We start from the raw sequence: 72,089 nt of genomic DNA on the forward strand, positions 1-72,089 counted from the left end.
AATTAAATACGATCTCTTATCGTCGGTTTGTAATTAATTAATAGTTTTATTTATTTTATTAATTAATGTATAATAGGAATAGCTATGTAATTCATTTGTAATAGTTATTTTACCGGCGTTTCGAAAAGACGGATTACAACGAGACGGAGTCTATTTTTAGAAGGTGTTCCAAATCCCACAAGGAAGAGCCACTTATGGAATGAAGAGGCAAGGGACCAAGGAGTTAGTTTCCGAAATGTATTAGACTAGTTTTTTATTAATTAGGAGGCCATACTAGGATTTATTCATATGCTTACATGTTTGCTTGTTTTATTTTCGCGCATGCCAAAATCGCCATTCACATGCATTTTATTTTTCGCGGTTGTCAATTCACGTCATTTACATTCACCGAGTTAATTCACTTATAAGGAATTTATGACTAAATTGACAAGAACTCTCACATAACTAAAATTGAGATTAGCCTTACCAATTAGTAACACCTATGAATCTCTTGTTCATTAGAGCCACGCTCGCCCAAGCGGGGTGTTCTCTTTTTACCTTGGGTAAGTAGGGTGGTAAGCGGTTATCACACGCCAAAATTGGTTGGACTCAACGGGATATAAGACGGTCTTGTTTTCCGGAGCTAGTAGATGAATTTGAGGAAATTTGTCGACCAAGAGTTCTAGGGGTAGAATTAGTCAACGTGACTTACCGAATTTACGCAATTATGGGATGTTTCGCCCAAGCGATGCTCATTTTTGTTTAATATTTGGGTCTTGGAATCATTTATATAATTTAGTGGGAGGTCATTATATAAATGCTAAAACTTGCTAAACATATTTTTACAAGTAATTTTTAAAACAATGAATGTTAATTTTTCCTTTCTGTTGTAGCATTTTAATTCGCAATGGCAACTTCATCAACTCCATCGACTACTTCACTAGGCAAAGATTCATGGCTAAGGTCCGTAATGGACAAATGTATTTTAAAAGATGACGGTAGTAACTTTTTTGAATGGGAATCCAACATCATAAGTGCCGCGTTGTCCGACAATGTGCTCACTTACTTGACCGATGCTCCTCCTATCGAGCCCGGTGCAAGAGCTTCATCGGCGGTGCGGACCGCCTATGATGACTATGTGAGGATGCTGAATGATATCAAGAATGTGTTCATATGGTCAATATCGCCAAAGCTCAAGCTTTCATGCATTTCTTTAAATGCTTACGAGATATTAACTCGTATGATCACTATGTTTTCACAAACACCTAAAGTCCGTCAATACGATGTGGCAGCACGCTTCTTTGAAGCTAAGATTGAGAGGGGCCAAAAGGTTGGTCCCCATGTAATAAAAATGGTTGAACATGTTGACATCCTAGAGCGTCTAGGGTGTAAGATTCCTAAGACTCTTGTGGTGGATCGTATCCTTCACTCACTCCCCACCAAGTTTGCCCACTTTAGGGTAAACTACAACATGAATGACATGGATAAGAGTTACCATGAAATTCATGCACTCCTCACCCAAGCGGAGAGGGATATGGAGGCTAGTGGGAGTGAAAAGAGAGATGTTTTAACCATGAGGTTAAAGAACATGTCTCTTGGAGTTAAGAAAGGAAAAGGGAAAGAAAAGTCCCAATTCAAGAAATCGTCAAAGAAAATTGACCAGGGAATGGGGAAGGCCGTTGAGAATGGCAATCCCAAGGCAAAAAGTGTCAAGCTCTCCGAGGCCGAATGTTTCCATTGTAATGGGAAGGGGCATTATCGGAGGAGTTGTCCCAAATACTTGGAGGATCTCAAGGAAGGGCGTGTGACGCCTATTGGTATGATTTCCTCTCTCTATGTGATAGACGTTAATTATTCTTGTACTTCCACTTGGGTACTTGATACCGGATGTGGCTCTCACCTTTGTAACCATTTGTAGGGTATAAGGGACGTGCAAGCACTAGCAAAAGGTGATGTGGATCTCCGCATGGGCAATGGAGCTAGAGTAGCCGCCGTTGCCGTAGGGACCTATGTGCTCACTTTAGCTAGTGGTTTAGAGTTGTATTTAAATAAGTGTTGTTTTGTACCAACTATAACTAAGAACATCATCTCCATTTCCGCGTTAGACGCGGAAGGCTTTTGTTTTATGATTAAGGACAAGTGTTGTACTTTTTCTTTTAATGATGTGAATTATGGCAAGGTCATTTCAATTGGAGGCATTTATGTTTTAAATGATGTTAATGACGTTTATCATATGGAAACTAAAAAGCTCAAAAAGGGTGATCCAAACGAATCCCACCTTTGGCATTGTCGTTTAGGCTACATAAACGAAAGACGCATTAAGAGACTTGCTTCATCAAAAGTGCTCAAACCATTTGGTTTCGAATCTTATGGTACATGCGAGTCTTGCCTTTTAGGCAAGATGACTCGTGCACCTTTTGCGGGAAAAGGGACAAGAGCTAGTGAGGTTTTGGCTCTCATACACACGGATGTGTGTGGACCATTAACCATCGACGCTAGAGGAGGTTTTCACTACTTCATTACTTTTACTGATGACTTAAGTAGATATGGGTATGTCTACTTAATGAAGAACAAGAGTGAAGCCTTTGACAAGTTCAAAGAGTTTCAAAAAGAAGTAGAGAACCAATTGGATAAAAAGATAAAGACTCTACGGTCCGACCGTGGTGGTGAGTATCTAAATACTGAATTTGATTCACACCTAAAAGATTGTGGTATAGTATCACAATGGACTCCTCCTGGCACACCGCAACTAAATGGTGTGGCCGAAAGGAGAAACCGAACTTTACTTGATATGGTTCGGTCAATGATGAGTCTAACTGAGCTTCCTAGTTTATTTTGGGGTTTTGCACTCTTGTCTGCAGTATTTTCACTAAATCGAAGCCCGACTAAAGCGGCCGATAAGACTCCATATGAGATATGGACAGGGAGAGTCCCTCATTTGTCATTCATGCGTATTTGGGGTTGCGAAGCGTACGTTAAGATCAAGTCTGACAATAAGCTTGCACCCAGGTCTGACAAATGTATTTTTGTAGGATATCCAAGGGAAACACGTGGCTAATACTTCTACAATAAACACGAGAACAAAGTGTTTGTGGCTCGTGATGCTGTCTTCCTAGAAAAGGAATTTATTTCTAGGAGACAGAGTGGGAGAAAATTTGAACTTGAAGAAGTTCGAGAGCCACAAACCGAGAATGAGGTAGAGGAGAACGTGGAGGATAGCATTCCCTCTTCCTCTGAAACGGTAATTATTCCTAGAAAGTCAAGTACGATTTCTAATCCACCTGATCGCTACCTTGGTAACATCGAAGAGGATGGTGTTTTGTTACTTCTTGAAAGTAATGAACCCACAACCTATAAATCGGCCATGTTTAGTCCCGACTCCTCGCTTTGGCTAGAAGCCATGTGGTCCGAAATGGATTCCATGTACGAGAACCAAGTATGGGACTTGGTGGATTTACCTGAAGGAGTGCGACCTCTTCAGTGTAAATGGATATACAAAATTAAACTCGACGTGGATAAACATGTGGATGTTTACAAAGCTAGATTGGTGGCAAAAGGTTTCACCCAAGTTCATGGTTTACACTATGACGAAACCTTCGCTCTAGTCGCTATGCTAAGGTCCATTAGGATAATCTTAGTGGTTGCCGCATTTCATGATTATGAGATTTGGCAAATGGATGTCAAAACCGCCTTCTTGAATGGGATTCTAGAAGAAGAGGTGTACATGATACAACCTGAAGGTTTTGTGGATACATCTAACCCTAAGAAGGTGTGAAAGCTCAAGAAGTCCATTTATGGTCTTAAGCAAGCATCTAGGAGTTGGAATCATCGCTTTGATCATGTCATTAAACAATACGGTTTCACTAGAAGTGTGGAAGAACCGTGTTTATACATGAAGTTTAGTGGGAGTAAGGTTGTATTCCTTGTCCTATATGTGGATGACATATTGCTCATTGGGAATGACATTCCATCGCTCACTTCCGTTAAGGAGTGGCTAGGGAAACACTTCCAAATGAAGGACTTAGGAGAGGCACAACGAATCTTAGGTATCCAGATCTATAGGGATAGGACCAAAAGGATACTAGCATTGAGTCAAGAAGCTTATATTGACAAAGTTCTTGACCGGTTCAATATGAAAGACTCCAAGAGAAGATTTCTACCTATGAGCCAAGGGATTACTTTGAGCAAGTCACAGTCTCCCTCTACCCCTAAGGAAATTGAACACATGAAGACCGTCCCTTATGCTTCCGCTGTTGGGTCTATCATGTATGCTATGATTTGCACTCGTCCCGACGTTGCGTATGCCTTGAGCATGACAAGTCGGTATCAAGCCAATCCTGGTTAGAGTCACTGGATAGCCGTAAAGAACATCCTTAAGTACTTGAGAAGAACTAAGGATTCGTTCTTAGTGTTTGGAGGACAAAACTGAGTTGTGTGTAAGAGGTTACACGGACGCAAGTTTCCAAACCGATCGGGATGACATGAAATCCCAATCCGGCTACGTGTTTATGCTAAATAGAGGAGCTGTTTGCTGGAAGAGCTTCAAGCAAAGTGTTACTGCGGATTCTACAACAGAGGATGAGTACCTTGCGGCGTCGAGGTCGCCAAGGAAGTTGTTTGATTAGGCAATTCATGGAGGGGCTAGAAGTAGTCCATTCCGCCAAAGATCCTATCACTCTATATTGTGATAACAGTGGAGCTATTTTTCAAGCCAAAGAGCCTAAGTCTAGTAACAAATCTAGACACATTGAAAGGAAATACCATGTAATTAGAGATTATGTGGAAAGGAAGGAAATTGACATTTGTAAGGTTGGGACAGATGACAACATTGCTGATCCTTTAACCAAGCCTTTATCAAAGGCTAAGCATGATGGTCATGTCGTCTCTATGGGATTGAGACGAGTACCCTATTTTCTTTAGATTATGGATATGTAATAATTGGATAGTGTATCTTTTATTATATATATGATAATCATATTCATTGTTTTCGTATTCATTCTTTTATGAATTTTTATTTAGTGTGACTAAATTTTAATACCTTGTTTACCTGAATAAGTTGTGGAGACAATGTTGAACACTATTCAAGTGAATAAGATGAACATTGTATTTTGTCCCTAGTCACTTAATGAGGTGACGTCTCGGAGTGACTAGATTGTAAGTCGACTGATGGTTGTTCTGTTGGGAAATGTGTCCTCAACAATAGTGCGATCACATGATTTAAATATCATTATTAAATCTCATTTTAAAGAATACAATTGGGAAGTAATATTGTTACTGTCAACTGGTCAACATATATCGGTAATGATTGGTCGACTAGAGTTTGACATTCTGTCGTGTGACGGTGGTGATCGAGTTGACCCCTAGGTCATACCTATAGGGCGATACTCTTAATTGATCATTTAATTAATCGTATAATGTTACGAGTTAATTAAATTACTTGAAAAATTGACGGACGATTTTGGAAGTAAAATTTACGTATCAAATTGAAATATGATTAAATGAGATACGGTCTGAGTAATCAAATTATTACTCGGATGAAATTATTGTTTAAAGAAACAATTGGATTTGAATGAATTATTATAAATGCGATTTATAAACGGTAAAATATTTTGGTACGAGTAATTATGAATTACTAAGTCAATTTTGTATATGACGTATTTTTATTAATACGTTGATTTTTAATATGTTAAAAATACATAAACAATTTATGTTACATATGACATGTGACATATTGACATTTGACAAAAATAATATGGAATCCATAATATAATGTGGACCGAAATATTGGGAATTATTAACATATTATGTTAATTTAGATTAGTGGGATTAATCATCATTTATCTAATGTAGGCAAGCATACCTAGTGCCTTTTGTGTAAGAGCACAAAGGCCATGCATAGGCCAATTCCCTCACCCTACCCGGTTCTCCCTTGAAAAGAACAAGGGTTCTTTTTCATTTTATTTTATCTTTCACTATATGCATAGTGTATGTAAGATAATTATTCATTCACTCAACATAATTATTTTTAGAGAGATAAAAAATAATTTCTCTTCCTCTCCTCTTCTCTCAACCGGTTTTGAGAGCTAAAATACCAAATATTTTGGTTCAATTTTTCATAAGATTAATATTATACTAGATCAAATAATATTAATTAGATTAAGAGTTAGCCTTGGGTATAAAGCTTGGGGAGAGATCATATACTTAGATCTTGTTCATCCATAAGGAAAGCTCAAGAACAAAAGAAAAGGAGATTTCTTTTGTGCCCCATAAAACCGAAACATCTATGTAAGGATATGATTTCTTCTCTTTTGTTATATTGTTTGCATGCATAAAATCCGTTTTAATTTTATGACAAATTAGTTTCGACATATATGAGTATGTTAGTATGTATATGAATCTACATTTCCTTCAATTGGTATCAGAGCCACGGTTGTTTGCATGCAAATTGGTTAAAAGTTTTTCCAAGTTATAAGAATAACAAATAAAACTTGTAAAATTTGTGTTATTATGAGATATCACGAAATTAATTAATGCATGTTAATATTTCTGGTCCTAAAGTGTTTTAGGATATTTTGGTTAATTTTTCGGATTTTTATTGTTCATAATTTACAAGAATGGCATTTAAATGTGATTTTATGAGTAAAAATGTCATTTTTGGTCTAAAAATAGCTATACTTCGAATTTTCACTTGGTTTTTGGATATGTTGTCACATATATTATTTTGAGATAACCTGTAAATTTTCATAATTTTTGGACTTGTTATGCTCGAAAAATGAATTTTTTATTATTAAATTCGGATTTAAGTGAAAAATAGGTTAATATGAGTTAAATTTCGAATCTGGTCATAGAAAATTAATATGTTGTCACATGCAATTTTACAAGATGTGTGTAAAATAATTGGCTATAAAGAAGTCTTTTTGCATGATTTATGAATTTTTGAAGAAAAATAGCATAAATAGTGACATTATTAGTGAAAATTAATAAAAACATAATCTATGACTTAGGAAAAACGTCTAATGTTGCATTTTATTATCTTTTTCAGATCTAAAATTGAAAAGTTAATGAAAATATTTTTTCCATGTTTTTATGATTATTTTATTAAAATCGATAAACCGCAACATTGTTTTTCCGGAAAAATTTCGAAATTTTTAACCTAAGATTTTGAACATTATGAGTGTCATGGAAATTTTCCAGAATGTTCATGAGTTTAAATTTCAAATTTCAAATTTATTTGAAATTTTGTGATTTATTTGAAGTTTAATAGCTTATTTTTTGTAATTTTGGTCCATTTATGAACAATTTTGTATATAAAAGTTAATTATGGTCAAATTATTAGTGAAGACTATATTTTGAGTCCTAAGAGGTTAGGGTAATTAACTTATGCATAAATATGAGTTTATGTATTTTTGTGATTATAAAATGTTGAAATCACGCAAATCCGTAAAAACCGAGTAATATACGATATTGGCTATTTAAGGGCGATTTAGCATAAAAATTGAGCATGTTCATACATATTATAATGCTGCATTTTCTTTATGATTGTCATAATTTTAATTTATGTAATTTTGAATTATGTAATTTTACTTAGTATGGCCTTAGATTTTAATTGGTATTTCCCGAAATGTATGGGAATATCGATTCGGTTGTAATTTTATTGTGATCTCGTATCACCGTTTTGTAATTTAATAGATTTATTTTATTTTAGTTACAAATGTATAATAGGAAATTATGTAATTTATTATGTAATTTAAATTCATTCCGGAGTTCCAAAAGACGGATTACTTCAAGAATGGCGATACATAAAGACGGTGTTATCTCGAGATGCGTGCCACAACCGAAGTTCAAGGGACCAATGGAGTTGGTTTCCGAATTTGTAATAGTTAAAGTGTTTTTCTATTTTAGGAAAGGCCATACTAGGATTTATTTACTTTTATGCTTGCATTTTATTTTATGTCACATGCATCGCTAAATCGCCATAACTAAACATGCATTGTTATTTTATCGAGTTCATCGACCGTGTCAATTAGAATTATCGTAGTTCACCGCTTTGGTTCACTTAAAACGTGATAGATAATAAATGGACATGACCTCTCGCTAAAACAATTAATTGAGACATAGCCTTACCAAATAGTAGAAACCATGAAAACCTATTTCGTGAGGGAGTGCACTCGGCCACACCGGGGTACAAACCTTGTTACGTAGGGGAAGTGGGTGATAAATGTCTATCCACCGAATTCATGTTGATAAGGGTTTCATCGGCCACACCGTGCCCAAGTTAATGTGGGTTTGGATCATGGACACATTTATTCGAAATTTGGATTGAACTCAACAAAAGTTTTTCAATAAGGGTTTTATCGGCCACACCGTCCCCTTGTTGAATGTGTTTTGGGCTAAAGATATATGTTAATGTAATATTATCGACCAAGAGTTCTAAAAGTAGAATCGATTAAAGAGTTAATCCACCGAGTTATATTGATAAGGGTTTCATCGGCCACACCGTGCCTAAGTCGATATGAATTTGGGTCTTGGAATCATTTATCATAGTTGGGTAGAGGTCACTATGTAAATGCTTTACTTGTTATTTACAAGTATTAATAAAACGATAAATGTTAAGTTTTCCATTATTCCGTTATCATATTGTTCTATTTCTTTACCACAACTCATATACGATATAATTTCGATTTTAATTCAAATCTCCATACCAACATCGTAACTAAAGACAAATATGAATTTGCTTCTAAAACCTCATATGAACCATTGCTAAGGATCTCTTGTAAAGAGTATAGATTAAAGTTATTCATTATCAAACAGGTTTTTGATTCTTGACTAACACATCTACTTACAATGGATTGTTTTTCATATACTTAAATGAATTAAGTACCTTGAAGCGATAAATTGTTTTGGTGATTAGATTTTCAGAATTCGTAATTGACTAAAATAACGCAACCACTTCAATGAAAGTTTTAAGACTAAAACGAACAAATGAAGAGTGAATCTTCATGAATTCAATTTTGCTTCTCAAAGCAAAGACTCATTGAATTAAGTGGGAGCATTCTCTTAAACTGTTAAGATGAGGACGAGGTTCAAGAAGTAAATGGAATTGATACAAGGTAATGTTAAAGGTAAAGTTGTTGAGAATGACGATACTAAACCTATCAATCCCGACCGATAAAGTTTCCATTGTCTTAAATGTTGGACACAAGAAAGGAAACTACCCCAAATTATTGAAGAATTATCAAGTTAGTTGTGGGACATCTAATGGGACCTTCTTCTTTAAATGTTTATATGATTGACATAAATTTTGCTAGTACCATTTCGTCAATATTAGAAACCGGTGGTGGTTTACATCGTTGTACTTGATACATAGAATGATTAGAATATGACGACTAGCATCAATGATGTCGAGAGATAGAGTCATTGTGTACTCAATCTAGTTTTCGGGTTTGGAGTTGTACTTAATTGTGACTATTAAGTACATAAACTCTAAATAAGAATACATACTTGTTAAGATACAAAAGAGGTTTCACTTTTGTGACCCTTTACACCACGATTTGATATATGGCTAGCCCATTATCAAGGTGATAATATTCTAAACCAAACTAGAACGATATATCATGAAGATGATGCAAGACTCAAATTGGTAACCCAAGATTAAACCTTGAATTTTGGAATGATAAACGCAAGGAGTTATCGAGTACTCTTGAAACCATTAGATTGTTAATGGTTTATGCGTATCTTGTATTCAAAGCAAGATGTCTCGTGCCTTTTGGTTGAAAAGGAGATCGAGGTTGTAAATCAACGATCCAAAATAGGTTGATCATTATCTTTTACCAACGATTTAAGTTGACACTAATATGTTCACTTAATAAGGTAAATAGAGAAATCTTTGAAGAATTTCAAAGAGGTCAAGTAATCACGATTTAGTCGTGATGGGATTATCAAAGTGAAGACTTTGATATAAGCCAAATGAATTGTGATATAGTATCACAAATTAATCTCTCTTAACACGCATTATGGGATAATGTATGATTGGATAAGAATTCAAACGCTATTTGATAAGGTTTGGACTTCGATCAAGTTACTTTGAGTTACTTGATCCTTTTGGGGATTTTATCATTTTGTCTAGATTATTTTTCCACCAAATCGAATCATATGTGATATGAAATGGTAAGGGTACCATGTTTGTAAGTTTTCACAAAGAAACAAATGCTCATTTTTCCCTTTCAATTATCACGAGTACGACGGGTTTGCGGCTCGTGAAGCTGTCTTTCTAAAATACAAGTTTATTTCTAGAAGACAGAGTGGGAGAAATTATTCAAGAGCCACAAATAATGTTATGTCGCAAGAAACTGGTCTTTCTTGGCTACATGAGACGTTTTGTGTAAGATGTTGTTTCTTTAAAACCTAGGAGGTTAAATTCGTCACTTGTTGAAAATGATGAATTCATGATACTTTTAAGAAAGTAAAGAGCTTATAACTTACAAAAGAAATTGTTTGATTCAAGTTGATTACTTCTAGAAAGTAATGAACATATGACTTACATAAGAGTGTTTAAAGTCACAACTCAATACAAGGCTTAGAGCCATGAAAATCCGAAACAAAAGGGCTTGATTAGTGACAAAGGGTTTTGCACTAATAAAGAGATATTTCAAAGCAAGATTGGTTGCAAAGGGTTTTGCACCAGTTGAAATGCTTAAGTCTATTTGGATCTTCTTAGGGATTGTGTTTCATTATTATGAAATACATAGCGAGTGAATCTAAAACCCACTTCTTCAATAGAAGGAATGTATTCAATACATGTCTTGAGTTTAGTAGATTCTTGCAATCCTAAGATAATGTGAAACTTAAGAGAGAATCTTAAGTAGGACATCAATGAGTTGGAATCAACATTTTGGATCATGTGATAAAACATTTCTCGATAAGTCGAGAAGTTGTGTTTATACATGGAGTTTAGTGGGAGTTACGGAATTTTAATTAGTCCGATATGTGGATGACATATTGATCATTGAGAATGATTTAAGACTTTTGGAGTATTATAATACATCTTTAATATACGGATTTATGAAGATAAATCCACGTGATATTAGCGTCAATAAGAAGTCTTATGTTGATAAGATTCATGACCAGTTTAATTAAATTGAACATATTTGATTGATTTCATTTGCTTCCGCTGCCGAATCAATTAAAAAGAAATGATGTATAACACTCCATATGCTTTGAGCATGATGAATTGTTTTCAAAATCGAATTTAAGTAATCTTTACTAAGTAAGCTATAAAGATTACCCTTAAGTGCTTGCAGAAGCATTAAGGAAGTAAAGCAAAGTGTTTATGATGCAATTTTGTGTAAGGGTGTTACACAAGTGACAATTGACAATTGAGGTTGCGCATGGTTTCCGACAAAAACCATAATCAAAACACATTAGGATGGTTAAGATACCATTGTGGCTATGTTAATTAAGAAGTAGATTTTCTAGAATCGTTCTAGGCAATAAAGAACAATGAGAGATATTTATAACGGAAATTGAGTACACTTGCGATCATGAGATGTGCAAGAAGGATGAGTCCCGCACACTGTGAAAACAGTGGGAGCTATTCTTAGGCTAGAAGGCCTATGTCTTGATTGGATCTCGACACGTACTCAGAAAGTTTTGTGATGCAAATGTATACATTACAAAGGAAAACGAGTATGTAGTGAGGTTGAGTAAGGTACAAGAAATTGATAAAACCTACTAACCAAAGCCTTCTCAAAGGCTAAACATGATGAGTCATGTCATTTCAATTGAATTGAAATGAAAAACTACGTACAAGATCAAATTAGATTATAGAACATGAAATAGTAATCAGGCATTGACTATTCATATGTGATAATCGCATTTGTCGTTCGAGTTTTACTTTAAAACTCTTTTATTATACTTTGTTACATCCAAACGGGTTGTAGAGACAATTGAACCCCGTTAAAGTGAACACGGATTAGCATTGTATTTGCCCATAGTCACTTGTATGAGGTGACGTCTCGAAGTGACTAGAGTGTGAGGCGATTGATGGCAAGTTCAAGTGCCATAGAGTCATGTGAGATGACTAGTCGATCACATAGCAGATGTTAAGAACATTTTGTCGGCCTAATGACCGCTTATAGAGTTCTGGCAAATTTATATAGCCTGGTCGTGGCGAGAGCTACTATAGTATTCTAATGAGTCGATTCTTTTGACTAAAGACTATTCACCTAAGATGGCACAGCTTCAGATTAACTTTGATTTGTGTTACTACGACCTTCGTAAATGGGGTCAAATGGGCATATTTTGGGTTATGATGGCTGTGGCTAGTCGAAGGGAATGAGTGCGATAGGAATTGTCCACCCCCTTGTCAGGGTTAAAACAATATCTTAGGGCCACTCGAGGAGTAATGAACTGGAAATGCGTGGCCACGCTCGGAAAGTATCTATGATAGATAAATCCGGTCAATCAGTTATTCTCGGATCGAGGAAACCACTCTCGATATGATCACTTGCAAGTACGACTGAAAGAGACCTTGCATTGAGTGGGAGATAGTAATAGGACAAGAGAATTGGTGACGCACACTTGTCGAGGACAAGTGGGACATTGTTGGGAAATGTGTCCTCAACAATAGTGCGATCACATGATTTAAATATCATTATTAAATCTCATTTTAAAGAATACAATTGGGAAGTAATATTGTTACTGTCAACTGGTCAACATATATCGGTAATGATTGGTCGACTAGAGTTTGACATTCTTGTCGTGTGACGGTGGTGATCGATTGACCCCTAGGTCATACCTATAGGGCGATACTCTTAATTGATCATTTAATTAATCGTATAATGTTACGAGTTAATTAAATTACTTGAAAAATTGACGGACGATTTTGGAAGTAAAATTTACGTATCAAATTGAAATATGATTAAATGAGATACGGTCTGAGTAATCAAATTATTACTCGGATGAAATTATTGTTTAAAGAAACAATTGGATTTGAATGAATTATTATAAATGCGATTTATAAACGGTAAAATATTTTGGTACGAGTAATTATGAATTACTAAGTCAATTTTGTATATGACGTATTTTTATTAATACGTTGATTTTTAATATGTTAAAAATACATAAACAATTTATGTTACATATGACATGTGACATATTGACATTTGACAAAAATAATATGGAATCCATAATATAATGTGGACCGAAATATTGGGAATTATTAACATATTATGTTAATTTAGATTAGTGGGATTAATCATCATTTATCTAATGTAGGCATGCATACCTAGTGCCTTTTGTGTAAGAGCACAAAGGCCATGCATAGGCCAATTCCCTCACCCTACCCGGTTCTCCCTTGAAAAGAACAAGGGTTCTTTTTCATTTTATTTTATCTTTCACTATATGCATAGTGTATGTAAGATAATTATTCATTCACTCAACATAATTATTTTTAGAGAGATAAAAAATAATTTCTCTTCCTCTCCTCTTCTCTCAACCGGTTTTGAGAGCTAAAATACCAAATATTTTGGTTCAATTTTTCATAAGATTAATATTATACTAGATCAAATAATATTAATTAGATTAAGAGTTAGCCTTGGGTATAAAGCTTGGGGAGAGATCTTATACTTAGATCTTGTTCATCCATAAGGAAAGCTCAAGAACAAAAGAAAAGGAGATTTCTTTTGTGCCCCATAAAACCGAAACATCTATGTAAGGATATGATTTCTTCTCTTTTGTTATATTGTTTGCATGCATAAAATCCGTTTTAATTTTATGACAAATTAGTTTCGACATATATGAGTATGTTAGTATGTATATGAATTTACATTTCCTTCATGTTCAACATCATAAGGTCATATGTGATGACTGGTCGATTACATAGGTAGAGTGTGTGACACTTTGCCGGACAGTGACCATTTAGAGAGTCCCTAAGTTCTATTATAGATGCCTAGTCGTGGCGGGGATCTCTAAGATGTTCTAATGAGTCGATTCTTTTACTGGAGACTATTATCTGAGCAGGAGAAGTTTCCGAGTGACTTTGGTTTTTGTCCTAGGTCGTGCCGTTAAAGGAGGCCAAAAGGGCATTTACTAGGTCATGGTGAGCTGTATTGTGCAATAGGATAGATAGGGCATACAGGAATTGTCCACCCACGTTGGGTAACTATATCTCAAGGCCACTCGAGGAGTTAATGACTACAAATGCGTGGCCACGCTCGGAAGTAATCTGTGAGAGATTTTTCCGGTCAGGTAGTCACACTCCCGATCGAGAAAACCACTCACGATGTGTTCTTGTGCAAGTGCGACCTCAAAGACACCTTGCATTGAGTGGGAGATTATAACGGACAAGAGAATTGGTAGCGCACACCTTGTGTCGGACAAGTGGGAGATTGTTGGAGTTAGTGTCCTCCACAATAGTGCGTTAACATAATAAATCTCATTAATAGAATATCATCAGATATTTAACTATTTGATCCTCATCAGTTGATTAACGTAAATCGATAACGGTTGGCTGACTAGAGTTTGACGTTATTGTCGTGAGACGGCGGTGATCAACTGACCCCTTTCGGTCACACCTAAAGGAACGAACCCCAATTGATAACTAATTAATTGTATGAGATACAATTTATTTAGTCCCTTGATTTATAGACTAAGAGGTTAGTCGATTATTATTAGAGAGATTTCGAGTTGCGAACTCGGAGGGCGATTATTATTTAATTATGCGATAATTAAATAATAAGTTTTGGGACATGGGTTTTAGTTAATTAACTGTTAATTTACTAAAATTGTACTAATTGATTAATGTGATTAATATTAGTACGTAAATAATATCTGTAGTGGTACACGTATATTTACGGAGTGAATTGGACGAATTAATTATGGAAGCATTTAAACATGATACGATGTTTAAAATGAAAATTACACGGATTTGTGCGACAAATATAAAAACCAACATGGACCCGTATATGGTCATGTGGACCGTGTAAAATAAGTGTAATGGATGATTACTCACATAATCATTTTACCTTATTTTGTATACTACCATAATATATATCTTATACTAGATTTTGCATGTGATGTAAGATAAAATTATAAGACAAAAAAAATGTGTCCACTTGATGACTCCACCTGCCACTTCCTTTTCCTCCTTACACACTCCATATATTTGTTCAATTGTTCACTCTACCTCTCTTACACAATTCATTTCATTTTGCATGTGAACAAACTTCTTCTATCTCTCTACAATAATTATCTAGTATACATTATTACTAAGAAACGTTAGTAATATTACTAGTATTATTATCAAGGGCACATATTAATAAGTTACTAGTTCATACTTGTTAATATTGTTGGGTAGTTCTTGGGTGCTACTTGGAGGAGACTTTCTAGTTGAAGGTTTTTCAAGGAGGATCATCCACATCATTTTAGCTCAAGAACAAATTAGTAAGGAGAACTAATTTGTGCCCTTTTTACCTTATATTCAATGTAAGGAAATTGTTTTTCCTTATACTTTCTTTTTATGCTTTCATATTAGCATGCATGTTACATAGATCACATAAACAACAATTTATGAGATAAATTTATTTTATTGGAGAGTCTAATATGGATCTATGATTTTTCAAGACGGAAGAATTATGTGAATAAAACCTCCATCGACGTCTATATTTATACTAAAAGTTGTTTCCTAAAATCTGTCAGGACGGACACACTGAGGAAAGGGCGCAACACTTGCTGCGCCTCTTCAAAGGGACGCAGCTTCTGCTGCGCCTCTTCCTCAGCTGTATTTCTGTGATTTTCCGCGTTGGATATTTCCTATTTCCTTAAAGCATAATTTCCTATTCATACGGGTTATTATTTTTGGTAATTCCGTCAAATTACCATGTTTCGAGTTTTCTAATTCCACGGGCACACATTTCGAGGCGACATCGGCATTCTCGTCATTTCAACACACTTATCCATTTCTTTTTAATTTTCTTTTTTAGGGGAATCATTTCACCAATTTAATAATTCATTTTCAAACTTAGCCATTTCTTTTAATTTTTTCTTTTTTGGGGAATCATTTCACTCCCGTTTCATTTCAAAACTTATATGTTTCTATTTTCATTTTTTTTTTAAGGGGGTAACCCTCCCTACCGTCCGGTCATTTTCGATAATTTTTTTGCATTTTCTCGAGTCTTTGTCTTGCGCTAATTTAGGCCACATGTACAAATATGTGTTTTATGTGCAATTTCTGTGTAAATTTCGGAAGCATGACGGCATAAACCGTCATCTACCAAACCTGTTCAAAGCTAACCTGTAGGTACAAACATACAACCCAGCAGCAAAGGCACTCAGGCCATCATATATCCAAGCAAAACGAATATGTACACCAAACTGGAGGCTCGAGCCCGAAACAAAGTGTATAAAGTGCAAAATGAAGGTCCTAAAATGTACAAAAGTGTGTAAACTACAGCCAACAACAAAAACAACAAAAAAGCAACAAACTATTGCTGGTCGCCGCCCAACTCGGTAACTCTCGCCTCAAGAGCAGCGATCTCGGCGTCGCGTACCTCTAGCTCCCTCAGCAGGCGAGCCATCTCCTCTTGGGACTGGGCTAGCTCTCGCTCCAAGTCACGCTCCCTCTGCAAACGACAAGAATTTGCTCATGTCAATCATTTCAAACATAAAGAAAATTAGAAAATTCAAAAATGAAGTAAACAGAAGGTTCATACCTGATGTCCTCGACCGCCAGCAAGTGCCTCGATGGCAGTAGCCCGTAGCCGGTTGGCTACCCTCCACAAAGCCACGAACCGGGATGGCGCAACCTACATTTGAATAAACAAGGATTCTCAATGATTGGATAAGTTTAAACAAATGTGTTCTTATACAAAAATTAAACAAGTTGGGGAGCATACCCTCCGAATCAGATGCTGCCACTCGTCCAGGCCAGCATCTGTCACCGCCACATCAAAGTCGCGAAGCTCGGAGATCGTCGTCATCCCCGTCGCATCAGTGTACTCGAGGGACTCGGGGTACACTGGGGGTTCGATGCCCGCCACCTCAACCTCCTCCAAAATTCAAATGGTTTCCATTAATTGATGATCATTCATCATGTTTTCAAGACAATCGAAAGAAGAATAAAGAACTTACCACAACTGGCCAGTACGCTAACCTCCGGTAGAGGAACGCCGAGTAGTCCTCAACAGGAAGAAGGAGGGCGTCGCCACCGACGTCTGCCTCCCTCTCAGCATCGGAAGGCTCCCTAAACATCATCCGAGGAGGATCGATTGGGACCGTCAAGACATCACGAGAGCACTGACGAGTCAAACGCTCGCCCAAGTACCACACGGGACCCATCGACGTCCTCAGCAGCACCCGGCTCGAGCTCCTGGGTCGAAGGACCTCAGCCACAAAAGGAGGGATGCCAGTGTAGTCCACCCAAGGACTGGGCACCCACTATGAAAAGCAAACAAGAGGTCATTCTTATGATCAGTTCTAAAAGATAGCAATGAAGAAGCAAACAAAGAAAGGTGAGTCGAAGGTACTCACGCCCTTCAACTGCAGAGCGTTCACGTCCCGTCGACAGACGTCGTGAAACGAACGCTAGCTCTTCGTGCGACACATCACCCAAACCCTCACAACGGGATAGGCTCTCTCCACTGGCTGCATCCTCTTGGGCGCGAGACTCGGAAAGTAGGAGTACACCCACGCCTGCAAGACAAGATAATCAATAACGATCTTTCCGAAAAGGAAATGATCTTTTATGATACGAAATGAAGATTCATACCTCCATCAACAGTACAGGGCCAACGGTGGCAGGAGAAGTCCCCTTCTCCATCAGCTCCGGACGAACCATGGCCCTCATATAGTGAATGAGGACCGCAAAACAAGTAGTGACCCAGTCCCAACAACCAAGGTCACTCAAGTCAGAAAGGAAGGGAAGAAGCTTCGTCGACAACCTCTCTCCCTTGTCTCCGAGGTACATCGAAGACAAGAACCACTAGAGCCACAGACGAGCTCTCTGCTCTGCAGTGCAAGGAGGAGGAGCTGTCTCCCTCCCATCGATCACCACCATATTCGGTCTCTTCCCAGCGAAGTAATTCCGGACGTAGGAACTCGGCACCAACCCGGGAACCGTAGCAGCCTTCGGCATCAGGTTCCACTGATCACGGAAAGCTCGAACCAGGCTAAGGTTAGCCCGAATATTCCTTCCCTTGATGTCCCTCCAAGCTCGTACCAAGGCACTAAACGCTCCCCGCTCGATGATGGTCCGCTCCTCCGCCGACAACCTCCCGTAAAACTCCATCATCGTCGTGTAGCCCGAGAAAGACCTGATGTTCCCGACCTCCTATTTTGATTCGAAGCAAGAGCTATCTTTAGCTCGAATGAAAGAGAAAAGGAATAGAAAATAAGAATAAAAGAAGATAAATGAAAGAGTGATGAGTTCAAATTACCAAGCTCTTCACCGTCCGGTAGGATAGGTGACCCTCCGCGGCCCAGATGAGGTGTCTGTTATCTCAACTCTTAGCCCACAATGATGCTCCCCTCAGCTGGCGACCACCTCGTCCAACGTTGGCCCGCCTCGGGGCCTCCTCCTCGACGACCTCGTCCTCAGCAGCTGCCACTACAGCAGTAAAAGCCTGCTCTAACGCCTCCTCGAGCGTACGAGAAGGGTTAAGAACAGTGTCCACGTCCATGGGACCCCTCCCTGATGTAGAAGCCTCGTCACCTGCAAGAATAAAGAGAATTTAGGCCGCGTCAAATGACGACGAGCTTTAGTTAGGGGATTTTCGAGCTTTCAAAGCTCCGAAATCGCTCTTTTCTCGCCATCTTTGGCCGTTTTCCCACAAACCAGTCCGCTCTTGTGGTAGTATGGGTCAAGTCAAGCCTAAATTGAAGCTAGTCATGGGTTCGAGTCGGAATTTGGACAGCATTTCATTATTACGATGATTATGCCCTAGAAAAGTGTACTGAAAAAACCGTCACAAATCAAAAATCCGAAATGATAGGATGTTTACCCATCATACAAGGATTCTAAATATCAAGTTTCATCACAAATGGGCAATCCTAAGGCTATTTTCGAAGCAATTTACGGTTCAGCTGTGAGACCGTCACAATTTCACTCAAATGCTCAAAACTCAATGAAAATTCGAAATGAAGACATGGTTATGATCCGTATACTACCATTTATCCATTTACCAAGTCAATTTTGCAAGGCAAAATCGTTTGGGGGAAAAGCCCCAAATTTTCGACATTTTTAGGGTTGGAAACCCTAATTTGTCGGTCCAAATTGTTCAAATGCAGAAGATTAATGCAAAAATGATACACATACCTCGATTAGTCATGGTAAATGCAAGATTTTGATCAAATTTTGGCAAGAAATGGTTGGAATTTGAGAGAGTATTGTGAGGATTTGTGTTTCGAAATTATGAATAAAACACGACTTTTATCGGGTTTTTACCCAGACAAAGCCACATCTAGGAAAAGACGCAGCAGGTGCTGCGCCTCTTCCAACAGACGCAGCTCTTGCTGCGCCTCTTCCTCAGTTTCCCTCCAAATTAATTTTCGAAGATTCGTTATAAGTTCGTTATTTGTGGGCCCATCTTTGGTGCGCCTCTTCCTTAGTACCATATATCATATATTTGGTCTGTTTGATGTTTATTCTTCGCCCGGACCCGCATTTTCAAGCCAACTGCGAACTGTCGCGGTACACTATCAAGACCTCGCTTGCCACAACGAGCGAGTACCCTCTGACAGGTGTTTCAACACACCTCTATTCTGTTCCCCCAACGAGAGTTCTGGACAGATAATTATCCTTCTTAAGACGTGGAGATCAGTCCTGATTATGTTCCCCCAGTGAGAGTTTCGGACAGACAATCGTCCCTCTCAACACGTGGAGATCAACATCAACCTCAAGTTTTACCAAAGTTTGTTTGAAAACCGGCCCGAGCAGATTTCCCCAGCAGTTCCTGCCGATGTCCTGCTGCCTCTTCGATTTCACGTTTTGCCTTCCCTTGGAGTCTCAAGGAATCTCAGGAATGGTCTCTTCTTATGGCTGGCGCGCCTCCTTATGTAGTCTAATGGACTTTAAACGACCCTCCCCGATAGTCGACAGGCTCTAAAATGTTCCCGACGACAGGTCCTTGGCTCAGACCCCTTGAGCCGCCTCGCGTCGCCATAGTCGTTAGGTTGTAATCTTCGATTGACCTAATGGCTATACTTTGACTTTCGCCTTGTCCAAGCCTCAGTCAAAGTGGGGGCTCTGTAGATACCTCATTTCTGCACCTCCCGCAAGCCACCCGATGATGATTGGGCCGCATGTTTGGTACGCGGAATGATTTATGATAGTTCGTAAGTTTATCATCAAGTGATAGCTCAAACACTTGTGTCTACCTCATAGTCGTCATCTACGCGCCGATACGGTCGTTTTGACAGTAATTAGAGTACATTTGGAGTCCGGTTCAAAAACCGTCTTCATTTTCTAATAACCGTTTAAAATGCCGAGTTAGAATATTCTGGAATGTTCCGGATGTTTCTATTCCATATTTTTAATCTTTTAATATCTTTGGCAAATTATATCCCGGAAATATTATATAAAATATTAAGGAATTTGAGATCAAACAGCAATTCCATAATAGAAACGCGGAAATCTTTCTTCCGCAGGAGGAAACCACTTGGGAAAGGACGCAGCAGGTGCTGCGCCTCTTCCAAGAGATACAGTGGCTGCTGCGCCTCTTCCCCAGTTCCTTTCTGCGTATTTTAAAATCTTTTCGAGATTCACTTCCAAAGTTTCTCCGAAACCCTAATTCCTTCGTGTGATTAGTATAAATAGGGACCTTCGTTCCTCATATTTTTTACGCGAGTGTCCGCCCTTCTCTTCTCCCTTTGCATTCTAAGACCACGCTCTTACTTTTTGGCGTCTACGTGCTTGAACTTCCGACCACGTAAGCTCGGATCCTTCTGAGTACCAGCCTCATTTTGCATGACCGACCAATTTGATCAACTCCACCTCAATCAACTTAATCAATCTTGCTTAATTTCCTCTTAGAGGGGACTTTCGTCGTACATTCGACTCGAGCATCACTAAACGTTAACTTAGTCAATCTCGTTTCGTCAAACATGTAAGTCTGAGGGTGTAAATCCCATCTTTTATTATTGTACTTTATTTTTGTAATAATTATTGTAAGGTTTACGTCGAAAATATATTCAAAACCGATTTATAAAACCTTTATTCAAACCCTTTTTACGGATTAACAGGAGATATATGTCGAGAAGGAACGCAGCACCTGCTGCGCCTCTTCCTGAGGCTGCCGCAGTTCCTACTTTCCTTCTTCTTCCTTCGTCTTTTGTTTAATTCGTCTGTTTATCTTGCTTCGTCTTTGCATGTCCTTATTTTATTAGCATGATAATTTTGACATGTAAATCATTAATAATATATCATCAATAAATTCCCGACTTAAATCCCTTATAACTCATATTTGCGGGTTTTCGTCATTAAAATCAAATCCGGGTTTTAGAGATTCGATTCATCAATATCAAGTCTCTAAAATTCATCTTTTGTATATTTTTATTTGTTATTTATCATCATCGTCATAATCAATAATTTAGTTTAGCATTAATAACCTAATTAACCTATTCATTATTAATCCTTGTAATTAATCTTGTAATTAATTCTTTCCAACTAGTTTTATCTCATGTTTTATTGTTTTATGACCAATTCACATGTAAATAATTTATTAAACCACTTCTATCCGAGTCAAATATCAATAATTGATCGTTTAAATCACCAATGAACATTAACGATTTGCAATTTCGACTTCACAGCCAGAATTCACCCCACGAACAGACACAGTGAGCACTGCGCCTCTGCCAAAGGACGCAGCAGTGCTGCGCCTGTTCCGGGTTGAGTTCTGTCTCTGAACTCCCGTTTCCGCCTTGACCTAGTTTATTAATTACGTATTAGTTAACTATTATTCGTATTATCACTAATAATATGTTCGTTAATTTGTTTATTCTTTATTTTCTCAAATCGTCCGTTTCAAATGTACTTTCGACGTAAATCGATTAACCTATTGTAATTATCGTAATTTTCTTTATTGTATTTCTTTATTCTTTATTATTGCTTGTATGTCTCTCACATGTAATTAACATTAAATTTCTACTTTGACCCAAATGGATGTTAAATTACGTGTTAACCGACTTAGTTAATTCTCACATGTTAGGATTAATCTAATGGATGTTGCATTGCATGCATATAACCGACAACATATCGAGTATAGATGATTTTCCCTAATCATTAGTAGAGGCCGCTATCGAGGCAGGCGAGATTAGGTGTTTGATCAAAAGAGCTTCCTAATACGTACCCTCACCCCTTACTCCAGATCTCTGTGAACATCCGTGTTCATTGGCATCCACGGGAGTCATTCTAGACATAAAATGCTAAGGGTAACGAGTTCTTGGTGTTCATGTCACTGCTTTGTGCCTTGACATGGCACGAGGTATTCGAACGGTTTCCAATTTTCCACAATAAATTGGTGGCGACTCCACAAATGCAAAAGCTTGCTCTCTTTCACTCCTGAGCGACCTACGTGGGCCCGCGTCCACACGGGGATGACGATGATCACGGAGATCCGTGACTTCGGCGAGGAGGTGACGGATGCTGGCCTGGAGGAGTGGCAGCACTTAGTGAGGAGGGTAAGCCCCCAGCTTTGGCTATCTTTTGCTATCCTTATTGCATATGAATGTATTCGTTCTTTATTGAAAACCGTTTATTTATTTTTTAATGCAGGTGGCACCGTCTCAGCATGTGGCGCTGTGGAGGATGGCCAACCGGTTGCGGGCCATGGCCATCGAGGCACTTGCAGGTGGCCGAGGACGACAGGTATGAACCTCTCATTCTCTTTATTTCGTTTCAAATGTTGTTGCAATTTCTCGCATTTTTTTTGAAATAATCGAATGAAATAATTGAAATGAGGCATTTCTTTATCATTTGTAGAGAGAGCGCGAGCTGGCGCAATTCCAAGACGAGACAGCTCGCTTGTTGAGGGAGTTGGAGGTCAGGGACGCTGAGATTGATGCTCACGAGGCGACCGTAGCTGAGCTGAGTGGCGAACAGGAGTAGCTGTTTTTTTTTTTTTTTTTTCTTGTATATACTTTGTACATTTTGGACTTCATTTTGGACCTTTCGGACCTGTTTTGGGCGAGAGCCCCCATTTTGATATACATATTACATTTTGGTTGTATATATGACGGCCTGAGTGCCTTTGCTGCTGGGTTTGCTATTCCTGCAGGTTAGCTTAAAAAACAGGTTTGGTAGATGACGGTTTGGGCCGTCATACTGCCAAAATTTACACAGAATTTGCAAATAAAACACATAACATATAGATGGCGTAAATTGGCGTAAAATGAGAAAAGGTGAGAAAAAGTGCCCGAAAATGAGCAAAAATGACAAAAATGCCCAAAAATGAGCAAAAATGCAAAAATGACAGGACCGTAGGGAGGGCTACCCTCTAAAAAAAAATTAAAAAGAAATATACAAGTGTGAAATGAGGAGTGAAATTCCCCTTAAAGATAAAATAAAACAAAATGGGTAAGTGTGCTCGTTTGGCGAAAATGTTGATTTCGTCTCGAAAAGCGAACCCGAAAAGAATTAGGAAATATAAAATTTGGTAATTTGACGGAATTACCAAAATAATAACCTATAGGAATAGGAAATTATAGCCAAAACAAATTAGAAAAGTGATGTGACCATAATTAGAGCATATTTAGTCCCCGAATTAGCCTTGTTCCCATGCTTTTTAGTGCATATTTGGGTCATTTATTGTCTTTAGTTCTTTGTTTTGCATATTCTTTGAGGTTTTGATCCTTTGGTAGGAAAGGAGTGCAAACCTTGCATTTCATGGCAAAACGAGACTAAATTGATTGAATTCAATGACCAAGCATCAAGGAGAGACAAGATTAGAAGGCCATTGTACATACTATAGTATATGGGCAATGATGAGAAAAGATCCTTGCATCCCCGAGGAAATCCCCATGGATCTTATGAAGAAAAATGAAGAAAAGAAGAAGAAACAAGACTGCACAGCAATCCGTGCGTCTTCCCCAGAAGACGCCCGTCTCCACCACCACAATCCGTGCGTCTTCTCTCCAAGACGCCCGGGCATCAGCTCCAGAAGACGCCCGTCTTCTCCATAAGACGCCCGGCCAGAAACCACCGAATCCGCCCGTCCCGTGCTAAAGACGTCGGGATTCTCTGGCAGACCCATTTCGTCTTCTTCAAGCTTCAAGGAAGGATGCACATCTTTTTCTAGAGACCGGAGTCTTTCCAAAAAGACCGGAGTTTCCTTAAGTAGGGACTTAATCGTCATTTAAACCCTTAGTTAACCCTAATTCATCCACCTAATCCCCACTATATATACCCCATTAGTCTAATTAGAAGAGCATGTTCTTCTTAGCAATCTTTAGTGTAGTTAATATCAATCAAATCTCTCTTTAATCTTGTAATCAACAATTAATCAAGTTTTAATACAAGTTTTATTTCCTTAATCTCTCTCTTGTTCATCCTTTATTTTGGGTAATTGAAGATTATTTGGGTTATTATTGGGAGATTGACAACCTTCCAATCAAGCATCAAGTACTTCTTTTATTCTTTGCTTTATTATTGGAATCATTAGTAGGTATAATTCTCTTAATCCCTTTTTAATTATTGTTAATCACTTTCATTTATTCATCATGTTTCACTTTGTTGGTATGATTGACAACCTTGCTAGCATGTTCAACATGATAATGAGTGAGTAGTTTCTTAGCTAGGGTTAATGGGTAATTAGGTGAAACCAACATGGGGAATGATTCATGCTTAATTTAATATGCTTTCATAGTTTATTTTCTTGCTTGTTGAGATCTCAACTCATGCACATGTTATGTTTGATGAAATGTGAGCCTATGAATCCTTGCATTTTTTACCCATCACCTATCTATTCAATGAGACTTGTAAGACATAAACCAACTCGAGTCTCATTAGACAATGCATGTTGTTGAGTAGGGAAGACTAAGTCGACTTGTAGGTGTTGTACAATCTAATCGATTCGGCTCCGGGACCCAAACTTTCCTAGGATTGTAAGATATAAACCAACTCGATCCATCACAACAATAATTGCTTGCTTATAATTTGAGAACATGTTCGTATGATCAATTCCCATGAATCCCCTATGACCCCATGACACCCTAGTGCTTTTCATCAATTGTTTACAACCCTTTTAATTCATCTTGCTTGTGTACTTTCATTGCTATTTAGTTTAGTGATCTTCTACATCAACCCCAATTGTGACACCCCTTAAGACACCACTAGTTGCAATAGAAATCTCATCTCAATTCCCGTCTCTTGGGATCCGACCTTTACTTGCCTCTTTACTAATTGTAGTGTTGTCTGTGAAGTTATAAATTGTGTTTTGGTCTAGGTGCTCCTAACGACAAGTTACCGAAAAGACATAGTCCGACCAAAAATGGCGCCGTTGCCGGGGACGGTGTTAACTTGATTTAGATTTTATTATATTGTTATTAGTTGTGTCTTTCTTTGCCTTGGGGAAGTAAAACTCCTCAAGGTTTGTTCTAATTGTTTTCGAGTTGTTTGATATTTTTCATGTCTAGAAGGTCACAAGGTGACTTGTTACCTTTTGATCGTGAAATTGAAAAAACTTTGACAACCAATAGAAGACTTGCTAGGAGAAATTTGAGAGGTATTGGTGAGGTTGTCGATATTCAACCAAATACTATTGAGTTCATCAACCCTTTTGCAAGAGAAGGTGAGGAGAACCCAACACAAAATCCAACACAAAATCAACCCACAATGCCTAAGTTTTCATCACATTCCGTACCCACCGAGGAGAACCTACCCAATGGTACTCCCACACCACAACATCTAACCGGAAATTTTATTGCCAAATCCGCATTTATCCAATTAGTCGAAAGAAGCCAATTTGGGGGGATGCCTAGTGAAGACCCTCATTCTCATATGGAGACTTTTTGTGACTATTGTGATGCGATTTCTCAAACCGGTGTAACTCAAGACCAAATTCGATGGGTCTTATTTCCTTTTTCTCCAATTGGCACCGCGAAACAATGGTTGAAAGGCCTTGATAAGGCTACTCTCGGAATTGATTCTTGGAAGAAGTTGGCTCTAGCTTTCTACAAAAAGTTCTATCCACCGGAAAAGACTAACATGCTAAGAGCTCAAATTACGGGTTTTAAGCAAAGGGATGAAGAATCTTTGTATGAAGCTTGGGAGCGATTGAAAGGAATTTGTCGCTCATGTCCTCACCATGGACTTAGCGAGTGGTTCTTGGTATAACAATTTTGGAACGGTCTTTATGAAGATTCAAGAAACATTCTCAACATGGGATCAAATGGAATGTTCACCGAAGTTGATGACAATCAAACTTGGAACAAAATTGAGGAAATGGCGGTCCATAACTCACAATGTAGTAGACCTCGCAAGGCTACTAGAGGAGGAAAGTATGAAGTGGACTCCATTACTCAATTGGGTGCTCAACTTAGTGCTCACATTGATACCATGAATTTGAAGTTTGAAAAAGCTATGGCTAGAGTTGAAGAAGCCTCAAAATCACCAAAGCATCATGTTAATGCCATGACGGCATCTTCATCAATCCCAAGTGGGATATGTGAGAATTGTGGAACTTTGGGACATGACCAAAGTGAATGTAGGGGAACAAATGAACAAGTGAATGCTTTCCAAGCATACAAGAGTGGTACCCCTTATTCAAACTATTACAATGAAAACACCAAATTCCATCCAAATCTCTCATACAAAAGCCAAAATGTTCAAAACCCTCAACCAACATACACCCCACCTCCCATGAGAAACCAAAATCAAAGACCCTTTTACAACCAAAACCAAGGTTACCAAAATCAATCTCCATACAATCAACAAAATGACCAAGGTTTTGATGTTCAAAAAGCGGTCCTTCAAATGCAAAAAAAATCAACAAGAGTTTTTCACTCAAATGCAAAAGGATAGTCAAGCAAAGGAAACCACCATCAACAACATCCTAGCTCACACCAAAATGTTGGAAACCCAATTGACTCAACTAGCATCTTCAAGCTGACAAAGACAAAAGGGGCAATTACCACCTCAAAGTAATCCCCCAAGACATGAAACGGTTAGTGCCATTCACATGAGGAGTGGTACAAGGTATGAAGCACCGAAGAAGCAAGTTGAGGATGAAGTTGTGGAAGCTAGTGATAAAGAAGAAATTGTGCAAAACTCCAAGGATGGAGAACCATCAAAAGAAGAAATTTCAAAGAAAAATGAAGACAATGTCAAGGAGAAGGAGCCCATTGTGATTAGACTTCCTTTTCCAAGTCATCAAGCCAAGCCCAAATTTGATGACCAACTTGGAAAATTTATGGAAATTGTGAAGAATTTGGAAGTCTCAATTCCTTTCACGGAATTAATCAATCACGTGTCGGCCTATGCAAAATACATAAAAGACATCCTCACAAAGCAGAAGTCGATCCGGAAGCTTGAGACTATCGCCTTCACTAAGGTGAGTAGTGCAATACTTCAAGGGAGTTCACCTCCAAAACTCAAAGATCCGGGAAGCTTCTCAATACCATGTACCATTGGCGACACCACGATCAACAAAGCCTTATGTGATCTAGGGGCTAGTGTGAGTGTTATGCCGTACTCGGTGAGTAAAAGGTTGGGGATGGGAGAGCTTAAATGCACCAATATCACACTCCAAATGGCCGATAGATCGACGAAGACACCATTATGGATATGGGAAGATGTTCCCGTACGAATTGGGAAATTTTTCATCCCGGTGGACTTTGTCATTGTTGACATGGAAGAAGACTCAAACATTCCAACCATTCTAGGAAGACCTTTCTTACACACCGCGGGTGCAGTGATTGATGTGAAGCATGGAGAGCTCACTCTAGAAGTGGGAGATGAGAGCATAACTTTCAATCTTGACAAGACCATGAGAGCTCCCTGTTTGCATGAACCATGTTTCAAGATTGATCATTATAGCCGGAAGGATGATAGAAAGAAGTCGGAATTTCAATGGAAGAAGAAAATTGAAGATGCTCCATTCAAAGAGCAAGTGAATTGTAGCAAAGAGAGCTTGAAAAGCTCACCAAAGTCAAGCAATGAAGAGGATGGCCTCATTGGCCAAGACAAGAAAGTGGGAGAGTTGTCTCTATCAACTCAAGAGATTTTTAGTGATAAAGTAGATGAAGTTTGTGGTCTTTGGGACGATGAGTTTGAAGGGATTTTCAATCCTTATATTGGTAATGCTATCGATCAAGATCGACAACAAGGGCAAAGATCTATTGAAGATCTTTATCATGATAATGAACAAGCTTTTGATTACTTCTTCAAGGTGTTGAGCAGCATCAACAACACCTTGGACATGCCCCCATGACATCTCACTAAGGATGAGAGTTTGCTTGAGTCCTCCCTAAACCACCATTTGTAAATATCTCTAACTCTAACTCGCATTTTAATTTTTACATTGCATTTTTTGTCATTCTTGGATTTTTATGCCTTGATCAAGATAATTATCATTTTTGAGAGAAGTGAGGGAGGGACTAATGATTTTAATTGATGTGTAGTGCTTTAGCTTAGTGTGGGGATAGCAATTGCCTAGGCTATTCATGCCTTAGTAGTGCCCTCACAATGAAGAACACAGGATTTTGAAGAATGAAAAATGACAAGGGATATGCAAGTACACGGATGGAACTGAATCCGGGTAAAAGGGGCAGAATCCGAGCGTTTTCTGGAGAATCCGCCAGTCCATCTGAGCTGATATTTTAAAATTTTGGGACTGTTGATGAATCCGAGCGTCCTGCAAGGAAAGACGCCCGTCTTCAAAAAGATGCCCGTCCTGAAAGGAAAGACGCCCGTCTTTTTGGCTGAGAAAAACAAGAAAATTCACTGGAAAGGAATCCGCCCGTCTTCAGTGAAAGACGCCCGTCCCGCAGTTAAACAATCCGAGCGTCTTTGCTGAAAGACGCCCGTCTTTAGGCGAGAACTTTGAAGCCAAAACAGACAGAATCCGGGCGTCCCGAAGAAAAGACGCTCGTCTTCCCCCTGCAATTCAAAATTTTTCGGGTCTTTTATAAACCCCATCCCCCATTCATTTCTTCATTCCTTCATTCAAAACACTACCCATAAACCCCAAAACTCAAAACCCTCATCCTCTCCATCACCAAAACAAGATTTCCTCAACCACATTCATCAAAATCAAATCAAAACATCCTTCTAACAAAAATTAATCACTCCTCTTTCAACAAAAATTAAACCACGCACCAAAATATTCAACCTTTGAGTCGATTTTTGAATTTATAATGGCAAAGCCTTTTATCTTAAAATCGATTTGGGTATACTTGGAAATTGATGACTTTCACTCTTTTCTTGGTTCAAACATCAATGGCAAGGACAAAAGGAGCAACAAAGGCACCTAAGGCAAAGACACTATCAACAAGACAAAAGAGTCTTCAAGCAAAGAAAGCCTCATTGGCTATGGTGATAGCTAGTTCAAACTTGGAAGTGCAACAACAACAACCTCCCTTGGAAGCAACAACTTCAACAACTCCGGAAATTGCTCAACTTTCGAACTATCCGAAGGTAATTTTCATCTCTAACTCCCATAGGGAAACATTTACCAAGTATGCTAGAAAATCCTTTCTATCCACCAAGTTTATTTGTGAAGATGCCTTAGATAAGTTGGGTGTCCTTGAGCAAACTAAAGCCTTCTTTGAAGCCATAGGGTTGGGAAAATTATTTGCAACAAAAGAATTGACATACCCCTCCCTTACCTTAGAATTCTTGAGTTCTTTGAAAGTTACTAAGGTAGAGACAATAGAAAACATCGAGTTCCGCCTAGCTAATGTGAGTAGGCGCATCACCTTTGAGGAATTGGGTAAAGCATTGGGTCTTAGTGATGCACATAGTTATTTCAAGAATCCCGGAACCCGCTACTCTTTGGGAGGCAATTTCCGGAAGGAAATTTGAGAACTATCATGCTAGTCGCGCTCTATTAGTCCACCATCCGGGCATTAGAGTGTGGCATAAGGTCATTGGGAATACCATCATTGCAAGAAAAGACACCAACCACTTTACCAAGCTCAATTGTGTTCTTCTTGAGTCGGCCTTAAATAATGGAAGGGAATTCACCAAGCCTTTCAATTCTTAAGGCTTTTGGTGGATAGATGGCTAAATGTTGATTGTGGGAAGCAAGGCACCACCATTATTATGAATGGAGGTCTAGTCACTCTTCTAGCCAAGTACTTTGATCCGAACTTCAACAAGGATAGCAAGTATGTGGCAAAAAAGGGGGGTCATCTCATTGATATGGATGCTATGATTAACAAGTATAAGTGGTTCACTCATAACCCTCTTGACACCAAGTATGGGTGGCTCACCAATGAGGCTAGATCTTTTACTTTGCCTTCTAAGATTTGTTGTTTGAGTGTCCATCGGACCAACTACCTCCTTCCCCTCTCAAAAGAAGCCGAATACATTATCTGACAACAAAGGGATGAAGTTGAAAAGCCCTCTTCTTCCATTGTCACACCACCCTATCCTTTCAAGTTCCAAGAGTTCAAACCCGAAGGTGTTGAAGCAAGCAAAGATTATATGACTCTTCTCATGCAAGAGATGCACAAGCAAGCTTTTAAGGATCGGGAAGATGCTTACTTAGCCCAATATCCACCCCTCCTTCATTTAGCTAGGCAAGGACTACTTAATCCTTCATGTCCTTTGCCTAGTTGGGCGGATAGGGAAGTCTTCTTTCCAAGTGCATCTAGGGGTGAGATTCCGGGTGACGATGAGGTTGTCGGTGATGCGGTTGTTGATAGAATTGACGAAGAGGCTAGTGAAGAAGAAGAAGAGGATGATGAACAAAGTGAACAAGAAAGTGAAGAAGGAAGTGGTGATGAGTCCACTTCTATTGAGGAAGATGATGATAATGATGATATGATGGAAGACTAGCAAGCTTTGAAGGCTCCTACCCTCTTGAGGTTTACTTACTTCTATCTTTGTTTTATTTATTTATCTTGATCATGGTTGGAGTAGTCCTAGCAACATAGAGGACTAACACCTCGGCCCCATTGAGGTGTTCTTATTTCATTGTTCCCACTTTTGAAAATCCAAAATGACAAATTTAGTTTCATTCATTGCATCTTGTGTGGATGAACTACACCCAACCATAGGACATTAGAAATAATTTCTAACTCGGTTTGGGGAAGTACATGCATACGCAACGGGAGGTAATCTAAATTACGCTCTCCGTCATAAACAAAAACCATGCATCATGTAGTGTAGATTAGTGTAGCTTGCATTTAGAGTAGAATTCATGCATCATGCTTGCATGATTTCACATCATTTTGGCCATTGAGGACAATGCCCATATTAGTGTGGGGATGGGTAATTCTAACTTAACTTTTATTCAAAAATCCAAAAAATTGAAAAATTTCGAAAAAACCATAAAAATTTGAAAAATTGAAAAACCAAAAACAAGTTCATTTCCTTTGTAGTGTAGTCATGTATATATTGTTGTATATATTGTGTTTGTTTTATCCTTGCTCACATTGATCGACTAAGCCACATCCGAGACATGAGGATATTGAAGACCGCATGGTATGATCTTTCCAATCTCCTTTTTCCTCTTTATGTTAATGACTATGTGGCTTTATTTTGATTGATGCGGTATAACAATGTGAACTTAGGACTTGCATTTAGTGTATATGTCATATTAGTTGGTAGAATCATTTGCATTAGGATGTTTATATGCTAGTTGCATCATGGCATGTAGTTTGCATGTTAGAAAAATTTTGTGAAACCGTCTACTTGGGAAGCTTGACAAGTGTATATAGGCCCTAGTAGATGCTTTCTCTTCTTAAGACTTTGCTTGTTAGAATACTTGTTAAACACCCTAGGATGTGTCATGCTAGTATCCTTTGACCCATGGATTAAGGCCTAGTCAAGAGTACCTTGTGGTGTGATAACTCCTTGGCTACCGTTTATTCCAAGATGACCCTTGAAACCATGCATCCATCCATCATCCATGTTCTACCACATTTTTGTCATCAAAGGGAATGGGCACAAAAAGAAATCAATTTGAGTTCAATGAAATGAAAAGTGAAAGAAAGTTTGCAAAAATGCATCAAATGAAAAGAGGTGCAAAAATAGAACTCCTAAAGCTTCAAATATAAGCCACCCTCACTACATATGGGGTGACTTTTAAAATGTTCAAAAAGAAATGCAAAGAAAAGTTGAGAGTTGTCAAGTATTGAAATGCCAAAAATCAAATAGAAATGGCAAGAAAGTGTTCTCAAATGTTATATGCCACAAGAAATTGGGGGGAAAAACAACAACAAAAGCAAACTCCCAAAGTGAAACTCAAATATCTATTGATCCCTTCATCCATCGTATCCATTTTTGTGCATGGTAGAGAGGGGACGACCCTTCTTCTTGTCTAGGCAACAGGGGGAATTCCGCGATCCTCCAGTGTTTCTAACACCATAGGGAGTCTACTCTTGACAAAAGCATTTAACGATTGAGGACAAAGGTACCCTAGCTTGACACAATTTGGAGGTGATTTATTGGTATCCTTCTAGGCTTAGTAGTTTGAAGAAATTGCATCTATGAAGGAGTGTGTACCCTTATATTGCTTCCCTTGTAGATAATTTCCACCACTTAGATGAGGAAAGTGGATATTCTTTTGTAGATGCATCCATTATTTGATTTTGTGTGCTTAATGTCTGGATGTGTCGCCATTTTGGCAAGACCCACCTTGCCTTGCAAGAAGGCAACCTACCTCATGGTTGTCTTATTGTGAGTTGAAGGGGCGGAGTGAGACCCGCAAATTGTCTCATATCGGCTATATTATTAGGTTAGTTTAAATAATGGTCCTAGTCTTTGTCACCTCTATACTCGGGACGAGCAAAGAATCGGTTTGGGGATATTTGATTTGACCATAATTAGAGCATATTTAGTCCCCCGAATTAGCCTTGCTCCCATGATTTTTAGTGCATATTTGGGTCATTTATTGTCTTTAGTTCTTTGTTTTGCATATTCTTTGAGGTTTTGATCCCTTGGTAGGAAAGGAGTGCAAACCTTGCATTTTCATGGCAAAACGAGACTAAATTGATTGAATTCAATGACCAAGCATCAAGGAGAGACAAGATTATAAGGCCTTTGTACATACTATAGTAGATGGGCAATGATGAGAAAAGATCCTTGCATCCCCGAGGAAATCCCCAAGGATCTTATGAAGAAAAAGGAAGAAAAGAAGAAGAAACAAGACTGCACAGCAATCCGTGCGTCTTCCCCAGAAGACCCCCGTCTCCATCACCACAATCCGTGCGTCTTCTCTCCAAGACGCCCGGGCAGCAGCTCCAAAAGACGCCCGTCTTCTCCACAAGACGCCCGGGCAGAAACCACCGAATCCGCCCGTTCCGTGCTAAAGACGCCTGGATTCTCTGGCAGACCCATTTCGTCTTCCTCAAGCTTCAAGGAAGGATGCACATCTTTTTCTAGAGACCGGAGTCTCCCTAGAGACCGGAGTCTTTCCAAAAAGACCGGCGTTTCCTTAAGTAGGGACTTAATCGTCATTTATGCCCTTAGTTAACCCTAATTCATCCACCTAATCCCCACTATAAATAGCCCATTAGTCTAATTAGGAGAGCATGTTCTTCTTAGCATTCTTTAGTGTAGTTAATATCAATTAAATCTCTCTTTAATCTTGTAATCAACAATTAATCGAGTTTTAATACAATTTTTATTTCCTTAATCTCTCTCTTGTTCATCCTTTATTTTGGGTAATTGAAGATTATTTGGGTTATTATTGGGAGATTGACAACCTTCCAATCAAGCATCAAGTACTTCTTTTATTCTTTGCTTTATTATTGGAATCATTAGTAGGTATAATTCTCTTAATCCCTTTTTAATTATTGTTAATCACTTTCATTTATTCATCATGTTTCACTTTGTTGGTATGATTGACAACCTTGCTAGCATGTTCAACATGATAATGAGTGAGTAGTTCCTTAGCTAGGGTTAATGGGTAATTAGGGGAAACCAACATGGGGAATGATTCATGCTTAATTTAATATGCTTTCATAGTTTATTTGCTTGCTTGTTGTGATCTCAACTCATGCACATGTTATGTTTGATGAAATGTGAGCCTATGAATCCTTGCATTTTTTACCCATCACCTATCTTTTCAATGAGACTTTTAAGACATAAACCAACTCGAGTCTCATTAGACCATGCATGTTGTTGAGTAGGGAAGACTAAGTCGACTTGTAGGTGTTGTACAATCTAATCGATTCGGCTCCGGGACCCAAACTTTCCTAGGATTGTAAGATATAAACCAACTCGATCCATCACAACAATAATTGCTTGCTTATAATTTGAGAACATGTTTGTATGATCAATTCCCATGAATCTCCTGTGACCCCATGACACCCTAGTGCTTTTCATCAATTGTTTACAACCTTTTTAATTCATCTTGCTTGTTTAATTTCATTGATATTTAGTTTAGTGATCTTCTACATCAACCCCAATTGTGACACCCCCTAAGACACCACTAGTTGCAATAGAAATCTCATCTCAGTTCCCGTCCCTTGGGATCTGACCTTTACTTGCCTCCTTACTAATTGTAGAGTTGTTGGTGAAGTTATAAATTGTGTTTTGGTCTAGGTGCTCCTAACGACAAGTTACCGAAAAGACATAGTCCGACCAAAAAGATCCAAAGCTGAAACTCACGGAAAACAGCATGGGGAAGAGGCGCAGCAAGAGCTGCGACTCTTCGAAGAGGTGCAGCAGATGCTGTGCCATTTCCCCAGCTTGTCAGACCCCGACAGAAATTAGAAAATTGCGTTTAGTATAAATAGAGACTTCGGGGAAGCTTTTATTCCCACAATTTCTCCATCTTTATTTCGTCTATCTCATAAAAACTCTCATATCTTCATAAAATTTCCAAAATTATGGATGCTTAAGAAAACCGTCTCAAGGAGTGGACGAATGAGTTTACAAATATTGAGAAACATGACATGGGTGCGTTTAATTTGGGATCGATTTTGAGAAACATGACATAGCAGATTGTGAAACCTTTATTGGATACCTGTCTTGAGTATTGGGACCCAAATTTTCATTTATTCGCCTTTCCTGGGGGCGATATTTGCCCTTTCCCAGAAGAAATAGCTGCTATTGGCGGATGGGACCCAGAAAATGCACCCGCTATACCCTTTAGCTCTCAAGGGTATAAAAGTAAATTTAGAGACTTGCTCGGATTGACCAAGGCTGAGGTTGATTGACTTGTGACCTCGAAAGGAGTTCGTATGTTTGACTTTATTGATCGATTTATAAATAGGGAAGACCCTTCTATTTCTTATGTTGCGAGATGTAGGGCGTTCAGGTTTTGTCTATTTCATTGCTATGTCCTTCAAGGGCATGTCGACGAGGAGATGAGAAGGGATCCTCGTTTTCTAAGCCTAGTAGAACAAATGGAGTTGCGCAAGAGCCCAGCATGCCTCTGCTTAGGAGAGATCATTCTTGGTTTGGATAACAGAAAAGCTAACCGCGAGCTTCCTTATTTGGAAAATCCCATCATGCTGCAGGTAAGAAACCCTCTTCCTGTCTTTTATTTGTCAACCATTTGTTTTCTCTTAATTTATCATTTTAGTGATGTATGTAACATGCATGCAAATATAAAAGCATAAAAACGAAAGTTAAGGAAAAACAATTTCTTTACATAGATTTTTATGGTAATATGGGCACAAACTAGATCACCTTTCTAGTTTGTTCTTGAGTTAAATGAAGATGGATGATCCTCCTAGAAAAACCTTCAACAAGAAAGTCTCCTTCAAGTTGCACCCAAGAACTACACCCAAAAATTATCTTACAAGTATTAACTAGATACTTGTAAAATTAACCCTTGATAATATGTAAATAATACTAACACTTTTAGTATTTATTTTGTGTTACTAACAACTTAGTAAATGTTATTATTAGATTTAGAGAGATGTACCAATTTTTTTTACACATGCAAAATGCACAAGTGAAGTAGTGTAAAAATGAACATAAGATGGAGTACATAGGAGGGGAAAGTGGCGGGTGGAGTGAGGTGGAGTGAGGGAGTGTTTTTCCTTATTTTTTTTTTGTCCAATACATTATGACATACATAATGATCACATGACATGTTATGGAAGAAAAAAAAGCAAAGTGAAAATGATTATAATCACCCACTACACTCCATTTACACGGTCCAATGTCCCATTTACGGGTCCATTTTGGTTCTGATATTTGTCGCACAAATACGTGTAAATATTATTTAAACATCGTTTTATGTTCAAATATTTCTCGATTAATTTCGTCCAAATCATTCCATAAATATACGTGTACCGCTACACATATTATTTTATGTACTAATATTAATCACATTAATCAATTAGTACAATTTTAGTGAATTAACAATTAATTGACTAAAACCCCTCTCATAAAATTTATTATTTAATTATCGCATAATTAAATAATAACTGCCGCTCCTCGAGTTCGCAACTCAAAATCTCTCTAAAAATAATCGACTAACCTTTTAGTCTATAAATCAAGGGACTAAATAAATTGTATCTCATACAATTAATTAGTTATCAAGTGGGGTTCGTTCCTATAGGTGTGACCGAAAGGGGTCAGTTGATCACCGCCGTCTCACGACAATCCGTCAAACTCTAGTCAGCCAACCGTTATCGATTTACGTTAATCAACTAACGAGGATCAAATAATTAACTATCTGATGATATTACTTTAATGAGATTTATTATGTAAACGCACTATTGTGGAGGACACTAACTCCAACAATCTCCCACTTGTCCGACACAAGGTGTGTGCTACCAATTCTCTTGTCCGTTTTAATCTCCCACTCAATGCAAGGTGTCTTTTAGGTCGCACTTGCACATTAACATATCGCGAGTGGTTTTCTCGATCGGGAGTGTGACTACCTGACCGGAAAAATCTCTCATAGATTACTTTCGAGCGTGGCCACGCATTTGTAGTCATTAACTCCTCGAGTGGCCTTGAGATATAGTTAGCCAACGTGGGTGGACAATTCATGTATGCCCTATATATCCTATTGCACAGTACAAATCACCGTGACCTAGTAATTGCCCTTTGGCCTCCTTTCACGGCACGACCTAGGACAAAAACCAAAGTCACTCGGAAATTCCACTTGCTCAGATAATAGTCTCCAGTCAAAAGAATCGACTCATAGGAACATCTTAGAGATCCCTGCCACGACCAGGAGCCTATAATAGAACTTAGGGACTCTCTAAATGGTCACTGTCCGGCAAAGTGTCACACACTCTGCCTATGTAATCGACTAGTCATGACGTATGACCTTATGGTGTTAAAAAACCATCAATCGACTCACAATCTAGTCACTCCGAGACGTCACCTCATTAAGTGACTAGGGACAAAATACAATGTTCATCTTGTTCACTTGAATAGTGTTCAACATTGTCTCCACAACTTATTCAGATAAACAAGGTATTAAAAGTTTAGTCACACTAAATAAAAGATTCATAAAAGAATGAATGCGAAAACAATGAATGTGATTATCATATATATAATAAGAGATACACTATCCAATTATTACATATCCATAATCTAAAGAAAATCTGGTACTCGTTTCAATCCCATTGCGATGACATGACCATCATGCTTAGCCTTTAATAAAGGCTTGGTTAAAGGATCAACAATATTATCATCTGTCCCAACCTTACAATTGTCAATTTCCTTCGTTTCCACATAATCTCTAATTACATGGTATTTCCTTTCAATGCGTCTAGACTTGTTACTAGACTTCGGCTCTTTGACACTACTACATTGTGATCCTGTAGCAACACTTCGCTATTGTTGCATAATGTCGTATAAATGTTGCTTTAAGTTTATGCAACACTTAATGAAGTGCTACATAATGTCTTGTTGCATTAGCTCATTGCAACACTTAATTCAACACTTTTCGAACTAAAGCAACACTTTTATAAAGTGTTGCATATGTTATGCTTATGCAACGCTTTTTTCAATTTCAAGGGCAACATTTTTATTTGCTAATGCAACACTTCTTGTGAAAAAATAGCAACACTTCCTGAACTAATGCAATACTTTTCATGTTGAAAAGCAACACTTATAACAAACAAATGCAACATTTTTATTTTGTAAACGCCACACTAGTTACGTTCAATAACAACACTTGTAATAAACAAATACAACACTACTTTATCCAAAGACAATACATAATTGTAATTCTCACTAATTGTGCATTCAATTGCAAATCATTCCGATTCAGTCTCAAAATGAATTTCAATTACATTTCCAAAAAGAATCAAAAGTAGAACTTAGCAAATGTTTAAGTAGAAAAAATGTAGCAAATGTTTAAATAGAACAAATGAGTAACAATTATTATATTAAAAGTCTTCATTGTTGTACTTTGGACCATATGTATGTTGCCACCCGAACAGAAAATCAACCCATAGCTAAAAAAATAATACCTTAGATGCAACCTGTAACATAAAAAATGGAACACAATTAGATTTGAGGATCGCGGAATATTTAAAGGTATGCCTACAATCATAGCCATCTCAGCCAACAACTACTGTGAACGTCACTATAAGGTATGCCTAGGCTGCCAAAAGTAAGATCACATTGAATAATAACAAATGCACTTCCTACCCTCCAATTAATAGAGCTTTTGCAACCTTGGTCAAGCATAAGCCATGTTAAATGTGACAAGCCTAGCCAACAAATCAGAATGTTAAATCTGATTTTTAACCAATTCTAAATGAAAAGGGTACACTTTAACCAAAATGTTCCCACATTAAAACAGGGGGCAATTCTCATCAATAACTCCTCACATTCATCGGCAAGACTTACGGGAGAAAAGAGAGAAAAATAAAGAATCAGCAATGAAGAAGATATATACATACCTCAAGATAAGTACTCCTTGACAACTTCTGGAGGTAGCCTTTCTAAAAACTTTGTTAGTATTTGCTCTCTCATTAACTCTCTTTGATTTTCAATATCTTTTTCCATGCTTTCTAACTCGGCCTTCCTCTAGAGATATTCTTCTTCCTGTTCTTTGTTTCGTCTACTCATTTCGTAGTCCATGTCTTTCCGCAAATCTTCACGTAAACTAGTCTTTAGATACTCCAAAATTTCCCCTGGAACCACATAAGACGTTTGTGTACCATTCACCTCCTTTAAATTTTTATTAGATACGCCCCTGCCAAATAATCTATGACGACCGTCATATTCCTTGCCCATGACACCCAAAAAGGGGTCTGGTTGGCATTCCCCATCATCAGGTGCATTACGTCTAGGTTATGCCGACATTTATTGTGTTTCCAGTAAGACAATTAAAAAAATATAGACTTCTTCTTCCATGGGCAATCACTTTTGTTCTTTTGCTTTTCTTTCTTCCCAAAAGAATTCACAAAATCAAACAACTCTTCTAATACATGAAATCCTGTCAGGGGTCTGGGAGGGGGTCTTTCTTCAAATTTACCATTAAAAGACTTCTTATCATGGCGCAAAGGATCATTAGCATCTAAAAATCTGAGACTACCCATATAACACATTTTTTTTGCTATGCTTTAGATATAAGGAGTCAGTTTCATGGTTACAACTTGGACATGCAAACTTCCCTTTTGTTTTCCATCCCGATAACATTGAATTACCCGAAAAATCACTAATTGTCCATGTCAAAGTAGCATGTAACTTAAATGTTTCATTCCCAAATTTATCATATGTCTCGAGCCCTACATTCCATAAATCTTTCAATTCCTCAATTAAAGGTCGTAAGTATACGTCAATGTTATTCCCTGGACCCTCCAGACCGGGAATGAGCAGTGATAGCATAAAATATTCCGGTTTCATGAACATCCAAGGTGGCAAATTGTAATTGACGAACACAACGGGCCGTGTACTGTGACATACACTCATAGTTCGAAATGGATTGAACCCATCAGAAGCCAAACCTAACCTTACATTTCTAGGTTCATTAGCAAATAAAGGGTATAGCGAATCAAATTCCTTCCAAGTTGACCCGTCCGCAGGGTGTCTTAGATACCCATCTTTACGACGTTTATCAGCATGATATGTCATAGCTTCTGCAGTTTCTGAATTCATATATACTCTTTGCAACCTAGGTTGTAGTGTAAAATGCCATAATACCTTTGCAGGTATTTGACGATTATTCTTAGTGTTTGAATTCTTATTAGATGAATTCGCTTCGCATTTTTTCCACTTAGAGGCATGACATTTAAAACACTCTTCAGCATTTTCAAACTCTTTCCAAAATAGCATACAATCGTTAGGACACGCACATATTTTTTTATAATCAAGACCCAAGTCCCTCACAATATTCTTAGCTTCATTGAAGTTGACCGGAAATTTTGCCTCCGGAACCATGTCTCTTAGCAATTGGAGGAGATCATTGAATGCCACATTACTAATTCCATGAACTGTCTTGTACATAAATAGTCGAATGATAAAAGACAGTTTTGAAAAATTCTTACAGCCCGGGAATAATTCCTGTTGACCCTCTTCTACCAACTTATAAAATTTTTTAGCTTCATCATTCGGACCATTTTGTACGTTAGTGGGACCTTCAAAACAACTTCTAAATCTGTTGTTTAACAATGTGTTGGTATTATCATTGAAATTTGGTTCTTCATCAAGGGTTTCAACTATGGATTCAGTTGATAAAGGAGACTCTCCATAAAAGGTCAAAACATAATAATTTTCAACAAAACCAAATGCTTTTAAATGATCATACACCTCATGTCTTCGTAACCAATATCGGTTTATACACCTCTTACATGGACATCTTATTTGACTCCCATGAACACCCTTAGAAAATGACACATTAAGGAACTCAATGACTCCATTTTTAAACTCAGGCAAACGTCTAGCTATATACATCCAACTTCTATCATTCCTCATCCTCTGAATTCTGGATTAAATAAGCACAAATCATACACATGTAAAAACAGCAACTTCTTGGAGAATGATAGGAATGATGAGAATTTTAGGCATTAATTTGTTTAAGCATGTAAAAATAATACATTTAGTATTTTAAATTTAAATAATAATTGTCTATGATTGCAAACAAGAAAAGTGGTTCATATATAATTCCAAACAAGAAAAGTGGTTCATATATAAGTCCACACAATGAGGCTTAACCAAAATGGGGACTCCCAACAATGAAATAGTTAACCAATCGTATCATCTTAGATCCTATCTTAACGGGTAGTGCAACAAAAATTAGTCAAATAGAATTACCAGCAATGGTCCAGCATCATATAAGAGCTTAATCCTAAAAATAAGCATGTTACTTGACGATGCTAGCTTTCACATATTTTGCTATACTTACTTAATCTATGAAATGAAAAATCCAAGGATTTAATGACACAAACACAAAAAAAATAAGCTAAAAAGAAATTTCCACGGAATCCCGAATACTTCGCTATGTCTCGGAAATGGCTATTTTTTCAAAAATTACATGTTTTTTCCCTAAATTAAAGTGGTGTCTTCTAAATGTTCTAAGTTGAATAAGCAATGTGTCGAGTTTGTACTGTGTAAGTTACTATTTATACTCCTGGAAAAAAAAAGAAAAAAGAAAAAAGAAAAAAAACTGCCAAAGTAGATACCTGAGAGCAATCAGATAGTACTTCTCGTTGCTTTAATTTATTTTTAGTGCTTAGCCTGATCAATTGAAACACGCAAAGCATAATAATACATCTAAAGACTACACATCCTCCATAATGACGATATTTCTTTTACTCTTACACTGATCAATGCTCACATTCAAATTAAATTTCATATCAGAAGAGGATAAATGAGATTGCTCATGCATTGTCAAATACAGAAAACAAATTGTCGATGGCAAACTAAATTGACCAAAATAGTCTTTGACAACTAAAACTATTCATAGTGCTGAAGTAGTTAAAAGTATTCAGGTCATTTTCCTCTCCAACCTACTTATGTCAGGATCGCATACTCTCCCATTCCAGCCGAGCTGCTTTTATCCAATGAGTCATGTTGTCATCCAAGTGTCCATCCTTAAGACACATATAGTAACAACTAACAAAAATATTCTACTTCAATGAACTGTCATCTTCTGTTTCAACCAACCTGCTTATAATATTAGAGTCACATTTTCGTCCAATTAATGAGCTCGGGGTTTTGAGGTTAAACAACTCGTAACAAAATAATGTGTTATGATGATACAGAAAATTGGTTCTCGGTGAATGTGAAGGAGCCTCTTGCTTATGCAAATGTGGAAGTTATCGAAGCAGCTGAAATGAAACCATCGGATCTTAATGGTCAGCCTACCCTTTTCTTCAGTTTAACTTGAGTGTTTGTGTGTTAATAAATAGTAGGAAGTAACTTGTAGTAATTTCTCAGGTTTGGCTGATCCGTATGTGAAAGGACATCTTGGTCAATACAGATTTAAGACTTAAATACAGAGAAAGACATTGACTCCCAAGTGGCTAGAGGAGTTCAAGGTTCCAATATATTCCTGGGAAGCGCAGAATGTTCTTGCTATTGAAGTCTTCGACAAAGACCATTTGTTCGATGATGATCTTGGGTTAGTCTTAATTAATTTTATTTGTTTTCATGTTACTGAACAACTGATGATATGTTTGCATTATACTGTCGTTTCATTCTGATTTGCAAAAGGGATAATGATTTGCTTTTTGGATACAGTAAGTGTTCAGTGAACATTAATGATCTTAGGGATGGCAAGAGGCATGACATGTGGTTATCGCTTGAGGATGTCAAATTGGGAAGATTGCACCTTGCTGTAACTGTTATCAGCCCTGATAGAAAGGTATTTATAATCTTCCGTTAAACCTTAAATTATACTCCCTCTCTTCAAATCCAAGTACCCTGTAAATTCAAAATTCCCCGCACAAAAAAAAGTGGACTCGCGGTGTTCCAATTTCAAGGGAGGACCTAATTCTTTTTCATAAAAACTAGACAAGATACAGAAAAAAAAATTAGCTTTCTTTCCAGTCATGTGCAGATGGATGACCCCTTACCCTGCCACAGGGGGAACTCGGAAATTTAATGAGGCGTTGAGGCAACAGTGTTGTTGTTTCTTAATGGGCAGAGGTATTCAATGATTTGATCTAATAGTGAATTTTAGCAGGGTAGGGAGCGTAATGGCGAAGAAATGAAAATTAAGGGAGACCAACCAAATTTAACAGAAAAGGTACCTGTGACAAGTGCATTAGACGGGAAAAGCCGAAAGCTTGCTGATACATATGAAGCGATTGACATGGAGGGGCAAACACAAACGGGGATTTGGATACATATATTCATATCAGTTTGATTTAAAATCCTCTATCATTCATAGCATTCAGGAAGAATGTTGTTAGCTAAACAAAGCAAGTACAAACAACAAAATGACCACATTAAGTATATTGTGATAACATCAACAATGAACTATTCCCATCACTATTTAGAAATCACCCGCAACAATGGCTTTCTGTCAATGACCACCAAACATCAGGCACTAAAATTCCATATTTTTCCGTTTCGTATTCGATGAAAACTCAAAAGTTCCCTCCATAATAGTCATCAATTATGAGCAGTTGAACACCTGGTGTTAAATGACCATATTAAGTCAAATGTCATAACAGCAATAAGGAACTAAACCATCAGAAACACGATACAGAGACCACAATAGGGAAGAAACGAGGGTCGAAGACTGTGAATTGAAAACACATGATTAAGCCTAAATTCAACTGTACTAAAATTGACGAACTTGTAAGGTTTAATTCCATTCAACTCAATAATTAAACATACATGACCATCACAACAACAATGAGAACAACAAAGCATTAATCACAAAACGACAACAACATCAAAGCCTTAATTCCAAAAGGATAGAATCCCAATCAATAGAATCATACATGTGGACAAAATCCCAATCAATAATACAAAAGAAAAAAAATTAAAATTGGAGTATCATACCTGTGGACAGAATCCCAATCAATAATACCGATCGACGTTTTGGTTGTATCAAGAAGATACTTCGACTATAATCCCAAACATGAAATCCCTAATTGAAATTATATGATTTTTTTAGTTAGGGTTAAAAAATGGGAGAATAAATTAAGAAGTCATAGTTTGGTGATATAAAAGAAACGTAATGTAATTAGAGAATGAGAGAATATTTGATTCCTTTTTTATTTCCTTTTAATTGAGCTTTTGATGGTTAGTATTCCCAAAAATAAAAAATGGCGCCTGATTTTTACTATTACAAACAATAAGGCGGTAAATGAAATTTTCGTAGGAGTATGTAACACTAGTGTTGCTCAAGTGTTGCGACAAAATGAAACATTTGTTTCGAAATGTTGCAACCATAGTAATAGCATACAACATTTTTCTTAAAGTGATGCCTTATATAGATAAAACCAACATTTTTGAATAAAGTGTTGCATTATTAACACAAAATTGCAACATAATCACAATGTGTTGCAAACGAAATGTTGCATTACATCCAAATTTGTAGTAGTGTGACTTGAAAAATAACTCCACTGTTAGCACAATATAGAGTGATCGGATCTTCGGCGGAATGGACTACACCTAGTCCCTCCATGAATTGCCTAATCCAAACAGCTTCCTTCGCAGCCTCAGACGCTGCAAGGTACTCAACCTCTATTGTAGAATCCGCAGTAACGCTTTGCTTGATGATTTTCCAGCAAAAAACTCCTCCATTTAGCATAAACACATAGATGAATTGGGATTTCATATCATCCCGATCGGTTTGGAAACTTGCGTCCGTGTAACCTCTTACACGCAACTCAGTTTCTCCTCCAAACACTAAGAACGAATCCTTAGTCCTTCTTAAGTACTTAAGGATGTTCTTTACGGCTATCCAGTGACTCTCACCAGGCTTGGCTTGATAACGACTTGTCATGCTCAAGGCATACGCAACGTCGGGACGAGTGCAAATCATAGCATACATGATAGACCCAACAACGGAAGCATAAGGGACGGTCTTCATGTGTTCAATTTCCTTAGGGGTGGAGGGAGACTGTGACTTGCTCAAAGTAATCCCTTGGCCCATAGGTATAAATCCTCTCTTGGAGTCTTTCATATTGAACCGGTCAAGAACTTTGTCAATATAAGCTTCTTGACTCAATGCTAGTATCCTCTTGGACCTATCCATATAGATCCGGATACCTAAGATTCGTTGTGCCTCTCCCAAGTCCTTCATTTGGAAGTGTTTCCCTAGCCACTCCTTAACGGAAGTGAGCGATGAAACATCATTCTCGATGAGCAATATGTCATCCACATATAGGACAACGAATGCAACCTTACTCCCACTAAACTTCATGTATAAACACGGTTCTTCCACACTTCTAGTGAAACCGTATTATTTAATAACATGATCAAAGCGATGATTCCAACTGCTAGATGCTTGCTTAAGACTATAGATGGACTTCTTAAGCTTACACACCTTCTTAGGGTTAGATGTGTCCACAAAACCTTCAGGTTGTATCATGTACACCTCTTCTTCTAGAATACCATTCAAGAAGGCGGTTTTGACATCCATTTGCCAAATCTCATAATCATGAAATGCGGCAACCGCTAAGATTATCCTAATGGACCGAAGCATAGAGACTGGAGCAGAGGTTTCGTCATAGTGTAAACCATGAACTTGGGTGAAACCTTTTGCCACCAATCTAGCTTTTTAAACATCTACATGTTTATCCACGCCGAGCTTAATTTTATATATCCATTTACACTGAAGGGGTCGCAATCCCTCAAGTAAATCCACCAAGTCCCATACTTGGTTCTCGTACATGGAATCCATTTCGGATCGCATGGCATCTAGCCAAAGCGAGGAGTCGGGACTAGACATGGCCGATTTGTAGGTAGTGGGTTCATCACTTTCGAAAAGTAACAAAACACCACCCTCTCGATGTTACCAAGGTAGCGGTCAGGTGGATTAGAAATCCTACTTGACTTTCTAGGAATAATTACCGTTTCAGAGGAAGAGGGAATGCTATCCTCCACGTTCTCCTCTAACTCATTCTCGGCTTGTGGCTCTCGAACTTCGTCAAGTTCAAATTTTCTCCCACCCTGTCTCCTAGAAATAAACTCCTTTTCCAGGAAGACAGCATCACGAGCCACAAACACTTTGTTCTCGTGTTTATTGTAGAAGTAATAGCCACGTGTTTCCCTTGGATATCCTACAAAAAGACATTTGTCAGACCTGGGTGCAAGCTTATTGTCAGACTTGATCTTGACGTACGCTTCACAACCCCAAATACGCATGAATGACAAATGAGGGACTTTCCCTGTCCATATCTCATATGGAGTCTTATCGGCCGCTTTAGTCGGGCTTCGATTTAGTGAAAATATTGCAGACAAGAGGGCAAAACCCCAAAATGAACTAGGAAGCTCGGTTAGACTCATCATAGACCGAACCATATCTAGTAAAGTTCGGTTTCTCCTTTCGGCCACACCATTTAGTTGTGGTGTGCCAGGAGGAGTCTATTGTGATACTATACCACAATCTTTTAGGTGTGAATAAAATTCATAATTTAGATATTCACCACCACGATCGGATCGTAGTGTCTTAATCCTTTTATCCAATTGGTTCTCTACTTCATTTTGAAATTCTTTGAACTTGTCAAAGGCTTCACTCTTGTTCTTCATTAAGTAGACATACCCATATCTACTTAAGTCATTAGTAAAAGTAATGAAGTAGTGAAAACCTCCTCTAGCGGTGATGGTTAATGGTCCACACACATCCGTATGTATGAGAGCCAAAACCTCACTAGCTCGTGTTCCTTTTCCCACAAAAGGTGCACGAGTCATCTTGCCTAAAAGGCAAGACTCGCATGTACCATAAGATTCGAAACCAAATGGTTTGAGCACTTTTGATGAAGCAAGTCTCTTAATGCGTCTTTCGTTTATGTGGCCTAAACGACAATGCCAAAGGTAGGATTCGTTTGGATCACCCGTTTTGAGCTTTTTAGTTTCTACATGATAAACGTCATTAACATCATTTAAAACATAAATGGCTCCAATTGAAATGGCCTTGCCATAAACCACATCATTTAATGAAAAAGTACAACTATTGTCCTTAATCATAAAACAAAAGCCTTCCACGTCTAACGCGGAAATGGAGATGATGTTCTTGGTTAAAGTTGGTACAAAATAACACTTATTTAAATACAACTCTAGACCACTAGCTAAAGTGAGCACATAGGTCCCCACGAAAACGGCCGCTACTCTAGCTCCATTACCCATGCGGAGATCCACATCACCTTTTGCTAGTGCTTGCACGTCCCTTAAACCCTACAAATGATTACAAAGGTGAGAGCCACATCCGGTATCAAGTACCCAAGTGGAAGTGCAAGCATAATTAACGTATATCACATTGAGAGAGGAAATCATACCAATAGGCGTCCCACGCCATTCCTTGAGATCCTCCCAATATTTGGGACAACTTCTCCTATAATGCCCCTTCCCATTACAATGGAAACATTCGGCCTCGGAGAGTTTGACACTTTTTGCCTTGGGATTGCCATTCTCAACGGCCTTCCCCTTTCCCTTGTTATTTTTCTTTGACGATTTCTTGAATTGGGACTTTTCCTTCCCTTTTCCTTTCTTAACCCCAAGGGACATGTTCTTTAATTTCATGGTTAAAACATCCCCTTTGTCACTCCAACTAGCTTCCATATCCCTCTCCGCTTGGGTGAGGAGTGCATGAATTTCATGATAACTCTTATCCATGCCATTCATGTTGTAGTTCACCCTAAAGTGGGCAAACTTGGTGGGAAGTGAGTGGAGGATACGATCGACCACAAGAGTCTTAGGAATCTTACACCTTAGACGCTCTAGGATGTCGACATATTCGACCATTTTGAGTACATGGGGACCAACCTTTTGGCCCCTCTCAAGCTTAGCTTCAAATAAGTATGCCGCCGCATCGTATTAACGGACTTTAGGTGTTTGTGAAAACATAGTAATCATACGAGTGAATATCTCGTACGCATTTAAAGAAATGCATGAAAGCTTGAGCTTTGGAGACATCGACCATATCAATACATTCTTGATATCATTCGACATCCTCACATAGTCATCATAGGCGGTCCGCACCGCCGATGAAGCCCTTGGACCGGGCTCGATGGGAGGAGCATCGGTCAAGTAAGTGAGCACGTTGTCGGACAACGCGTCGCTTTTGATGTTGGATTCCCATTCAAGAAAGTTACTACCGTCATCTTTTAAGATACATTTGTCCATTACGGACCTTATCCATGGATCTTTGCCTAGTGAAGTAGTCGATGGAGTTGAAGAAGTTGCCATTGCGAATTAAAATGCTACAACAAATAAGGAAATGTTAACATCCATTGTTTTTTAAAAATTACTTGTGAAACATCTTTAACAAGTTTTAGCATTTATATAATGATCTCCCACTAAATTATATAAATGATTCCAAGACCCAAATACTAAACAAAAATGAGCATCGCTTGGGCGAAACATCCCACAATTGTGTAAATTCGGTAAGTCATGTTGACTAATTCTACCTCTAGAACTCTTTGTCGACGAATTTCCTTAAATCCATCTACTAGCCCCGGAACACAAGACCGTCTTATATCCCGTTGAGTCCAACCAATTTTGGCGTGTGATAACCACTTACCACCCTACTTACTCAAGGTTAAAAGAGAACACCCCGCTTGGGCGAGCGTGGCTCTAATGAACAAGAGATTCATAGGTGTTACTAATTGGTATGGCTAATCTAAATTTTAGTTATGTAAGAGATCTTGTCAATTTAGTCATAAATTCCCTATAAGTGAACGAAGTTGGTGAATGTAAATGACGTGAATTGACAACCGCGAAAAAAAAATATGCATGTGAATGGCGATTTTGGCATGCGCGAAAAATAAAAACAAGCAAACAAGTAAGCATATGAATAAATCCTAGTATGGCCACCTAGTTAATAAAAACTAGACTATTACATTTAGGAAACCAACTCCGTGGCCCCTTGCCTCTTCATTCCAAAAGTGGCTTCTTCTTGTGGGATTTGGAACACCTTCCAAAAATAGACTCCGTCTCGATGTAATCCGTCTTTTGGAAACGCCTGTAACACCCCCGTACTCCGAGTGCCTTACCAGGACCACTCAGGTATGGAGACATCACCATCTCGGTTGCCCGAGGTATGATAATCAAACAACAGCGATAAAGAAACAACATTTATTATTAATAGTTTAATGAATGAAAACAATCCTCGAAACCAAACTGAAAGCAAGATACATTATTCCAAACTGTCTACTCAAACTGAAATATAAATAAATGCTAAACTACAGCGGAAGACTCTATCGTCATGTCGTGGCCATCCCAGCTATCCCCGTATCATCTCTATACCTGCTCAATATCTGCTCACCATCCCCGAATGGATCACCGCAGGTTTACAAAACAACACCGGGGTCAGTACTAATCACACAATCAAAACAGATAACAACAATAAGACATACAGACAATTTGAACCGCCACACACGCACACATCCAACCAACCGTCTCAATCATCGATCGTCCACTGGACCACCCACCGGTGGGGGACCGCAGCCGTTCCCACCTAAGCCCCGCTCATCGTACGAGCGATAACCCTGTCCATTAATGTGCACATCCCCTTTCGTGGCGGGTTCCACTAAGGGCGAAACTAGGGCGTGAGATCACTCCCGCAAGTGACCCCACTCAGCCGAGAACGCATCTCGAGAACCATCAACAACACAACCACAACCACAAACACAATTACAATCATCAAACACAATTAACTAACTACAGCACATCACCAATATCCCATTATGGGACTAATACCGAGTAGGAAATCCTACCTGGAAAGCACACACGCAGACGGTATCTACAGCTGTCTCAAAACGCCTCTTCTATGAATTCTCCTCCTAACATATAACACACGGATACTACTATTCAAACACTATTCATAAAAACCCCCAATTACTAAATTAGGGTTTCACTAATCTTAACAAAACTTTATAAAAATTATGCTAGAAGCTTACCCTCGACGCAAGGAATCCAACGACGCAAACTACGATGCAAACTGACCGTCTGATCTCCGGGAATTGTCAAGAACGCGATTAGGAAGAAGGACCAACTGCTTTCTCTCTTAAACAGGTTTTAGGTTTTGGCAAAAGTGTTTTAGAATAAAGACGAATATGTTTATATACCTTAATCGCGTAATTAACAAAACCCGAGAAAAACCCCGATAAATGGGACACTCGATCGAGTACCCAAGGTACTCGATCGAGTACCCCCTACTCGATTGAGTGCCCTGACTACTCGATCGAGTGCCCAACAGGTCAGAAACTATTTTATTCTGCGACATACCCTTACTCGACAGAGTAAGGGCTACTCGATAGAGTACCCCCAAGACCATAAATACGGAGTATTACAGTCTTCCCTCCTTAAAAGGAACTTCGTCCCCGAAGTTCAAACCACTACCAAACAAAGGTACTCCCATACGCTTCCCGACTCGAAGGTCAAAAATAAACACAACGTAAAACATGCTACTAACCCAACTTATTTTGACAAACATACCGACACAACATATACAAGAGGTGTAAAACTCTTAAAAACTCTCGCGATCATCTCCTACCCCCCTAAAAGAAACAAGGTTACGTCCCCGTAACCATACATACCTGATCAAAAAAGAAAGGGTAACGCTCTTTCATGATATCCTCCGCCTCCCATGTAGCTTCCTCAGTCTCATGGTTAGACCAAAGGATCTTAAGCAAAACTGTCTCACCCCTCCTGGTCTTTCTAACTTTTCGGTCTAGGATCTGCTTAGGCACCTCAAGATATGATAAAGACTCATCCAGTTCTAAGCTCTCTGCCTCCAACACATGTGACGGGTCACTCACATACTTTCGCAGTTGCGATACATGAAACACATTATGCACTCTCTCCAAAGCAGCCGGTAACGCCAAACGATAAGCCAATTCCCCAACTCGCTCTAAGATCTCATAAGGTCCTATAAACTTCTGACTTAGCTTGCCTTTCTTCCCAAACCTCATGACTCCGCGCATAGGAGACACTTTCAGAAGGACTTTGTCCCCAACTTGAAACTCTATGTCCCGACGATGTAGATCTGCGTAACTCTTCTGTCGATCCTGAGCTGCTCTCATCCGTTCCCTGATCATCTTAATCTGTTCCACCATCTCATGTACCATCTCTGGTCCTAAAACCACTTTGCCTCAAAGACTATCGTCCCAACAGATCGGACTCCTACATCTCCTTCCATACAAAGCCTCAAACGGTGCCATACCAATACTGGTGTGATAGCTGTTATTGTAAGAAAACTCTATCAAATCCAACCTCTGCTCCCAGCTACCACCGAAATCCATCACACACGCTCTCAACATATCTTCCAAGGTCTTGATTGTTCTCTCAGTCTGCCCATCTGTCGCAGGATGAAATGCTGTACTCATCTTCAAAGCTGTTCCCAACGATTCCTGCAACTCCTTCCAAAACCTCGATATAAACCTCGCATCTCTGTCAGACACTATGTCCTTAGGGACTCCATGTAACTTCAGCACGTTCTTTCGATAGGCCATAGCCAATTGTGCCTTAGTCCATGTATCTTTCATTGGAACAAAGTGAGCTGACTTGGTCAACCGATCCACTATCACCCAAATCATATTGTTACCTTGTTGACTCTTAGGTAAACCCACAATGAAATCCATGGAAATGGATTCCCACTTCCACTCAGGCACCTCCAAAGACTGAACCTTACCTTGTGGTCTTCTCTGTTCCCCTTTTACTCTCTGGCATGTCAAACAACGGGACACAAACTCAGCTGTCTCTTTCTTCATCCCAGGCCACCAAAACGTTTTCTTCAAATCCTTGTAAAGCTTGTCTCCACCCGGATGAACTGAATATGGTGTGCAATGCGCTTCTGTCATGATTGTCTTTTTCAACTCCTCGTCATTAGGACCACACCACCTACCATCAAACCTCAAACTACCATCTGTATGAATGGAAAATCGGGACACTGTCCCTTTCTCTACTCCAGCTCTCCACTCTACTATCTTAGGATCCAAAGCCTGTTTACCTCGAATATCATCATAAAACTCCATGTGTACTGTCATATCACCCATAGCCTCTCCTTTCTGCAACATATGAATCCCAAAGCTCGCTACCTCATCCCTCAGCCTCATCAAAGATAGAGCTGTACACAAAGAATGTACACTCTTCCTACTCAAAGCATCAGCTACAACGTTGGCCTTTCCTTCATGGTAGATGATATCCATGTCGTAATCACCAATCAGCTCCATCCACCTCCTCTGTCTCATGTTCAACTCCTTCTGCGTGAAGATGTACTTGAGACTCTTGTGATCAGAAAATACCTTAAAGATTGCTCCATAAAGGTAGTGCCTCCAAATCTTGAGAGCAAACACCACGGCACCCAACTCCAGGTCATGAGTAGGGTAGTTCTCCTCATAAGGCTTCAACTGCCTAGAAGCATAGGCGATCACCTTACCATTCTGCATCAACACACATCCCAACCCATTCTTCGAGGCATCCGTAAACACCTCGAAATTCTCGCTTCCTTCGAGCAATGCTAGGACGGGAGAGCGTGGTCAAACGCTCCTTTAATGTTTGGAACGCCTTCTCACAACTCTCATCCCAACGAAACCTGTTCTCCTTCCTCATCAACGTCGTCATCGGTCTAGCTATCTTGGAGAAATCTTTCACGAACCGCCTGTAGTATCCAGCTAAACCCAAGAAACTCCTCACCTCAGCAACATTCTTCGGTGCTTCCCACTTTGTCACTGCCTCTATCTTCGCCGGATCCACAGCTACCCCATCTTTAGAGATTACATGCCCCAGAAAAGCAACTTTCTCCAACCAAAACTCGCACTTGGACAACTTAGCATACAACTCATGATCCCTCAAAGTCTGCAACACGATCCTCAGATGCTCCTCATGCTCCTCCTTAGTCTTTGAGTAGACTAAGATGTCATCGATAAACACCACCACGAACTGGTCCAAGGCGTCTCAAGATCCTATTCATCAAATCCATAAACACTGCCGGCGCATTGGACAACCCAAACGGCATCACCACATACTCATAATGGCCATACCTCGACGTGAAGGCTGTCTTCGGTATGTCCACCTCTCTAATCTTCACCTGATGGTACCCTGACCTCAAATCGATCTTAGAAAAGACCGTTGCACCACTCAACTGATCAAACAGGTCATCTATCCTTGGCAAAGGATACCTGTTCTTTATCGTCACACGGTTTAACTCTCTGTAATCTATGCATAACCTCAAAGTTCCATCCTTCTTCTTCACGAAAAGAACTGGTGCTCCCCAAGGCGATACACTTGGTCTAATGTATCCCTTCTCTATCAAATCATCCAACTGCTTCCTAAGCTCCTCCATCTCCTTAGGACCCATACGGTACGGTGCCTTAGAGATTGGCCCCGTTCCTAGCTTCAACTCAACGGTGAAATCTATCTCCCTCTTCGGTGGCAACCCCGGAATCTCCTTCGGAAAGACATCTGCATACTCTCCCACCACTGGTATCTCCTCAACTGCCGGGCTCTCTATCCGATCATCTCTCACGTGGCACAAAATCAGAGGACATCCCTTCCTCAGATACGACTTCAAAGTGACAGCTGCAATCATCTTAACCTTGGGTTTAACTAGAAACCCACGGTATGACACACTAACTCCCTTAGGACCTCTTAGGGACACTTTCTTTTGATGACAGTCTATCTTAGCTTTATACTTTCCTAACCAATCCATCCCAACTATCATCTCAAAACCATTAAAAGGAAACTCTAGCAAGTCTACAGGGAAATCGACTTGCCCAATTATCAGAGACACATCTCTAAACAGCCTCCCACACGATACAGACTCACCTGAAGGTATGAAAACTTGCTCCCTAACAGACTCATATACTCTCAAACCCAACTGCTTTACATGACTCGAAGACACAAACGACTGAGAAGCCCCCGAATCAAACAAAACAAACGTAGGAATGCCATTAACAAGAAATGTACCGGTGATAACGTGCTCATCCTCCTCAGCTGCCTTCTTGTCCATCATGAATAACTTGCCACTGGTCTTCTGTCCACCTCCCTGGACAGTACTGGCTGATGCGGTCGGCTTAGCACCCGACCCTTGATTGTTGTTGTTCATCGGTGTCTTCTGATAAGAATTACCGCCGTTGCGGTTGCCTCCACTCTGGTAGCTCTGACCTCCACGGTTTGGCCATGATCCCGCCGGTCTGTTGCTCGCGAAGCTCTGCGCAGGTCTCTGGAAAGATCCCGGTGCACTTGTGCACTCATGTCTCTTGTGGCCTACGCCACCACATCCAAAGCAAGTCACTCCCCAGCTGTTGCTCACGCTCCCACGACCTCTCCCAAAGGAAGTTCCAGCACTGAACCCGGACCCAGAAGAAAACCCCTTAGATTGATTGTGGTTGCCTTTCTTGAAATTAGATTGGCCACCACCCTCGCTCTCCGACTTCCTCTTCTCTCCACCTAACCTCTCCTTAGCCATCTCCACTAGCCTCTCGGCTCTCCAGACCCTCTCATATGCTTCCTTCACATCAGTAAGGACTCCCACGGGTAACTTATCCATAATTGTCGTGGTTAGCCCTCTCTCAAACCTCAAAGCAAGATTCTCCTCACTCAAACCCATGTCCTCTGCATATCTGGATTTCTCATTGAACTGTCTGTAGTACTCAGCCACAGACATCTCAGCCGTCATCTTAAACTTGTCGAACTCCTCCCTCAACTTACTCCTCACATGTTCTGGCACGAACTCCTTCCTCACAGCCCTACGAAACTCCTCCCAAGGTATAGCAGGTAACCCCTGGTTGGTATATATCTCCTTGGCACTCACTTTCACTGAGTCCCACCACTTGCCAGCTGCCTCCCTCAGATAGAATGCAGCCTGATCCACTCTCATCTCATCAGGACAGCGAACTAAATCTAGTATGTTCTCCATCTCCCTCAGCCAACTATCAAGGTGATTAGGTTCTTCAACCCCCTTGTACTCCTTCGGGTTAAACCTCGCGATATAGAGGCTGACTTTAGCATGGTCAACCTCCTTCTCCTTACTCTTATCCTTGTCCTCATTCACTCTCTTCAGGGTCTCCGTGAGAGCGTCTTGATGTTCCAACATCTTAACGATGTCATCCGTAGTCATAAGCTCAGCTCTCGCGTACAAGGCATTTCTCTTTGGCGGCATCTTGAAGCTATAGAAGAAAGGGATAAACATAAACACGCGTACTAAACCTCAAAACACGAACACGCGTTGCCCAGCACCTACTCGATCGAGTATCCAAACCCACTCGATCGAGTAACGGGCTACTCGATCGAGTGCCACTATGTACTCGATCGAGTACCCAAACTCCAGAACTAAACAGACCTTCTGATCACTAACCCACTCGATCGAGTATCTAGGCTACTCGATCGAGTGACCCCCTACTCGATCGAGTACCTCTAGTTACTCGATCGAGTGCCCCAAAACTCGATTCTGGACTCAAAATCGCCAAAAACCTACCCGATCGAGTCAGTCTCACTCGATCAAGTACCCCCAATACGTAAGAGCTACCCGCATGTTACTTCGTATACTAACATGCCAAACTTTATAAAACCACATTATTTTCTAACAAATAGGCTACGCATCTATTCTACTAATCAACAAAATCAACTCATCATGCTATTAAAGCCACATTATAAACATCCAACATGTTATCATCTCATTAACATGTTCCACATATCATTTTCTTTCACATGCTCAACCTCCTACTTCAACACCAAACAATCAACATACTTCATCACTTTATTGCACGAATTAACAATCACACAGACGACTCAACAAGCACGTTCCCGTGACCGGTTCAAAGTTCGGGCGACCCCGCGACTTTAGGACGTCTCCCAAGCCTTTGCACTAGCTCCTACAACTTTTACCCGGGTTCATTTTAATTGACTCCCTATGTTCATTAAGTTCATTGGTTACGGGTTTCGGGATCGTCGCTCGATACCATTTGTAACACCCCGTACTCCGAGTGCCTTACCGGGACCACTCGGGTATGGAGACATCACCATCTCGGTTGCCCGAGGTATGATAATCAAACAACAGCGATAAAGAAACAACATTTATTATTAATAGTTTAATGAATGAAAACAATCCTCGAAACCAAACTGAAAGCAAGATACATTATTCCAAACTGTCTACTCAAACTGAAATATAAATAAATGCTAAACTACAGCGGAAGACTCTATCGTCATGTCGTGGCCATCCCAGCTATCCCCGTATCATCTCTATACCTGCTCAATATCTGCTCACCATCCCCGAATGGATCACCGCAGGTTTACAAAACAACACCGGGGTCAGTACTAATCACACAATCAAAACAGATAACAACAATAAGACATACAGACAGCTGAACTGCCACACACGCACACATCCAACCAACCGTCTCAATCGATCGTCCATCCCTTTGGACCGGACCGCCCGATGGGGGACGCAGCCGTTCCCACCTAAGCCCCGCTCATCGTACGAGCGATAACCCCGTCCATTAATGTGCACATCCCCTTTCGTGGCGGGTTCCACTAAGGGCGAAACTAGGGCGTGAGATCACTCCCGCAAGTGACCCCACTCAGCCGAGAACGCATCTCGAGAACCATCAACAACACAACCACAACCACAAACACAATTACAATCATCAAACACAATTAACTAACTACAGCACATCACCAATATCCCATTATGGGACTAATACCGAGTAGGAAATCCTACCTGGAAAGCACACACGCAGACGGTATCTACAGCTGTCTCAAAACGCCTCTTCTATGAATTCTCCTCCTAACATATAACACACGGATACTACTATTCAAACACTATTCATAAAAACCCCCAATTACTAAATTAGGGTTTCACTAATCTTAACAAAACTTTATAAAAATTATGCTAGAAGCTTACCCTCGACGCAAGGAATCCAACGACGCAAACTACGATGCAAACTGACCGTCTGATCTCCGGGAATTGTCAAGAACGCGATTAGGAAGAAGGACCAACTGCTTTCTCTCTTAAACAGGTTTTAGGTTTTGGCAAAAGTGTTTTAGAATAAAGACGAATATGTTTATATACCTTAATCGCGTAATTAACAAAACCCGAGAAAAACCACCGATAAACCGGACACTCGATCGAGTACCCAAGGTACTCGATCGAGTATTTTCTACTCGATCGAGTGCCCCAGCTACTCGATCGAGTGCCCAACAGGTCAGAAACTATTTTATTCTGCGACATACCCTTACTCGACAGAGTAAGGGCTACTCGATAGAGTACCCCCAAGACCATAAATACGGAGTATTACAACGCCGGTAAGAATAACTATTACGATTGAATTACATAGCTATTCCTATTATACATTAATTAATAAAATAAATAAAACTATTAATTAATTACAAACCGACGATACGAGATCGTATTTAATTACAAACAAATCGCTATTCCCATTCATTTCGGGTAATAACGATTAAAATAAACTAGGCCTTATTAGGTACAATAAAAAAATACTTAATAGAAATGACAATCATTCATTCAACTTAAATAAATATGCTTTAAAATGCTGTAAAATGATGCCAAAATCTCCCTATCTATCAATCGTTGGTATCCATCTCGGTTTTTGTGGATTTAATCGATTTTTAACTTGTAAAAATCAATAATCTACTCTTAAATCTCATTTAAGTCCAAAATAATTGTCCAAACTATTTTGGACCTCAAAATTAGTCCTCAATAATTTTATGATGAATAATTAGTTACATTTGGTGATATTTTGCTAATTTAATCGGTAAAATCATAATTTTTAAGTAATAAATCCAAAATAATTGAAAAATTACCCAAAAAATTGAAACAAAAATTTTGAGTATTCTGGAACACTCCCAAGAACACTAAAACAAAGAATATTTTTAAATGTACATAAATTTATGAAGAAAAAAATCGATATATATCGGTTTTTAACCACTAAAACCAATACAAATCAAAACAATGTGAAATCACATTTTAAATTTCACTTTTAACTTTTAAATAATATTTTTAAATGTACATAAATTTATCATGGTCAGGAACAAACGTTTCAAAATTATGATTAATTTATTTCACTTTTATCGACTTTTATCTCATAAAATCAATAAACATGCAAAACTTCAAACAAACCTTCAACATTTTGCATACAATCAGTAGAAAACATAAATGAAACACCATAAAAATTCCATGGCCCAAATCATCTTTTAACTATTTTTAGTCAATTTATAACTAAAATACGACATTTTGACTCGGTTTTCTACCAAAAATCATTAAAAATAGCAAAATAACTTCATAAATCACCAAATTTTACCACAAATATTTTGAGATCAGTAGGTGTGCATGCCCCAAAAATTTCGTGCTAAAACCTCTTTTAACACAATTTTTGAGTTTTTTATAAATTATCTCATAATTTATTAATATGCTTAAAATCAACATGCAAATTACAAGCCTAAGCTCTGATACCACTTGAAAGATCATAGATCCATATTAGACTCCCAAATAAAAATTAAATTATCTCATAATTTATCATTTTAGTGATCTATGTAACATGCATGCAAATATAAAAGCATAAAAATGAAAGTTAAGGAAAAATAATTTCCTTACATAGATTTTTATGGTAATATGGGCACAAACTAGATCACCTTTCTAGTTTGTTCTTGAGCTAAAAGAAGATGGATGATCCTCCTAGAAAAACCTTCAACAAGAAAGTCTCCTTCAAGTTGCACCCAAGAACTACACCCAAAAATTATCTTACAAGTATTAACTAGATACTTGTAAAATTAACCCTTGATAATATGTAAATAATACTAACAATTTTAGTATTTATTTTGTTTTACTAACAACTTAGTAAATGTTATTATTAGATTTAGAGAGATGTACCAATTTTTTTTACACATGCAAAATGCACAAGTGAAGTAGTGTAAAAATGAACATAAGATGAAGTATATAGGAGGGGAAAGTGGCGGGTGGAGTGAGGTGGAGTGAGGGAGTGTTTTTCCTTATTTTTTTTTGTCCAATACATTATGACATACATAATGATCACATGACATGTTATGGAAGAAAAATAAGCAAAGTGAAAATGATTATAATCACCCACTACACTCCTATTACACGGTCCAATGTCCCATTTACAGGTCCATTTTGGTTCTGATATTTGTCGCACAAATACGTGTAAATATTATTTAAACATCGTTTTATGTTTAAATATTTCTCGATTAATTTCGTCCAAATCACTCCGTAAATATACGTGTACCGCTACACATATTATTTTATGTACTAATATTAATCACATTAATCAATTAGTACAATTTTAGTGAATTAACAATTAATTGACTAAAACCCGTCTCATAAAATTTATTATTTAATTATCGCATAATTAAATAATAACTGCCGCTCCTCGAGTTCGCAACTCGAAATCTCTCTAAAAATAATCGACTAACCTTTTAGTCTATAAATCAAGGGACTAAATAAATTGTATCTCATACAATTATTTAGTTATCAATTGGGGTTCGTTCTTATAGGTGTGACCGAAAAGGGTCAGTTGATCACCGCCGTCTCACGACAATAACGTCAAACTCTAGTCAGCCAACCGTTATCGATTTACGTTAATCAACTAACGAGGATCAAATAATTAAATACTAGATGATATTCCTTTAATGAGATTTATTATGTAAATGCACTATTGTGGAGGACACTACAAACATTGACACCATCCCTCAAACTGCACTGGCACACACTACAGAGACTCGTCGGGAATGGGCAATGAAGTGGGCTCAGAGGAACATGTGGTTCATACCAACTCATGTTGGCTCCTTATGGGTATCTGACTCATACATGCAATGGAGGAAGGCTGGTACTTCCGAAGAGCGTGAGAAATTAAGGAAGCACGAGCTTGTTGATTACAGGATTCACGTGGTAGCAAAGGAGAACCAGGAGTATTTGACTGAGGAGGAAGAAGAGGCCGGATTCCGAGTCGTTCATCCGTCGAAGAAATCGAAGACTGCTCCTGTCGTAGAGATGGTGATGGATCGAAATGGTAATGCTAGACCGCGAGAGAGACCTTCGATGATTAGGTCGGAGATAGCACAAGAGCGCCCGGCTCGTGGTCGAGACAAGAAGTATGACAAGGGTGACAAAGGGAAAGGGAAGATGGAAGAATAGCCTTAGTCATTTATTATAGTACTTATTTATTATTATTTAAGTTGTAATAAACAGCGGGGTTTTAGAATTTTATACTATTTGGCATATTATTATTATTTATGGAACAAAAATGAATAAAAGATTAATTAGTTAAGAAACTATCATGATTTTCTTTTATTATTCTTGTCGAATTTCAAATGCAAATGCAAATGTCCTTCTATTTACATTAAATAAATAATGGGTTGTATCCTGTGAAGGATTGCCTACGTATTCATTTAAAAAATGCAATCAAACCCAGCTTGCGCGCAGTTCGAATAAATGTAAAAGAATAATTGTTCTAAGCAAGAGCTTGTAATAAACTTTTTAGAAAATAAGCATGAGCTTTACTTACTCCTAAAATACAATTCAATTTATTTGATGATACGAGGATGTCGAGATGTCAAAATGCAAGACCAAAGTGACATAAGCTTTCTTTCAGCGGGCCAAGGGCCATTTTTATTTCGTGTCGCATGAGCGGCACGCGGGTGTTACGCAGGCGCGTTTCCTGTCCTACACTAAGGGTAATATCGTTTCAGTTGGTCGAGGTTAGTTGGGTTAGCAAATTCATTTCCATCTAGGTCTGTAATCCTAATCGCACCCCTCAAGAGTATGGACTTGACTAAGAAAGGTCCAGCCCAGTTGGGTTTAAACTTTCCACGCGGATCGACAAGTATGAGAGCTCTGACTGATTTGAGCACCAAATCTCCTTCTTTGATGTTCCTGGTCTTAACCCGTTTATTGAAGGCTCGTTTGATATGTGCCTGATATGTTTTCACATTATGCAATGCTCGCAATCTTTGTTCATCCAAGAGGATGAGTTCTTCATATCTATCTCTCTTCCAATCAGCTTCTGGAATTTGACTTTCAAGCAGAATGCGTATAGATGGAATCTCTAATTCAACTGGTTGCACAGCTTCCATGTCGTAAGTCAAATAGAAAGGAGTAGCCCCAGTGGGTGTCATAACTGATGTGCGGTAACCCCATAACCCAAAAGGTATCTTGCTGGGCCAATCGCGATTGTTGTCGATCATTTTCTTGACGATAGTGACGACATTTTTGTTAGCTGCCTCTACCATGCCATTAGTTTGAGGTCTATAAGGCGAGGAATGGTGGTGCTTGATTTTGTATTTGGCTATCAATTGTTCAGTCTCAGCCTGGAAATGTCATCCATTGTCACTGATGATCTCATGTGGGCAACCATATCGACAAATGATATTGGTTTGTATGAACTTTGCCACGTTTTTGGCAGTAAGACTAGTGTAAGATGGTGCTTCGACCCATTTGGTAAAATAGTCGATAGCTACTAAAATGAAACAGTGACCTCCTGTTCTGGCTGGAGTGATCTTCCCAATGATGTCGATTCCCCAAGCAGAAAATGGCCAAGGAGATGTCATGGTGTAAAGCAGTAAAGGTGGGACGTGTTGCACATTCCCAAAGATTTGGCAATTATGGCAATGTCTGACGTACTTGATGCAATCTGACTCCATTGTCGTCCAATAATATCCTAGACGCGTGATTTTCTTTGCCATCATGGGTCCACTCATGTGAGGACCGTATTCTCCATCGTGAACTTCTTCCATCACTTTTTGTGCCTGTGAATGATCAAGGCAACGCAAGACTACACCAAGAGGTGTTCTTTTGCACAATTCTCCTTGCATGGGGAGGTATTGTGAGGCTAGTAGGCGTACGACACGTTGTCCCCTCTTGTCCATATCTGGCGGATATGTACCATTGAGTTTGAAGTTTAGAATGGCTTGAAACCAAGGTTCCTCTAGATTTTATTCCTCATCTGTAATTTGATTTACATAAGCCGGTTCTGAACGCCGTTAGATGCACAGAGGTATTTCTACCATGTTGTCTGGCATATTAATCAAAAATGCAAGTTTCGCAAGAGCGTCTGCAAACTGATTCTCTTCACGAGGTAGGTGTAGATAAGTGACCTGATCAAAGAATTGGGCAACGTGATCTATCCTAGCCTGATAGGGTGCTAGAGTTTCACTTCGAATTTTCCACGATCCCGTAATTTGGTTGATGATCAAGGATGAGTCTCCGTGAACTCGAAGATTCTTGATGCCTAAACTTACTACTGCTTGTAGACCAATGAGGCAAGCTTCGTATTCCATTACGTTATTTGTCACCTCGAAGTCGAGTTTGACAGAAAGTGGTGTATGCTCGCCTTCAGAAGAAATGAGCAACACTCCTATTCTAAATCCTCTTTGATTTGATGCTCCATCAAAATAAAGATCCCAAGAGTCTACATTGGTTTGTAGTATATCCTCATCTGGAAATGACCACATGTCTATTGCTTGGGTGTCATTGAAAAGTTATTTACGAAGAATTCGGCAACGACGCGTCGCTTTATGACCTTCAAAGGTACGTACTTGAGATCGAACTCTGAAAGCATTAGGGTCCACCTTGCCAAACGTCCGTTGAGAACGGGTTTCTCGAAGAGGTATTTGACGGGATCCATTTTGGAATACACCTTGACAGAGTAGCTAAGCATGTAGTGGCGTAGCTTCTTTATTGCCCACATAAGAGCGAGGCATGTCTTTTCGAGAGGTGTGTACTTACACGCATATTCCAAGAACTTCTTACTAAGGTAGTATATATCTCTTTCTTCTTTCCCAACAGTTTGTGCGAGCATAGCCCCCATGGCTGTTTCGGTTACTGTGAGATATAAACCAAGAGGTTGATCTCGTTGGGGAGGCATTGGCACTGGTGGCTTGGCTAGTATTGTAACACCCGCGAATTTCCCATTTTGACATTTAAAATTTATTAAACCGTTTGATTACTTTATTTTATATTTTTAAATTATTTAATTTAACTAATTCATTTTAAGCACGATTTTAATGAAAAGAATATTTTAAAGTACGTATTGTTAAATTATATTTTGAGGCATAATTTATATAAGAATTTATGTATACATATTTTTGGTCGGACAGTAATAATAATAATTCCCGTCTTAATTTCCGTCTAGCTATAAACCGTCACATTTCACTTTGTACCTACTTTAATCCGGACCAACCAGAATCCGACAACACATCACACCCACCTAACATTTTACACTCCACCTTTTTATATACATATTTTTATATATTATTATTATTATTATTATTATTATTATTATTATTATTATTATTAATATTATTATTATTATTATTATTATTATTATTATTATTATTATTATTATTATTATTATTATTGTTATTATTATTATTATTATTATTATTATTATTATTATTATTATTATTATTATTATTATTATTATTATTATTATTATTATTATTATTATTGTTATTACTACCTATGTGACCGCCACCCCTGCATTTCCTCTTTCTTTGTTTCCTCTTTTACATTCAAAACGCAGCAACATCAACCACAAAATCAGAGGACCGTACCATCTCCATTTCCGCCATACTCAACCTCTATTTCCTCCCTTATTTCTCAACCAAACTTCACCATTTTTATACCATTAGCTTCCTCGTCCCTTCCTCGTTCTTTTAAGGTAAGAAAGCTTCTATTTTGTTGAGGTTTCGAAATACCGTCTTAAATGACAACTCGATTTCTTGTCTTAAACAACTCGTCTCTCCTCCTTTTTAGTTGAAGACCTTGAAGACTGAAGAAAGGCTCGTGTTTTGGGCGTTGTTTCTCGGAAATTCGAGGAGTAAGGTAACGGTGATAGGTTACTCGACAATGAGTCGATATTTTGCCCGCTAAACTTGTTTTTAAACCTTTTTCGTGTTAAAGTTGTGTCCTTTATGCTTGCTTTCATTTGTGTGATTTACAAGGAGGTTCCGTCTTGCTATGCTCGAATTTCCGTCTTGAATTGTTGTTGGTGATGGTCTGTTTTGGGACGGTTCTGCCCTCTGTTTGGGGAAGTTGGAATAAGGGTGATGTGCGCTGTTTTTGGTCTGCTGTAGGGCGTGTTGGGTGGCCTGATATGTGGGATAGTTTTAGGTCGGCATGGGTGGTGTGCCTGGTGGATGTTTAGACCGTGTTGGGCGGGTATGGGAAGCTTGTTTGGGTGCGTGTAAACTGCTAACTTCCGTCTTGTTTGCAAATGAAACTTAGGTGTAAGGGTGTCACGAATAAGGGCTGTCCTTGGCTCGTCTTTTGCGTTCATGGCTCTGTTTTGGGACGGTGGTAATGGAGGTCTGGTGGAGCTATTTTTAAGGATGGTTGTCTGGGGTGATGAGGCAGGTGTTAGCTCGGATTTTGGCTTCTCGTTTGGGTCTGAGTTGAGCCGTGAGGACGAGTGTATTGTTCGGTTGTGAGTAGTCCTTTTTGTGCAGGTTTGGAGACGAATATATGTCGAGAGTTGGAGACGGGTTGTGTACATTGCTAGGACTGTTTTGATGATGGGCGTGGGGCTGTTTAACGGCCACTAGGGTCGTGGGTCGAGTTGGTTTTGGCGCAAGTTCGGTTTATTTGAAATAACTGATTTCCGTCTCATGTTTTTATAACGTAATTCGTTAATATCGTTCTTTCACGCATTTATTTTTTTCGGCTCATTCGATTTAGTTTTTGGGCTCATTTGATCTTGGTAATTGGGCTTGTAATGTTTGATAAATTGGACTAGTTAGGTTAATGAATTGAACTAGTTATACTTAGTAAGTTGGGTTTGTCATATCTATTCATTTGGATTTGAATCGTTAATTTAATTGGACTCGTCATTTTTATTTAGTCGGGTTTACATGATTAAGTTATTGGGCCACATTTATATTATGGGAACTTTTGGTGCCAACTTTGCTTCATTTGTGTAATTAAATTCCCATCTCATATTCTACATAACGTAATTAGTTAATATCGTGCATTTACTTATTTATTTAGTTGGGCTTGTTGTATCTTAACTATTGGGCTTGACTTGTTAAGTCAATTGGACTTGTCACATGTTTATAATTGGGCTTATCCTAGTCCATTCATTGGATTTCACATAATTTACTTATTTGGCTCATGAATGAGTCATGTGGGCTTGGTCACATTTTATTCCGTAATTTTCATATAACGTAAATTATTCTTTAACATTCATTATATCTTATCTAATCGGCATGTTTAATTATAAAAATGGAATTTTTAGTAATATAACACAAGTATGAGACATTTATTATAAGTACTGGTAAGAGACATATTCTTGACAATGTCTTGTATTGTTTTGTTGTGAGAGTCGTGGTCCTTCGGATACTAGAGGTGAGCTATAAGCCCTCTAGTTGCGATATGATCGTCGGGATTGATGTTCCCATCCGTACTCATGGTGAGATGCAAGCCATGAGTATGAATGTGACATTAATGGTCCCGTGTCATATGATGTTTGCGCGATCATTCTTACTCTTATTGTGACTCAAGTGTGACGTTTTATATTGTGTGACGACTTGACATTCCTTATTTACCCTTTCGGATCATTGGTTATGGTTAGGTGCCATGTTTCCGGATTGGGCTATTTTTCCTTCAGCCTCTTCGGACCGGGGGTCACGGTTCGGTGACAAGGTTCCGATTTGGGGTTACTCGACTTTCGGGCACGGTTAGGAGTACCATGTTTCGAGTCTTGGATGCGGATGGGTCACCGCATGTAGAATCGGGTGTCGTCAATCCCGAGAGTCTGGCCAGGTTTAGACTAGGACCGTATTATGATCGTCGTCCAACCAGGAGGTTGGAGGCTAGGTTGTAGTCTTGTGTGTGGTATCTCGGACATGCTTTAAAGGTAGCCTCTGAGCCGGATACTCCGTCTACACTTTGGTTCGGTCTTACACTTGTTGAGTCGTGTCAATATGAGTTGGTTGGCTTGGTCATTCTATTTCTTTGATTGCATATCATTCTAATATATCAGGCCTATTCTATTAAGAAAGTATTATGCCTGTTTCTTCATGAATATTCATTATATCTCCTTGTTCTTTATTGTTCATATGTGATGCATGATTAATATGTTTAAATAAGTGTTTGTTACTTGCTTTTCGGCATATTGTGGCTGGGAGAACCTTGAGTTACTCCCCACTGACTGTGGCGTTCATGTTTACATGAATGACAGGTTATGAAGATGCTTACGTGGGGAAGACGTCTTGGCTAGCAAGAACTAAACCCTTGGACCTTAGTTGCTAGTTTAGAAACCCCTTATCTGTTTATTCGTGGGATATCTTTTCCCCGCCTTCTAGACTTGGGTTGTAATAACCTAAGTTTGTCTATTATTGTATTTGTTTCTTTTCGTTTTTGGCACCCGCGTATTAATCTTTAGCTAGTAATTTTAAAAGTTTTTAAAATATCACAAATTCCGCTTTAATTTATTAGTTATATTTTCCGCTTTATCGCGGGGTGTCACAGTTGGTATCAGAGCATATGTTGCTCCCGAAGCACACACGTGTACCCCAAATTTAAATGTGAACTTGACCTTGAATAATGAATGAGAGAGGGGTAGACTTAAGGACCTAAGATGGTAGTATGTAGTGTGCTTGCTCTTTGCTAGGTTCTAACATGTTTGTTGATTGCCATTTAATAATTGTTGTGTCCTCGGACCAATGACCGTGAACTTACCAGTGTGGTGATCAAGATTTGGTGCCTATTGCTGAGGACTGAAGATTTATGCAACCTTTGAAGAATGCTTCTACTTCCTCGAAGATGTTTCTCATTCTTTGTATACCTTGCCTTATTCTTTATCTCTTGGTGCTTATCCTTCTTCTAAACTCTCTTCTGTTTTACTTTGAAAGCTACTCTTGTACCCCTAACTTGTTCTTTGTTCCTTGCTTATCCTCCCTTAACGCCTTTTGATAGTACTCTTTCTTTTGAGGAATGTTGACCTTGGTTGGAAATTTGACTTTTGAGGAGATTGTCCGTGGTTGACCCTTAACCCTAGTTTGAGAGGTTGTGATGTTAGAAAGACTTAGGTAGTGTGATGAAACATACTTAGTGATTCTTATACCTAGATCCTTGATAAAGTGACTGTGGTTGTTTAGTGGAATTATTTGTGTTGCAAATTGTGAGTTGCATTTGTACTAGGGTTGTAGAACTTGGCTTTGTTGATTATGTCTTGGGATACTAGTGCTTAGTATTTGACTTAGAATGGATGAAATTGAATGGTGGATTTGAGGATGTGGGATTGACGAAGTAAGTCGAGTTTGTGATTGACTTTCGTAGTCGCTTGGGATATGAGTATAGCTTTATTGGAAACCTTGACCTTGATCTTGTGGAAGTTGTTTGTGGATGTTTGAGGATTTAGAGTGATGAGATCACACTTATTGTGGAGTACCTTGTTTCATGGAATGGCTTAGGATGAAGTAACATGAGTGTTTTGAGGAAATCCTTGAAAGTGTTGTGATTATGAGTTTTTTGTTAGGAAGTTTTCGGAACCGTTTAGGATGATGTTGTTGTTCGAGGTTTGAGTACCTGATGTTTCCTTATTGTCTATTTCATCTTCTTCTTTGACCATAAGCGTTACCGTTCATAACTCTCTTCCTCGCTCCATCTTGCTCCTCCCTTAAGTTTGATGCTGGTGACCTATAAAAACTCTACCCTTGACATTCTTATTGTTTTGACTTCAAATCTTACCCTAGGAAGTTCATCATAGCTCTTCTGTTAGTTAAGTTTGGATTCTCTTAGCGTACTTGTTTTTATGATGTCTAAGTTACTTTCCTTTTTGTACAACTTCTAAACTTTCAAGCTGCCAATTTTGTTTCGTTGTTAAAAGTTTGTGTTACTTTTACAAAACTTTACCCATTTTAAAATTTTGAAAATGAACATTTAATTTAATTCCATATTTGTTCCTGGAATATAAACTTAATTATCATGATTTTAATTGCTAAACCCGAAATTTCTTTAAATTTTATCCAATTTCGGTTAACTTTTGATCTGTTTATGATTTCTTGGTGAAAGTTTAATGTTATATTTTCAGGAATTTGACTCCCTTTTGAGTTTAAAAGTGAAACCTTTATCTCTATTTTGGCTTTTGCAAAAGAAAATTTTAGTGGAGTATCTTTTTCTTTTGATTTTAACGTTGACCGGAGGTTAGAACTCGATATTGGAGACGTTTAATAACTTGTTCTACGCTTGTCGGCGAATTGATTTTTGTTTTAAATCTGTCTTTGACTTGGAAAGTTAGCGTTCTTGTGTGCACGACAAGAGCAATTGCGTTCCATGAATGAGACTTACACTTTTGAAAACACTCCGTTAATGTTTTTTTTGAAAGTTTTTTTATTTTGATTTATATAAATGATTTGCCTTTTGACTTGGTTCTGTCGGAAAATTTTAGTTGAAACTTTTGAAAGAATTTTAATTCTTACGATGAGTAACATTTTAAATGTTTTGGTTACCGATTCCAAATTCCAGTTTTGTTTTATATAACCTTTCATTTCTACTTTCAAGTTTCGAGGGCGAAACTTTTTAAAAGGTGGGGTGATTGTAACACTCGCGAATTTCCCATTTTGACATTTAAAATTTATTAAACCGTTTGATTACTTTATTTTATATTTTTAAATTATTTAATTTAATTAATTCATTTTAAGAACGATTTTAATGAAAAGAATATTTTAAAGTACGTATTGTTAAATTATATTTTTGAGGCATAATTTATATAAGAATTTATGTATACATATTTTTGGTCGGACAGTAATAATAATAATTCCCGTCTTAATTTCCGTCTAGCTATAGACCGTCACATTTCACTTTGTACCTACTTTAATCCGGACCAACCAGAATCCGACAACACATCACACCCACCTAACATTTTACACTCTACCTTTTTATATACATATTTATATTATTATTATTATTATTATTATTATTATTATTATTATTATTATTATTATTATTATTATTATTATTATTATTATTATTATTATTATTATTATTATTATTATTATTATTATTATTATTATTATTATTATTATTATTATTATTATTATTATTATTATTATTATTATTATTATTATTATTATTATTATTATTATTATTATTATTATTATTATTATTATTATTATTATTATTATTATTATTATTATTATTATTATTATTATTATTATTATTATTATTATTATTATTATTATTATTATTATTATTATTATTATTATTATTATTATTATTATTATTATTATTATTATTATTATTATTATTATTATTATTATTATTATTATTATTATTATTATTATTATTATTATTATTATTATTATTATTATTATTATTATTATTATTATTATTATTATTATTATTATTATTATTATTATTATTATTATTATTATTATTATTATTATTATTATTATTATTATTATTGTTATTACTACCCGTGTGACCGCCACCCCTGCATTTCCTCTTTCTTTGTTTCCTCTTCTTCATTCAAAACACAGCAACATCAACCACAAAATTAGAGGACCGTACCATCTCCATTTCCGCCATCCTCAACCTCCATTTTCTCCCTTATTTCTCAACCAAACTTCACCATTTTTATACCATTAACTTCCTCGTCCCTTCCTCGTTTTTTTAAGGTAAGAAAGCTTCTATTTTGTTGGGGTTTCGAAATACCGTCTTAAATGACAACTCGATTTCTTGTCTTAAACAACTCGTCTCTCCTCCTTTTTAGTTGAAGACGTTGAAGACTGAAGAAAGGCTCGTGCTTTGGGCGTTGTTACTGGAAATTCTAGGAGTAAGGTAACGGTGAAAGGTTACTCGACAATGAGTCGATATATCGCCCCCTAAACTCGTTTTTAAACCTTTTTCGTGTTAAAGTTGTCTCCTTTATGCTTGCTTTCATTTGTGTGATTTACATGGAGGTTCTGTCTTGCTATGCTCTAATCTCCTTCTTGAATCGTTGTTGGTAATGGTCTGTTTTGGGACGGTCCTGCCCTCTGTTTGGGGAAGTCGGAATAAGGGTGATGTGCGCTATTTTTGGTCCGCTGTAGGGTGTGTTGGGTGGCCTGATATGTGGGTTAGTTCTAGGTCGGCATGGGTGGTGTGCCTGGTGGATGTTTGGACCGTGTTGGGCGGGTATGGGAAGCTTGTTTGGGTGCGTGTAAACTGCTAACTTCCGTCATGTTTTCAAATGAAACTTAGGTGTAAGGTTGTCACGAATTTGGGTTGTCCTTGGCTCGTCTTTTGTGTTCATGGCTCTGTTTTGGGACGGTGGTAATGGAGGTCAGGTGGAGCTGTTTTTAAGGACGGTTGTGTGGGGTGATGAGGCAGGTGTTAGCTCGGATTTTGGCTGGTCGTTTGGGTCTGAGTGGAGCCGTGAGGACGAGTGTATTGTTCGGTTGTGAGTAGTCCTTTTTGTGCAGGTTTGGAGACGAATATATGTCGAGAGTTGGAGACGGGCTGTGTACATTGCTAGGACTGTTTTGGTGATGGGCGTGGGGCTGTTCAGCGGCCACTAGGGTCATGGGTCGAGTTGGTTTTGGCGCAAGTTCGGTTTATTTGAAATAATTTATTTCCGTCTCATGTTTTTATAACGTAATTCATTAATATCGTTCTCTCACGCATTTATTTTGTTGGGCGCATTCGATTTAGTTTGTGGGCTCATTTGATCTTGGTAATTGGGCTAGTAATGTTTGATAAATTGGACTAGTTAGGTTAATGAATTAAACTAGTTATACTTAGTAAGTTGGGTTTGTCATATCTATTCATTTGGGTTTGAATCGTTAATTTAATTAGACTCGTCATTTTTATTTAGTCGGGTTTACATGATTAAGTTATTGGGCCACATTTATATTATGAGAACTTTTGGTGCCAACTTTGCTTCATTTGTGTAATTAAATTCCCATCTCATATTCTACATAACGTAACTAGTTAATATCGTGCATTTACTTATTTATTCAGTTGGGCTTGTTGCATCTTAACTATTGGGCTTGACTTGTTAAGTCAATTGGACTTGTCACATGTTTATAATTTGGCTTATCCTAGTCTATTCATTGGATTTCACATGATTTACTTATTGGGCTCATGAATGAATCATGTGGGCTTGGTCAGATTTTATTCCGTAATTTTCATATAACGTAAATTATTCTTTAACATTCATTATATCTTATCTAATCGGCATGTTTAATTATAAAAATGGAATTTTTTAGTAATATAACACAAGTATGAGACATTTATTATAAGTACTGGTAAGAGTCAAATTCTTGACAATGTCTTGTATTGTTTTGTTGTGAGAGTCGTGGTCCTATCGGATACTAGAGGTGAGCTATAAGCCATCTAGTTGCAATATGATCGTTGGGATTGATGTTCCCATCCGTACTCATGGTGAGATGCAAGTCATGAGTATGAATGTGACATTAATGGTCTCGTGTCATATGATGTTTGCGTGATCATTCTTACTCTTTTTGTGACTCAAGTGTGACGTTTTACATTGTGTGACGACTTGACATTCCTTATTTACCCTTTCGGACCATTGGTTACGGTTAGGTGCCATGTTTCCGGATTGGGCTATTTTTCCATCAGCCTCTTCGGACTGGGGGTCACGGTTAGGTGACAAGGTTCCGATTTGGGGTTACTCGACTTTCGGGCACGGTTAGGTGTACCATGTTTCGAGTCTTGGATGCGGATGGGTCACCGCATGTCGAATCGGGTGTCGTCAATCCCGAGAGTCTGGCCAGGTTTAGACTAGGACCGTATTATGATCGTCGTCCTACCAGGAGGTTGGAGTCTAGGATGTAGTCTTGTGTGTGGTATCTCGGACATGCTTTAAAGGTAGCCTTTGAGCCGGATACTCCGTCTACACTTTGGTTCTGTCTTACACTTGTTGAGTCGTGTCAATATGAGTTGGTTGGCTTGGTTATTCTATTTCCTTGATTGCATAGTCATTCTAATATA

At 38.4% G+C, this 72,089-nt stretch overlaps 1 protein-coding gene and 1 non-coding gene across 2 annotated transcripts; both read right to left on the reverse strand.

Moving 5' to 3' along the window:
- Positions 1-26,173: 26,173 nt before the first annotated feature.
- LOC141616632 (small nucleolar RNA R71) lies at positions 26,174-26,280 on the reverse strand. The gene has a single exon (XR_012530966.1). It is a non-coding gene; the product is annotated as a small nucleolar RNA R71 (small nucleolar RNA).
- A 13,315-nt stretch (positions 26,281-39,595) lies between these two features.
- LOC141613988 (uncharacterized) lies at positions 39,596-40,978 on the reverse strand. The gene has a single exon (XM_074432736.1). It carries the CDS (start codon positions 40,976-40,978, stop codon positions 39,596-39,598), a length of 1,383 nt encoding a protein of 460 aa, XP_074288837.1.
- Between the last annotated feature and the right edge of the window lie 31,111 nt (positions 40,979-72,089).

The sequence above is a fragment of the Silene latifolia genome, chromosome 11 (assembly GCF_048544455.1).
Source record: "Silene latifolia isolate original U9 population chromosome 11, ASM4854445v1, whole genome shotgun sequence".
In the NCBI taxonomy this organism is placed as follows: Eukaryota; Viridiplantae; Streptophyta; class Magnoliopsida; order Caryophyllales; family Caryophyllaceae; genus Silene; species Silene latifolia.

What these genes read in the sequence shown, in the direction of transcription:
- LOC141613988 (XM_074432736.1), bottom strand. Translation starts at nt 40,978, where the DNA reads ATGAGGAATGATAGAAGTTGGATGTATATAGCTAGACGTTTGCCTGAG.